The following is a 71,337-nucleotide window of genomic DNA, read 5'->3' as shown; positions in this document are numbered from 1 at the left end:
CCTACATAGCCAAATATTAGAAATACGGTTTAGTATATTAACTATTACCAATATGATGGATTATTACATTATTTAAAAATGAGTAAGACTATGTGGCAACATAAAAAAGTATTAATAACAGTATCGAGGGAAAACAGAATATAAAGTAGCAGACAGACCAGCCCCACAAATACAAAAATAGTATACGTGAAAAAAAAATTAAAGTGAAAAGTTTTTGTTATATATATTTTTACTATTTAAAAAATTAATAATGTAACATACCAGAAAAAGAATGGTACGCTTTAAATGGATGAATCATACGGTATATGGATTATGTCTCCATAAAGCTCTTTTTTAAAGAAGTACAAACACAGTGGCAGCTGTGGGTCTATGCCACTCTGCTATGGGGCCCCGGGAAGAGAGACAAACGCAAGCAAGAGGGGGGCTGTTTCCCCTCCATTCACAATGTGATGGAGCAGCAAGGACCCAAGCACCGGGCAGGCAGTATTTCCCAAGGCAGATGGGCAGCTCCAGCCGTACGTGGGACGGCCTGGGGGAGGTCCTGCGCAGAGGCTTGGAAGTGAATGAGCACTGTGCTGTCTCCTGGATTAGCTCAGAAGTGAACGGTGGCCCCTCTGAGGCTCCTTAAGACAGGAGATGTAGGTGGAAGCTTGCAAGGGGGCAGGGAGACAGCCGTTTCAGATCCCACTGGTCGGGGCTAGTGAGCTGGCTGGGCCACAAAATGCATATTGATGGGACCACAATTACACGTGCCATCACTGGTACCCGCACGGTCAGTCCAGGGAGACTCGGTATATAAACAAAGTCAGGACTTGTTACAATTATTTAGATAACTTAAAAAGCAAGAAAGGCAATCTTGCCTGAGTATCTGAACTTTGTGTGTATGGCTCTGGAGTATACGCGTTATCATCTGAATTTGCCATTTCTAGTGTAAGTGGATACTCCTATGGGGTGCAGAGAAATGTGGGAAACGAGCTGATTTTTACCAGTGCAGAGAGGTATCTGGACAGGCTAAAAGACAGACCCCTTTTACTAACCTGACCGTGAGCCCATAGCTTTCTCAGCATTTGCAATGAATGACAGCATCCGTATGTTCAGATTCTAGGAGAAGGACACAAAATGATTGAGAGTGACGATGGTAACATAAGTCTCTGTGTTCTCGGTGTTGGCCATGCTCTGTCACATCAAATTTCCATGTCAGAGTAATAATCAATGGACAGACAGTCATCCCAAGTCTGAAACCCCACATGGCTCATGTAGCAATGCACTGGGATTGGCTCTTTGGATTTATATAAAAAATAGAAGCTCTATGTAGCACACCTGACAGGCCTTCATACTGGGGGAAACTGATTATTTGGGATTATTGTTACTGACAAGTGTTTTTGTTTTGAATTTTTGGAAAAGATTATACATGCAGTTACACATGTGTAAATGGGTATTCTAGAAGGAAGTCTCCCTCTCAGTGCCCTGTCTTAGAAGCAACCATTGCTATGTGCTCCTTCCAGAGACTCAATAGGACTTTCAATAATGCTAAAAGTTGGGGCGCCTGGGTGGCACAGCGGTTAAGCGTCTGCCTTCGGCTCAGGGTGTGATCCCAGCATTCTGGGATCGAGCCCCACATCAGGCTCCTCCGCTAGGAGCCTGCTTCTTCCTCTCCCACTCCCCCTGCTTGTGTTCCCTCTCTCGCCGGCTGTCTCTCTCTCTGTTGAATAAATAAATAAAATCTTTAAAAAATAATAATAATAATAATGCTAAAAGTTTCTCTATACTGGGCATGGATCAATAGCCATTCGTAGGGAGACACACCTCTTTTCCGGTGGATATTTTGTCCCCAGATGCAAATATGTGCGTTTGTAAACACATAAACACACACAGGTTAGTCAAAAGTCTCTAACAGATTGGAAGAAAAATACAAACAGTGGATTTATCCCTGTTTATAAATAGAAAAAAAATCTCCAAGTTTATGGGACTTTAAACATTTAAACAAGATATGCCTGAATATTAATAATTGAAGGGATTTTTCTGGCCAAGTTCCGTTTTTAAAAAGCAAAGAGTTGTCCTGTAGAAATAAATGCACTAATCTAGTGACTCGGACTCCACATTCTGTGCGTTTGTCTAAAAATGCAAAATAGCTACACCTTTCAAGCCATTTTCCTCCTGGTCCATTACTCTGCAGGAGTAATTTGAGTAGGCATGGATTATGATGAACACCACAATTTAGGAGATGTTAAACCAAGCTTCTCAGAGCTCACATAGAGAAACGAATCAGACAGACTGAAGTAATTTGAGCTAATGAAGTTTGATTCCAAACATCCAGAACAATTAAGTTTCCAGTACCTGCTTGGGTTCCTGCTTCGGAAGGCAGCAAGGAGCTGCCGCCTGGAGGGCCGGGCAGAGAGAACTGACGAGAAGGTTTGTAAGTAAAGGCCACAGAGCCATTCGGGACTCTTTCACACGTTTGAGGATCACATCATATTAAAAGGAAGGGGAAGTGGGCAATGCACCCATGAGGACCCTGCTAATTGAGGGTCTCAGGGGTTCCAATATTCCAAAGACCCAGTACTGCGAGAGTGGGACCAGCTTTCTGGGTAAACCTGCCCTGTAAGAAAACGGGCATAAGTGAGGCTTCCGTGGAAGACTGGGAAGCCCAGGGGCTGGAAGTCGGATCAGGAGTTCTTAGTCCCGGTCCTGACACAAGCGAGCTGTTTGCCAGCCTAATCTACAGAATGAAAGAACAAGGCTAGATCATTTCTTTAATCTCGCACATTCTGGAAGCGTGGCAGTGTGCGTCTGTGTGTGTGTGTGTGTGTGTGTGTGTGTGTGTGTGTGCTCCGCGTGTACAAGCATGAGTGAAAGCTGGAGGGTAGGAGGGAGGAGCTAGGAAGTCGTCCCCAGCCTGGCCCTCTCCTGAATTTGGAGGAGAAGCACTTCCTTAGAAGCTTTCGCCTCCATCCATCATGTGTCCAGTCCTGCTCAGAAACTAATTCAGTCGGCTGTTTGCTGTGGGGATGGTGAACGGGGCTGTCGCGCCAGGCACTCAGCTGAGAAAACTGACCCTTCCGTGTTAGCCCCACCCCCAGGCTCCAGCTGCAGGTGTCAACACTTAACCTAGCCTGTCCACTTCCTTCCGTGTTCCTCACCACCGTGGACACCCAGCACCCCATCCTGGTCAGGACCTCGCAGAAATGGACAGCAATCTAGTTAAGTAGCCTGCAAACATTTTTGGAGCATACCTGCCGTATCTGTGAATATTTATTTAGTATTAAATACGTGTGAACTAGTAGTACACCATATAATTGAATACATTACAAAACCTACACAAAACAGAAATTAAAGTCACGTAAGAGCAGAAATAGGCATTTTCATGTTCCTGCCAGACCCCAGAGTTTCATCTCATCCTCCCCCGGGATACACACACCCCCATTTCAGAAACCACTACTTTAGTATATTGGAGGCAACACGACTAGGCTTAAATGTGTGGCCTTGGCATGGACTTCTTTGAGTCTGAGCCTTGATTCTGCCCCTTACCAACTACAGGCACTATATCTAAACCCTCTATGCCTCAGTTTCCTTGTCTGTAAAATAATAACATATTTCTTCATGTTGTACTGTAATGATCACCATCCAGACATTCTCCCTCTCCCTCTCCTAGCGTATTCATTGTGTGTCTTATTCAATCACTCATGCATCAAGTGATTCATTCTACTGGCTCGGTCAGAGGAGCACGCGACTCTTTATCTTGGGGTCCTGAGTTCAAGCCCCACGTTGGGTGTAGAGATTATTTGAATAAACTCTAAAGAAAAAAGATATTAAAGGGCAAGATAAAGTGATGTGAATTGGAGTAGACGCTATTTTGGATTGGAGGCTAAAACGTCCTCACTAAGGAGCGACATTTGGATAGGTACCCAAGTGAAATGATGGCTATCTGAGGAATTAGGAAAAGAGCGTCCAGTCCGAGGGATGATACCAGTACAGGTTCTGAGACAGACACGAGCTTGGACTGTTCTAGGACCAGTAAGGACCCAATGTGACCACAGCAGGGGAGACTAGTGAATCAGTGCCCAGAGCATCGTGCGTCTTGAGGCCACTTTCAGAACTTTGAGTTTTATTTGGAGGATGACGGGGGACTGCAGGAGAGGACTTAGGGCCACATTGAAGCCAATCAGCGTAACTCCTAGAGACTCCTGGGTAACAGACCCTAGCTACACACCCTCAAGTTCAGGAGTCACTTGGATCAGCTGTGTTAGTGGGGGAGGGGGGAGGTTGACGGTGCTACGAGAGCGCTGTATTTATGCCTGAATGTATGGTACTTACTGCTCTCTGCGGTGATCTTGTATGTTAAATGACCTTGAATGTACCTGGTTCAGATGAGGCTGGGCTCGCCCACGGTCTAGACCAGCAGGTGCTCTTGCAGCCTTATAGGGTAGATCTGGAATGAGAGGAGCTTCCCAAAGCTCTGATGGGACCACCGCTCACTCAGACATTGCTTTCTGCAACTGCTGGCCAGTTCAAGAGGCATTTTGGGGTCTAAAAGCTTGCAATTACCACCTGTCCAGGAAAATCCTGCAGACACCTTTGCAATGTGGCCTGAGTGTAGGGACTTCCTTCCTGTAATTTTTTTAGATAGGTAAATGTAGCTTGACTTACACCTGTGTCTGAGTATCTGCGAGTGATCTTCCTGTCACTCTGTGCCTACTATTGACTCGGCCATGTAGAAAGCTGGTGGCTGTGTAGGAACCAGGGCCCTGGAGGGTTTGCGGTAGGGGACTAACAAGACATCATTTGTATTCTTCAAAGATCCCTCTGCCTTCCGTGTGAGGAGTTTATTGTAGAGAGGCAAGAAGAAGCAGGGAAACTAGTTGGGAGACTGGTGGGATGATAGCGATGGTGGCATTTACAGTTGGGATACGTATTGAGGATAGAGCCAGCAGAAGCCGCTCTTGCATAGCCTATGAAGGAAAAAAAAGGAATCCAAAAAAACTTGTAGGTTAGGACCTGATCACCCGGGAGGACAGTGGTGGTGTTTACTGAGAAGACAGCACATTCAGGTTGGGGTGGATGGAGGACTCGAGTTTGTCTGAGACGTAATAAATCTGAGATGCTTACTGGACATCTCTATGGCGATGTTGACCAGAGAGAGTTCACTAATTTTCTGTCATGTGAGTCATCTGTGCACCCTTTGGAGGGAAAATATGTGCCCACCTCACATGTGTACATAAGGATATGATTTGGTCAATGAGATGGGAGGGTACGTGCATGGCTGAGCAAAGGCTGGAAATGTGATTTCATGGTTTGTGTGGCACCCTCTTGCTTGCCCTCCACCACGAGCACAACATAGTCCAGAAAAGGGCTACTGAGTCTAGAATGAGAAGTCACACTAGTCCCGCCAAGTTAGGCAGAGCCACAGCTGACCCGTAGCATTTATGTACCGTTAACAAGAAATGCATGTTTACTGTAAGGCATGGGGATATTGGAGTAATTTGCCACTGCGGCAGGAATTGATAGCACAAGGGTCATCAGTCTATAGACCGTGTATTTAAGGCCACAGTACCCAATGATATCGCTTAGGGAATAAGCATAAATAAAGAAAAAGACTGAGTCCTGGGAAGACAAGGGTCCAGGAAAACAGAAAATCCGTGGACAAAGATATCAGAGGAAAATCAGGAGAGAGCTAGCCTAGAAGCCAAGTTTTGTTTTTTTAAGTGCTCTCTGAAAAAGAACAGAGTCCATGATGCCAAATACACCTGAGGATGTGGGGGGGGATACACAGAAATGACATCAAATTTAGCAAGAGAGACAACATTGATGACCTTGACAAAAACGATCTCAATGACTTGGTGGGCAAAAACTCGGCAAAAATTGGACAGAATCTGAGGTGAGAATGGGGAGACAAAAAGTACAAAGGACATTTTTAAATAAATTTGCCATAAAGGGGAGCAGAGGCATGGAGCAAGTTGAGGAGTTTAGGAAATTCTGTTTTGTTTTCCAGATGAGAGATAATACAGAAAGCACACATGTTGATGAGAAAAAACCAGGACAAAGTGGTCGTTTCAAGGTAATATGAAAAACTAACTGATGCTCATATGAGTGATGAATCTTGCCAGATTCTCTGTTGGAATTTTTATATTGATATTGTTTAATTGTACCATCACCAGGAATCCAAAGAAAAATATCGAAATCCTACCATGTCAATTTTTCTTTTCCTCCCAATTCTCTGAGGATCCTAAGGGACCACAGACAAGGAATAACAAATAATTAAATGCTACTAATGGTTGCTTGAGTGCCTCAGCTCCAGTTCAAAGTCCTAATAATGGTTCACTAAGACTCTGCAGCTCAACTTTCTCCTTCCAGCCCCGAATCCAGTCCTTAGGATCTTACCGTCTCTAGAAAACTTTAGGAAGAAAGTCAGCTGAAGAGAGTGGTCTTGAACCCACTTACACACCCCCACAGAACGGCAGAGGGCTGAAGGGGCTCTGTTTGTGCCTGTTACGTCACTACGTTCCATCCATTACCTGTTAAGTTCCAGTTAATGTCTTGAGTTCCAATAATTCACAGTAGTGACTTTTCCTCCCTTAAAGGGGCAGCTAGCAAAGTGCAGGCAGGTCGGTCATAGAAAGGCAAGTTCTCCCCCACTGTGCAGATGGATATCATGTTTTCTCCAAGGGCAACTCATTCATATTTAACTGAGAACCTCTGAAGATAGTGTTCAAATCAAAAGGCATGGCCTTCAGAGTGGAAATTTCAGACACCGAGGTACAAGATTGGCAGAAAGACTTGGGGTAATGCTCCCACGCCAAGTTCAGTCTCCTTTGGGACTCTTCTACATGCATCACGTGCAGGCTCTTCACCATAAAACCTCTAGAAAGCTCTCTTATGCTGGCGCTCTCCCTCTCGGCATGCTCAAATGAACATTCTCTTTTCAAACAGCCCATAATTATCAAATCGCTTGATTTTTATTGCAAAGAAAGAATAATTGCACCAAAATCCAGTGACCATGCTTTTTGGGAAGCTCAAAGGGAATTTCATAATTCAGAATTAATTAGGCAATGAGAGAGAACAGGAGGCATATTTTAGTCTATTAATTCATGCCAAGTTCAAACTCATTCCATCTCAGTTGCCCAGTGTGAATAATTATGCCATTAATCCAAGGCTGGAGGAGAGCTATGGTGACTGCAATACATTTCTAAGCAAATAAAGAAAAATGTCACTTCTCCTTCAACTAATGCTCTGAATAGAGCTACATAATAATAATACCTTCATTTATTTATAGGGCATAAATTCTCCAGAGCACAATAAACTATAGGATAAGCAAAATGCTAGTTAAAGAGGAAAAAAAACAGAAGTCTAGCTAATTCTGAAACAAAACACTAGAGAGGAAAATGACTAAGGAGAGAAGCTGAAATTTTTAAAAGAGCTTCGGAAAGCGCTACAGGGAAGAGGTGATGATGTGGTTTTTTTCATCTCCCTCTCCCCTTCTATGGAACACTCTCCTGGTGACTCAGTGACTCAGAGGGCTAGCAGTTTGTGGGAGGAAAGTTTCATTCACATTTCATCAGCTCTGAACAGGCCCCCTCTTGCCAATCATCCTTTGCTGTCAAGATGCAGGGCAGCCTGCCCCCTTCCCCACACCCAGATGCCCTTCCAGTTCACGTACAGTTCATTGAGAGTAGAGGTACTGTGGGGATCAGATCCCAGGATCCCTGATTGTGAATTAAGGGAGAGAGAAAAGGCAAGGAATCTGGAAACTCTCAATTTCCGGCAGGCACTGACTGTCTGCATGGCGCCCTCTGGTGTCTGGACTGGGTTCTCTTACTGTCTCCACAAGGCTGTCCAGAGCAATTTTTTTCCCCCCACAGAGGGAGCGAAACAGGGAAAATAAAATTAGAAGACATAATTTTATTTTAAAATAATAGCTTTACTGAGTTTCAAGAGAAATGTACATTCTTAAAACTTGGATTATGCAATTTACTGACTAGAAGATCAATTAGTATATGGAAAGAGAGTTTTAATAATTTTTTGTTATATTATGTTAGTCACCATACAGTACATCCCTGGTTTCCGATGTAAAGTTCGATGATTCATTAGTTGTGTATAACACCCAGTGCACCATGCAATACGTGCCCTCCTTACTACCCATCACCGGTCTATCCCATTCCCCCACCCTCCTCCCCTCTGAGGCCCGCAGTTTGTTTCTCAGAGTCCATAGTCTCTCATGCTTCATTCCCCCTTCTGATTACCCCCCCTTTCTTTATCCCTTTCTTCCCCTACCGATCATCCTAGTTCTTATGTTCCATAGATGAGAGAAATCGTATGATAGTTGTCTTTCTCTGCTTGACTTATTTCACTTAGCATTATCTCCTCCAGTGCCGTCCATCTTGCAGCAAATGTTGAGAAACCGTCCTTTTTGATGGCTGCAGTTCTGTAGACTATAGAACAGCACAATAGCCATATTAACTTCTGATTTTAATAATGGTACCATGTCCTTAAAAAAGAATTTCTTCCTTTGGGAAGACACATCAAAGTATTTAGGTGTAAAAAGACAATATATCTGCAAGTTTCACTTAACCGAGAGAGGCAGAGAGAAGCCAACGCAGTAACAAGTTGACATGCAGAACCTTGGTGAAGGCTATTTAGTAATTCTTTGTATCATTCTTGCAACTTCTCTGAAATCTTGAAATGATGTCAAAATAAAATATTTCTGGGGTGCCTGGGTGGCACAGCGGTTAAGCGTCTGCCTTCGGCTCAGGGCGTGATCCCGGCGTTGTGGGATCGAGCCCCACATCAGGCTCTTCCGGTATGAGCCTGCTTCTTCCTCTCCCACTCCCCCTGCTTGTGTTCCCTCTCTCGCTGGCTGTCTCTATCTCTGTCAAATAAAAAAAAATAATAATAAAATAAAATAAAATATTTCTTTTTGAAACTGGCTCCTTCCCCTGACTCAGCCTGCAAGTGTGGTCAATCACCAGGTGCTTTTGACGCTATTTCCTAAACATAATCTAGTCGCTTGTGTTTCTCTCCACTGCCACTATTCCAATATAAAGCATCCCTCCTGCATGCACTAACAACTAACGAAAAATAGCAAATATCTTAACGGTATAATCTTACCTCTCCAGCGTCCCTTTAAATCAACATCGCATTTATGTTGCCAGTCCTAACCTAGCACTAAGTTAGGAAAAGGGAGCAAATGTTATAAGGATTGGCAAAGGGGATGGAATAGTCGATTTTCACAGATGATGTGACCGTCCCTGTCGATACAGACAACCCGGGAGAATCTACAAAGTATTATAACTAATTAGATTCAATAAGATCAATACACAAAAAATCTATTCCTATACAACCAGTCAGAACATGTATTTTTTAAGTGACAACAGCAATGAAAGTACAGGGTTCCTAGCAGCGAATCTAACATGTTAAACGCATGCCCATGAACACAATAAACGTTTCTGAGGAACATAAAGGAAGGCTGAATAAATTCAAGAAATATACAACATTGATGGATGGTGTAACATATCTACAGGCTACCTTTATGAAATCTATTCACCACCTTCTTGTTTTGCTAACAAAACCCAAAATTTGGGGAGAGGGTAGAAACATGTTTTGCTAAGTTTTCTTGGTGAAAGGCAAAATTTTCTTTTTCTTTTTTTTTAAATATTTTATTTATTTATTTATTTGACAGAGAGAGAGAGCACAAGCAGGGGGAGCAGCAGAGGGAAAGGGAGAAGCAGGCTTTCCGCGGAGCAGGGCACCGGGTGCAGGGCTCCATCCCAGGACCCTGGGATCACAACCTAAGCCGAAGGCAGACACTTAACGACTGAGCCACCCAGGTGTCCCAGAAAGGCATAATTTTCAAGGAAGTCCTGGCCAACAACAGGTAAACAAATGCCTGGGGTAGTTTCTGTTTGTTTGTTTGTTTGTTTGTTTGTTTGGCTTTCCCCCTCTTCATTTTCCTTTTTCCTGGAGGAAAACAGATGTGATGCCTGGAGTAGCTACAGCTATTTAGTAACAGCAGTAAGAAGCAATAAGCATAAGGTTGAAAGCCCGACACGCACAGAGAGAAGAAGTCAAAGACCCTTGATGAGAAGCACTGGACAGTCACTGCAGCAGCCCTGGGCCGCTCCCCTCCAGACCACTGGGCCTACAGAGACATACGCCTTCACTGTCTCACTGCTCTAAGTCAGGTTTCTCTTCCTTGAATACAAAAATACTGCTCAATGTTGCAGCTTGGAACCCCGTGTTTCAAAGATGGCGGTTCTCCTCCAATTAATTTAGAAATGAATGAACGGCAGACACTCGGGGCGATCTTCACCTGGCTGGTAAACACAGCTGCTCTTTGCGGAGCTGTGTGAGATGTCAAACAGGAAGCCACCACATCCGGTTCTGGACTCTCTTGGGCTTGTTCTGGGACCAACCCAGATGCTTAGAGGCTGTTTGCTTTCCTCACTGTGCCCCCGTCTCCCTCCTTCCACCCAACGTCACTCCATATGCTCATAAGCTCCCTTTACATTTCTTTATACTACAGGGACACGTACCCCCTCAGCGGTGCCCTCAGTCCCGGATTCCCCTCCCCTCCCCCACGTTCACCCTCTGACCTGAAGCAGAAGCTCTAGTGAGTGGGCTTCACTAGAGCTGATTCAAGAGCAGGGGCAAGAATCCACCCTCAGTGTGCCCAGTGTGGGGGAACAGGGGGGATGGGGGTGGAGGGGAAAATCACCTTCCCTGACCTCAAAATGAGATAAGAGGCTGTGTTTTCTTGGAAATAACCTCCATATTCTGGTCACTTACGGGGGGCTTCTGATAAGCGATTTGGCAGGTCCCCTCTCTCCCACCCACTTCTGTGGTCACACACCACACTGAGATGAGCAATGCTTTCCAAGCACAGCCTCTGCTCCCCAGCCTCGTAGCTGGGCCCTGCCCATGTAGCCCTGGCCCGTGAGTTACCTGTATTTTGCTGGCTTCTGACATAGAACTTTCAGGTTCCAAGTACCTGGCTCATGTCCTCACCCTTCCCCTCCTGCCACATAATTTCCTGGAAACCCCTAAAAAGAAGTGCGTCACAAATGCTCACAAACAAGTCCTTTGCTAATCCGCTAATCCACGGCGCGCTCCGACTGTCCTCTTCCCTGGTGTTGACTTCCTCTACCCTGTGGAGCCTGACACAGCCTGCAAGACTGCACCAAGACAACACAGCACCATCCGTAGTGTCACCTCTGAGCCATCACCTCCTCTGACACCCCATGAATGAACGCAGGCCATTGAGACCAAAGGATGCTGTGTTTCCTTTAAGTTCTAGAAACACCCAGCCTGACCAAGTCACATGATGCTAACACCTCTTCCCTCTTTCCTTGGTACTAGTCTTAGGATTTGACATCCCAGCAGCACAGCAATTCTGCTTGTGCCTCAGTGTCTCCCCAAGAGTTTTAGGGAAAAGAATACTTTCATTCTGTGCTCTTGACCTCTGTCTTCCACAAGCCGAGCTGGGACAGGCACCCTGTGCTGTCTCACTGTCCTCCTCTCTCTACTTGCATTACCCCTTCTCCTTTGCCCCGAGACTGATGGGTCGCTTGAAGCGTTCAATAAAAGGGATGACTTTTGTCCCTCTTCTGCTTTCTAGAGAAGTAGAACACCTTGTTGTCTGGGCCCAGGTACATGACCCTGTTTGGCTTCTAGCCTCCAGTAGATGGAAGTTGAATCTCACTCCCTCACACGTTCAGCTGCCTGAGTTGGAGACCCTCCCTCCCCTCAACTGTTTCTCTCAGGTCCCAATATGGCTTCTTGAGAGGCTCTCTCTAGGCTCAATGCTTTCAGTCCTCCATTCAACAATTAAAGGAGCATTTATCAAGCACCATCACTTTTACAAACCACCCAGTTTGAGTAAAATCAAGAAACATTCAGTCACGCATGAGGGCAAAATTGTAAGGATAAGGATATGTATAGCAGTTATGTTAATAAAACAGGGGGAAATGCAAATAATTTGACTGTACCAAAATAAATAATTGATTGAATAAATAATGTTATATCCCCACAATGGAAAATTAGGCAAGAGTTACAATTATTGGTGTAGAAAGGTGATTCTCAAACTGTCAAAGAATAGCCTGCATCAGAATTAGCCAGAGGCTTGTTAAAAATACAGATTTCTGGGCACAGGTCCAGATAACAGATTCAGAATCTCTGGGAATAGGACTTGGAATCTTTATTTTAACAAGCTACTCCAGTGATACTTAATGCATATAATATTTAAAAACTTACATCCATGGAAGTCTAGTTAACCATGAAGGAAAATGGTCATGATATATTGTTAAATGAAAATTATAGGTTATACAAAATATTTATAATATAATCCCGTTTTTTAAAACAAATAGTGTAGACCAATGGATAAAACTGAAAAGATACTTCACAAAATATCAACAGGACTGAGTGGTAAGTTTATAGACAATTTTTATTTTACTCTTTTTACATGTTTGCTTGTCGTGAGCAATTTCTACATTTCTTTTTTTTTTTTTAAGATTTTATTTATTTATTTGACAGAGAGAGAGAGACAGCCAGTGAGAGAGGGAACACAAGCAGGGGGAGTGGGAGAGGAAGAAGCAGGCTCCCAGTGGAGGAGCCCGATGTGGGGCTCGATCCCAGAACGCCCTGAGCCGAAGGCAGACGCTTAACCGCTGTGCCACCCAGGCGCCCCTCTACATTTCTAAAATAAGCACGTATTTCATGTGTACTTAGCAAATGATAAAAGTTATTTTGTTTTGACAGAATAATATAGGAATTCGCCTGCATACAACTTTTTTTAACTTTTACTTCACCTTGGGTTTAAGAAAGCCAATTTGACACAGCTCGCAAAATTTTGTGCCACATGACAAAATTTTTAAATGAAGAATTAGAAATAAAGGGGAAATGTGGGTATTAATATAAAAGGAAGCCAGGATTAAGGTCAGTTTCCAAGAGTCCATGGCCATTAACTTTAGTATTGTTTCTAAAGTTGAGCTGTGTGTTGGGCTCTTGCTGATAACGGAAGAGCTGCGGTAACTGGGCATCAAGGGCAGCCAGGCAGAGGGAGGAGGGAAGGATCACAGCTAAGTTTTAACTTGGACGATTGTGTGGATTATAGTGCCCTTAACCAAGACCAAAGATTTACGAGAGCCCTGAGCAGTTTTCTGTATAACCCCCCACTGGAAAAAATTATAAGACAGCAAGTCCGGAAGAGACTGCTCCCCTGGGTGCTGGGCACCCAGCCAAGTGACTGGCCCACACACCAGGTTCGCAGCCTGAGATTCAAACCCCAATCTCAATAAAAAGTCAGGGACGTTATAAACATGTCTCCAAAGAGGATGTACAAACGGCAAACAAGCCCTGAAAAGATGCTCTGCGTCATTAGTCATGAGGGAGACTCAGATCAAAACCACAATGAGATAGTACTTCACACCCACTAGGATGGCCGCCATCTTTTAAAAGGTGGTGGGGGAAGTGCTGGCCAGGATACAGAGCGATCAGAACTGTGTACGTTGCTACGGGAATGCAAAGGATAAGGTGTAAATGTCAAATGGCGTGGCCCCCTGCAGGAAACCATTTCGCAGTTGCTCAACGAGTCATACAGAACTGTCCTCTGGCCTGGCCATCCCGGTGCTAGGTGTATATCAGGAAATAGAACACAAGAATTCAAACGAATACTGGGACATGAATGTTCATGGCAGCACTACACGCAATAGCCAAACAGTGGAAACCAACCCAAATGTCCATCAACGGGTGAACAGACAAACAAAATGTGGTTGATCCATAGAGTGGAATCTTGTTCAGCCACAAAAAGGCACTGATGCTAGAACATGAACCCTGAAAACGTTCTGCTGAAATAAAGAAGCCAGACACAAGCCATCACAGACTGCAAGATTCCATTTACGTTCAACATAGGGAATAAGGGAATCCGTAGTGGTGAAAAGGAGACTAGTGTTTTCCAGGGCCTGAGGGGAGGGGAGATGGAGAGTGATGGCTTAATGGGTGTATTTCTTTTGGGGGGTGATGGAAATGTCTTGGAACTAGATAGAACTGATGTTCACACAACACTGTGAATGTACGGCCATTAAATAGTACATTTTAAAACAGTTCATGGTTACTATTAAGTGACTGTTGCCCCAATTAAAAAAAGAGAGAGAGAAACGGAATTTCAGGGTCATTCAAGAGTTGTTTGTGAAAGTTAAATCTGAGAATACTGGGGTTTTCAAAAAGATTCTGGAGAGGAAGTCGAAATAATTAGTCCAGTTTTGGACCCCTGAGTCTGATTGTGCCCAGAGAGCATCCAGGGGAAGGTTCTAGAAATCAGTTAGGATACCAGTCTCAAACTGGGGAGAGAAGTCTGGGCTGGAACTCTAGATTTCAGGGTCATCAAGCTGGAGGTAAGAGTTGAATCTATACATGTGGGTTCTCCTTGGGGCCCCTTGTATGAATGGTGTAGAGTATAGGCCCCCGTGAAGAAATTCTATCGTTACCCCTGGATGATTCTTCTTTGAAAGGTTTCCTCATCAGTGTGGGCTTTGTATTCATTCATTGCTTTTAATGAAGGTGGAGGGTCATATGTAACTTTCACCATGCAGAAAAGCCTTGGCTCTGATGGGAATGGATTTCTCTGACATGCCAAAATAATTTTAAAAATGTGACCTCTGTTTGACACATTACCAGAACAATCGACCACAGGCCCCTCCTTGTCAGCTTCTTTCTATCTGTACCCAGCGAAGTGTGAGAGCCCTCCCTTGCCCTTCCCAGCATGTGGTCCCAGGTGTTTGTGGTGGGCTTATGGAGAGCCCACTGATGGGTCACAGGAAGAGTCATGTTACTGTGACTGGCGAAGTGAGGTCATACTTTCTTCCAAATCTTTTCTCATGTTTGAATTGGAACAAATTTCAGAGCATAAATAAATTTTTAAATGGCATTTGAAGAAGACAATATGGTGGGAGGAATGGGGAGGATGGATGAAATAGGCAAAGGGGATTAAGGAGTGCACTTGATGGGGCCCCTGGGTGGCTCAGTCGGTTAAGCATCTGCCTTTGGCTCAGGTCATGATCCCAGGGCCCTAGGATTGAGCCCTGCATTAGGCTCCCTGCTCAGCGGATAGCCTGCTTCTCCCTCTGCCTCTCCTCCCCCCACCATGCGCACGCTCTCTCTCTCTCTATCTACCTCAAATAAATAAATAAAATCTTAAAAAAAAAAAGGGGGAGTGCACCTGTCATTATGAGCACAGGGTAATGCATGGAACTGTTGAATCACTATATTGTACACCCAAAAGTAATATAATGCTGTAGGTTAACTAATTGGAATTAAAATTAAAACTTAACTAAATTTTAAAAAGAACCAATTAAAAATGCAAAAGCACACAAAAAGAAAAAGCAAATATGACAAACTCGATAACTGTTTAATCTAGATAAGGAGTGTATGGAGATTTATTGTACCGTTTTCTCCATGATTATATCATGAAAGTATAACGATTTCACACAGAATCTTTACCATTACAGTGATTTAGATTTCACACAGTTTATTAAGTGTAAGATTTGTTCCAGGCACTAAGCTAGGACATTTCACGCACGACTAGTGCCTGCATGATGGACCATTTTGGGGACATCTCCTCTTCCCAATAAATGCCCTCAGCCTTAGGTTACAATAAATAATGTTATGGAGTAGGAAGGTGATTAACAATGGTCCCTTGGGTCGGTAAGAGGTGAAGATGAAATCTGACTTGGATAAGAAGATTTGAAATAGAACGCATCCCCTACCCCTACCCCTACCCCCAAAGGGATAAACCTAACTTCTCTGTATGCCCCAGAATAACATTTTGGGAGGTTCAATCACATTGCTTCATCTTCTCATAGAGAGGAGTTGACTCCCCACCTAGAGGTAGAACTTTCTAGAACAACTCCTAGGGCAGCCTCATCTATTGGATGCTGGTTCCGGGGTAAGTCCCGCTGACAGCCCAATGTACATGGACTTCTTCACATTGCCTCTGAAGTGGTGTGAAAACGCTACTTAACTGTGGGCTCTGGTAGCCACAGGCCCACAGACCAGTCCTCCTCTTAAACCAGGCACAAGCTCTAGACTGAGAAGAAAATCCAAGAAAGGGGAGAGAAGGCTCACTGCTTTCCCCTGTCTAGTCTTAGATGGAAGAACATACCTCTTGGACACAGATAATGAAATCATTACTCTGAAAATCCCATGTTAGGTCAAAGTTCTGATACCATATTATCATGGGGTATCACTGTCACTCCTGTTTCCCCTATAAGAAAAATGAGGCCAAGAAAAGCTAATGTCAAGATTTAATGTCATACCAGATTAAGCCTCCAACTCTAATTTCTGCTTAGAATTTCAATTTCAATTTTAATTTAATTTCAATCTTAGTATTATGGAAGGAAACCTTTAATGAGTTTCTCTTTTATTGAAATATAAGTGACATATAATATAGTAGATTCGCTTGTATAACATAATTATTTGCTATATTATATACTATGAAATGATCACCACGATAAGCTAATCAACATCCGTCACCTCATGTAGTTACAAATTTTTTTCTTGTGATGAAAACCGGTAAGATCCACTCTCTGAGCAACTTTCAAATACATAATACAGTACTATTAACTACAGCTACTGTGCTATATATTACATCCACAGGACCTACTTGAAACTAGAGGTTTGTTTGTTTGTTTGTTTTTTTAAAGATTTTATTTATTTATTTGACAGAGATAGAGACAGCCAGCGAGAGAGGGAACACAAGCAGGGGGAGTGGGAGAGGAAGAAGCAGGCTCCCATCGGAGAAGCCTGATGTGGGGCTCGATCCCATAATGCCGGGATCACGCCCTGAGCCGAAGGCAGAGGCTTAACCGCTGTGCCACCCAGGCGCCCCTAGAGGTTTTTTTTTTTTTTTGACCACCTTCGCCCATTTCACTTCCCGCCTCCAACCCTGCCTCTGACAAACACCAATCTGTTCTCAATGTCTATGAGCTCAGGATTTTGATGGGGTTTGGCCTGGGAGGTGGGGAATTTCACTTATAAGTGAGATCACAAGGTATTCGCCTTTCTCTGATTTATTTCATTTAGAATAATGCCCTCAACGTCCATCCATGTTGTCACAAATGACAAGATTTCCTTCTTTTTTAGTGTCTGAATAACATTCCATTATATATATACCACATTTTCTTTATCCATTCATCCATCAATGGACACTTAAGTTGTTTCCATGTCTTGGCTACTGTAAACAATGCGACAATTAACATGGGTGTACATGTATCTTTTCAAGTTAGTGTTTTCATTTCCTTCAGATAAATAGCCAGAAGTAGAATTGCCAGGTCTTATGGTAGTTCTATTTTTAATTTTTTTCGAGAAATCTCCATATTGTTTTTCAAAGTGGCTGCACCAATTTACGCTCCCGCCTACAATGCACAAGAGTTCCTTTCTCCACATTCTTGCCAACACTTGTTATTTCTTGTCTTTAATAATGATTATCCTAACAGGTGTGAAGTGATCTCTCATTGTGGTTTTAATTTGCCTTTCCCTGATGACGAGTGATGTTAAGCACCTTTTCATTGAAGATAAATAGCTGCCCCCCAAAACACACGCACACCAAAAAAAGGATTAAGGAGGAAATAAGAGTTATCCAAACATTTCTGAACATCTGCCATATGGATGGGGTCATTATAGAATTGGTATCTGTAAAATAGCTCAACTCTAGTGTTTGACTCACAATGAAGTTATAAAGGTCACCAGCATCTTCCCAGGAAGGACTGCATCACTAAACTGTTCTATGATTGGTACACAAAATTGTCCGGAAAAAGGACCTACCATGTGCCAAGCTCTGGGCAAGGTGTTTTACATACCTTATCTCATTTAATCATTTTAGCAGTCCTGTGTGCTGACATTTTTAACATATACAGAAATGTCTCAAAGAGTTGAAATAGCTTGACTGAAGTCACAACGTTAGTAAATGGTCAAACCAATAATCAAACTTGGGTCAATCTGACACCAAAACGTATCTCTTGTCGAAACAACTTGTTTCAGGGAGTAGATTGTTATGCAATTCAGGAACTCACGTCTTTTTAACTTTGTTTATGGTTTCTTCTATGGTTTCTTTCTCAGATTTTTTTTCACTTAAGTATAATATTTTTCTTACGGTCTTTGCTTTCTGTGTCTTGTTAAGGAAATTTGTCTACCCTAAGATTATAAATGTATTCTGTGTTTTCTTTTGGACTTATAAAAATCCGTTGCTTACATTCAGACCTCTAACCATCTTTAATTTCTACTTTAATTTCTAATTTTTTCTAATTTTCTATAATTTGATGATGGCATGAGTTAGTGATATAATTTAATTTTTCCCCATGTAAATAACCAATTATCCAACACCATTGATGAGAGTCCATCTTTTCTCTGCTAATATTTCATGCCTCTGTCATCTATTGAGTCTAAATGTGAGAAGGTCTCTTTCTGACCTTTGTACTCCCTTCCATTGATCTTCTCTTTTTTTATTCTCTTTGTAAATACTGCATAGTGTTAATCACTATAGCCTTGTAACAAATATATTAATATTTGCTTCGGTAAGCCCCATCTTACTTTTCTCCAATTTTTTTGCTTGATTATTTGAAGCTTTTTCGTTTTATATTTAAAATTTAAAGACAACTTATGTTACTTGAAAAACTCTATTGAACTTTTGATGAGAACAATATTGTGTGTGTGAGTTAATTTTGGGAGAAGTGACACTTTAGGAATATTGAGTCTTCTCATCCAAGGACATAGTATGTTTCACCATTTATTTTTTTTAGTAACTTTCTCCATAAAAGCCTCACCTACCTATTATCTTTTCCTGGATAACTTCAAGACTTTGTTTCTATTGTAAATAAGTTTCTTTTTAAAACTTGTGTAGTCTAATTTTTTTGTCCTAAGTTTCTAGAACCCAATTGGTTTTTTATATTTATCTTGTACCCAGCAACACTGCTGAACTCTTATTAGTTTGTAGATCCTATTAGATTGTTTAATGATTTTTCCCCTAATAAATACGGCATTGATTTAAGCATGCTTAGTCACTCAGAATTATCAATACATATGTACAAAGTTTAAAAACTCCAGAATTTGAAATAAATCGCCTCTCTTATTTTCTATAAATTGGTGTAAGTTTTATTTGAGCTGGCGTCACATGCAGATCACGTCCTAGTCCATGGCCTGAAACATGTCCATGGCCTGGGGGCTAGGGAGCACCCTCTCTGGTCATGTGCCATCAGCCTAGTGGGTTTGCTGCGGCCGCGCGGGTTCTGTCTGCGCAGCTCCCATTCTGCAGCTCCCTGCGGCATTCGTGCTTGCGAGGGGACTCCCTCTCGAAGGCAGACGGGAGGGTGAATCCAACCAAGTGTTTCAACGGAGCATCAGCAGCTATTTCCCAGGGCAGAAAATGCACCCTGGAAACAAGCCGTTGTGCTGGAGAGAAAAGGAGAGAGCACACCAGTGAAAACAAAGTAGGTGGGGGGGAGAGAAGCCTGCACTCACACCATCTCACAGGCGTAAGACATAAGTGATACTTCCTCTCCAGGCACGAAAGGAGGGGACAAAGAATAAAGAGAAGACCCCCTTTTAAAACGTCTCCTAGAAGGGGCGCCTGGGTGGCTCAGTTAGTTAAGCATCTGCCTTCGGCTCAGGTCATGATCCCAGGGTCCCAGGATCAAGCCTCGCATGGGGCTCCATGCTCAGCGGGGAGTCTGCTTCTCCCTCTGCCCCTCCCCCCCAGGGCTCTCCCTCACACGTGTACCCTCTCGCTCTCTCTCAAATAAACAAAATCTAAAACCTCTCCTAGAAATCCTGCTCAGCGACATCCATTGTCTGGAATTGTATCACACATAAACCCCAGTGTGCAAAGGAGTCTGGGAAGGTGGGTATATTTAACTGGGTGCCATCATCACCCTGAGTTCTTTAGTGAGAAAGAAGAGGAGACGGCTACTGGACAAGCAACAAACAATGTCAGCCTCCATTTTAAGAAGGAGGACACTACGCCTTAGAGCCTTCTCCACGAACGTGAGCCAGGAAATGTTGGGGGCCGTTTGAAGAGATCTTAATACAATTCACAGGCTACGACAGACAAGGACTCTGTAGTGATACTGTGTACCTCAGATTTGCACCCTGTGTATAGTGGGACACTGCTGGAGCTTGGAGCTGTGAGACACACTTATTTTGATGGTGTTGCTTTGTCACCAGGGAGGGGACTCATGCAACTAGACCCGAGCTTGTGCACAGGAAGAAACGTGCACACCCCACCCCAGCAAGCCCTCAGGTGGTGGCAGCTGAAGAGTTAGTGGGAAAAGCCACAAGCCTGTCATTTTATTTCTCCACCTTAACGCTCTAAACATCTTATAGGGTCTCCCCGGCCAGTGACGGGGAGCCTGCTCTGGAACCACCAGGAACTTTTTTTATTCGGTTAAGGGCATGAGGCAGAGATCTCTTTGGACTACTTGCCTGGGCAGAGTTGTCTGAGCTTGGACCTCAGTGGGAGGATTCTGAGAATCTCAGGATGTAGGTTCAAGCAGCGGCAGAGTTCCATGACCCCACCTCAGCACTTTCTCCTTTATTCCTTCACCTGAGGCTTCTCCTTCCTAGGCTAGCCTGGCCACCTGCGGGGGTCCAGGTGAAACATAAACCTTTCTTTCGGAGACTTTTCTCTCCCAATTTAACTCAGAAAGTTGTTCAAGGATACTTCTAACACCACAAAATCTCTTAAGACTGCTCCCCCTCACCACCACTCCTAGAAGGTACAAGGTGCAAATCCTGACACTTTTCTATTGCTTGAGCTGATGAAGCCAAATCTCAGAACACATGAGAAACGGTCCCTGAGGGAAGGGTTTTTATATAATACAGATGGAGGTGGAATGGCCAGGTCTGGGCAATTCTTTCATTCAAAAAGAATGTATTAAGTACTTTCTCTGCATGTGGCATTGTACAAAGCACTGAGAATCAATGCAAAGAAGAGGGACTTAATGAGAGAAGAAGCCGAGCTAATGATCCACGACCCGGTCAACTAAGCCTTAAAGCTTAGGCCTTATCCTCCAGTTGGAAGGGCCCAAGGGAAGGGTCTGTTCTCCCTCACAAGAGTGGAACTCAGACACACCAGGATTTAGAAATCTGAGTAGGTCTGAAAGAAAGAAAGAAAAAGAAAGAAAGGAAGGAAGGAAGGAAGCAAGAAAGCAGAAAGAAAGAAAGAAAGAAAGAAAGAAAGAAAGAAAGAAAGAAGAAAGAAAAAGAGAAGGGAAGAAAGGAAAAGAAATCTGAGCAGGGAGAGATCTGTCTATAGTGTAGACATCAGCTGATTCATATATTTATCATGACGATGTGTACAACAGATTTCAGCAAAGTACTTTGCTCCAACTCGGCCAGCACATTGTGATAAGTTTCAGAAGGACGTAAACAATCTTGAGAAAGGAAGGAGAACAGCTGCCAAGTCATCCAGAGGAGCTGGGCTTTCCAGAAAGGCTGCCCAGGGCAGAGGTCGCTCTGCACACCAGGTGCTTGCCCTCAGAGTAGGAAGGAGAGTGAGCACTCAGAGGCCCCAGCCTCTCCCTTGTGTAAGGTTCCAATATTTTACTGGTTCTCGATACACTTTTCTTCCCCTGATGTCTCCATTGTCAGAAGCAAATAATGGAAGAAAATCAAGAGCTTTGGTTCCCAGCCAATGCGGTGGCTCAGGTTTAGAAACGTAGGGGAGGTCTGGACTCATCTGAGTTAAGCTGTGAGCTGCCTGAGTTGTTGAAACCATGTGAGAAACAGAAATGAGCTGGCTGTTCTTCGTTTTGTCTGTTTTAAAACTTTTTAAGGATGGTTGATCCTATACCAGCCTCTGCAACCTTGTAATTATTCAACATTTTTTAAAAATTAATTGTATTTTTTAAAGATTTTTATTTATTTGAGAGAGAGAGAGAGCACGAGCAGGGGGAGTGACAGGCAGAGAGAGAGAAAGCAGACTCCCCACTGAGCAGGGAGCCCGATGCGGGGCTCGATCCCAGGACCCTGGGATCATGACCTGAGCCAAAGGCAGATGCTTAACCAACTGAGCCACCCAGGTACCCCTAAAAATTAATTGTATTTTTGGGGCGCCTGGGTGGCACAGTTGGTTAAGCATCCGACTCTCGGTTTGGGCTCAGGTCATGATCTCAGGCTCATGAGATCAAGCCCTGCATTCAGCTGCACACTTAGCAGGGAAGCTGCTCGGGAGTCTCTCTCCCTCTCCCTCTACCCCTCCTGCTTGTGCTCTCTCTCTCTCTCTCTAAAATAAATAAACAAACAAACCTTTTTAAAAATTTAATTGTATTTTTTTAAGCACTGTGTTTACCTAGTGCAAAATTTAGGTTCCAAAAGCGTGAAAAAGTAAAAATACTCCTCTCACCTCTGACTGCTAGTCATCCTGTCTCCCTTCCTGAAAGAAACAAATCAATGATATATGTTTGAGACTTATCCATGTTGATACACGTAAATATAGTCCATTCATATTAATGGATGCACAATCACACAATTTATTTATGCGTCTATATCCTTAAAGTGGATATACCCTGGGTATATGGCCGGGTCGTAGAATATATGTACCTTCACTTGTCTTTAGTATTGCCCAATTGCTTCACAAAGGTATTGTTCCAGTCAATACAACAATACCTAGTATTGTAAAGTGTAATAATTTTTGTCGTTCTACTCGGTGTGAAGTGCGAAACCGTGATGGTTTTTATTACCACTTCCCTGATCACGGTGAGGCTCCTTATCTTTCACACATTTACTAGCCATCTCAGTTAGCTCTTCCGTGAATTGTCTGTCATATTCTTTGTGCATTTACACTCAAGTTGTTTTCCTTAAGAATTTTTAAAATGTCTTTATGTGTTTTAGATGCCTTATTCAACAGATAATTTTAATATCGTCTCCCAGTCCAGAGTTGTTTTCTATACTACCCTGATGCCTTTGGTTAAAACAGAAGACAAGTTTTCAAAGACTCCAATTTATTAATTTCTGCCTATTGTCTTTGAATTCCGTGTATTTTCTGGAAAATAGAAAACGTTAATTTTTGGCGAAATTCTACACTATTTCTAATAATGTTCGGATACTCCAGAACCTCTGGGTATGTGATCACCCCAAGATAATTACTTAAACGTATTGGAGCACATTTTTCATCTTCAGCTTCATGTTTGCATTATGGGCAAATGTTACCTTCTCAGGAAAGTCTTTCCTGACCCTTATAAAGGTCAAGTTAACCTATCATATTCTCTTAATTTTTTTGCCTTCGGAGTACTTGCTATCATTCATAATCACACACATGTATGTTTATTTGGCTAATGTATGTCTCACTCCTCGAAGTTAGAAACTAACTTGGTATTGCTGACCGTCTGATTCCCAGTGCTTTGTACAATACCACACACAGAGAAAACACTTAATACATTCTTTTTGGCTGAAAGAATTGCCCAGACCTGGACGTTCCACCTCCATCTGTATTATATTAAAACCCTTCCCACAGGGACTGTTTCCCACGTGTTTTAAGATTTGGCTTCCCCTTGTCAGCTCAAGTACTGGGAAGTCTCAGAATTTGCAGGAGGCAGCATCCTTATCTTTGATCTAAAGACCACAGTGATCTCTTCATGAGGTTCCCACTGCGGCTACAATGACTGTAAAGAGTCAACGGCTCTTGCAACACAGTAAACCCTAAAAGAGTGAGCTGTGGTAACAGCAGGTAATTGCAATTTTGTGGTTATTGACTAATCAAAATGAGCTTTCTGCCTTAACTCAGGCTCCGAGGCATTCTGCACTTTTTCTATGACACATTTTCAAGGGATTATTTTATTTTTATTAAGTCTGGGGCAACGGAAGGGGTATCAACATTATACTACGAGTGATCTGGCGATGCTCGAATGTCTGCCTTCCATCTGGATGCCACAGAACAGGGTTAACATTGTCTGCCTGTCACGGGTTTCCTGAGTATATCCTATGTACCCTCCTCTCCTCATCCTGGCTAGAGTTTGGGTTGGAAACAAGATGACAGATGAAAACAGTGATTTGGAGTGTCAGGCATGTGGTGTACAGCCATTTTATATAACGAAGGAAAAAGGAGGGTGGAAATCACATAGGAAAGAGGGAGTCCAGTGGAATTTCTAAAGATGAAAAGTTATTCTTCAATGACACAATGAAATGGAAAGATGTTCCATACTCATGGATTGGAAGAAAAAATGTCATTAAAATATTAATACTACCCAAAGCAATTTACACGTTTAACGTAATCCCTATCAGAATACCAACACCATTTTTCACAGAGCTGGAACAAGCAATTCTAAAATTTGTATGAAACCGGAAAAGACCCCAGATAGCCAAAGCAATCTTGAAAAAGAAAAACAAAGCTGGAGGCATCACAATTCTGGACTTCAAGTTATATTACAAAACAGTCGTAATCAAAACAGTATGGTACTGGCACAAAAGTAGACACCTAGATCAATAGAACAGAATAGAAAAGCCAGAAATGAACACACAGGTATATGGTCCATTAAACTTTGACAAAGCAGGGAAGAATACCCAATGGGAAAAAGGTTATCTCTTCAACAAATGGTGTTGGTAAAACTGGAAGCAACATGCAGAACAAAACTGCACCACTTTCTTACACCATACACAAAAATAAATTTAAAATGGTTTGAAGACCTAAATGTGAGATCTGAAGCCACAAAAGTCCTGTAGGAGAACACAGGCAGTAACTTCTTTGACGTTGGCCATAGGAACTTCTTTCTAGATATGTCTCCTAGGGCAAGGGAAACAAAAGCAAAAATAAACTATTGGGACTACATCAAAATAAAGAGCTTCTGCAAAGTGAAGGAAGCCATCAATAAAACTAAAAGACAAACTACTGAATGGGAAAAGATATTTGTAAATGGCATATCTGATAAAGGGTTAGTACCCTATGATCCAACAATTGCACTACTGGGTATTTACCCCAAAGATACAGACGTAGTGAAGAGAAGGGCCATATGCATCCCAATGTTCATAGCAGCATTGTCCACAATAGCTAAATCATAGAAGGAGCTGAGATGCCCTTCAACAGATGACTGGATTAAGAAGGTGTGGTCCATATATACAATGGAATATTACTCAGCTATCAGAAAGAAGGAGTTCTCAACATTTGCTGCAACATGGACGGCACTGGAGGAGATAATGCTAAGTGAAATAAGTCAAGCAGAGAAAGACAACTATCATATGATTTCTCTCATCTATAGAACATAAGAACTAGGGAGATCGGTAGGAGAAGAAAGGGATAAAGAAAGGGGGGTAATCAGAAGGGGGAATGAAGCATGAGAGACTATGGACTCTGAGAAACAAACTGAGGGCCTCAGAGGGGAGGAGGGTGGGGGAATGGGATAGGCTGGTGATGGGTAGGAAGGAGGGCACGTATTGCATGTTGCACTGGGTGTTATACGCAACTAATGAATCATGGAACTTTACATCAGAAACCAGGGATGTACTGTATGGTGACTAACATAATAAAAAAATATTATTATAAAAAAAACAAAATATGTAAAGAACTTATAAAACTCAGTGCCCAAAAAACAAATAATCCAATTAAAAATGGGCAGAGGATATGAATAGACATTTTTCCAAAGAAGACATCCAGATGGCCAACAGACACATGAAAAGATGCTCACCATCACTGATCATCACCAGGGAAACACAGATCAAAACTACAAGGAGATATCACCTCACACCTGCCAGAATGGCTAAAATCAACAACACAAGAAACAACAGGCGTTGGTGAGGCTGTGGAGAAAAGGAACCCTCTTGCACTGTTGGTGGGAATGCAAACTGGTGCAGCCACTGTGGAAAACAGTAGGGAAGTTCCTCAAAAAGTTAAAAATAGCTACCCTATGACCCAGCAATTGCACTACTGGGTATTTACACAAAGGATACAAAAATACTGATTCGAAGGGATGTATGCCCCCCAATGTTTATAGCAACATCATCAACAATAGTCAAATTATGGAAAGAGCCCAAGTGCCCATCAACTGACGAGTGGAGATATATATGTATAATGGAATATTACTCAGCCATAAAAAAGAATGAAATCTTGCCATTTGCAAGGACATGGATGGAGCTAGAGAGTATTAAGCTATGAGAAATAAGTCAGTCAGAGAAAGACAAATACCATATGATTTCATTCATATGTGAAATTTAAGAAACAAAACAAACAAGCAAAAGGGGAAAAAAGAGAAGCAAACTAAGAAACAGACTCTTAACTATATGAAACAAACATGGTTACCAGAGGGTAGGTGGGTGGGGGATGGGTGAAATAGGTGAAGGGGATTATGGAGTGCCCTTGTTGTGATGAGCACCGGGTGTTGTATGAACGTGTTGAATCACTACATTGCACACCTGAGACTAATATTACACTGTACATTAACTGGAATTTAAATAAAAACTTAAATTTTTAAAATTTATTCTTCATATAAAAAGGCAAGACTGAAGTTACACAATTGGTTTCTACTTTTTTAATTTCAGGTTCCCAGAAAGGAAACTTCATAGTAGAAGGTAGTGTCATTCAGGAAGAGGGCTACATGTCACCCCACATGAAAGGGACCCAAAAAAGTTAGAGGACCAGATCAAATGCCAGAAATGAAATGATCTAGAGAAAGACAGAGAAAGTAAAAGATGAAGTCTTTGTCTCATGGGTTAAGAAAAATGCAAAAATGCAATTGAAGACGACTAATCAGTTCTAAAAGATCTCCATGCCTGATTTCCTGGAAATCCCAAGAAGCTCCTAGGAAAGGCATTCTCTTTTCTGTCACTGATTCTTCAGCAATCTTTTGAGTAGCTACTAAGTAATTTATGAACTATCAGTTTATTTCTCATTCCCCTTTTCCTTATTTTTCCACATTCATCCCCTGCCTTAAAGTCCACAGCTTTGTATTTTGCATCATTTCTTAGCCTCCCATCATTCCTGACAGCCTTACATATCTACAGTGCGTTAGTCCTCATCGTGCACATTCAGTTATTCTCTGGCTGTTTCTCGTCATCCTCTGGTTGGATAATCACACGGCTGTAAAACAAGAAGAATGAGGTATTGGAAGAGTAAGGGAAAATACAACCAATGTTGAGACCATCAGGGGGTTTGGGCGACTTTGTGAGACTGAGCCCCAGCTCTTTCTTGATTACTGAAGTATTTACTGATAGAGACATCTCATTTTCCCAATGAGATGTTTTGCCTTCAGAAGACACAGGATAAACTTCCTTCCTTCAGTGGGGCTGAGACTCTCGGGATGCTTTTGATAAAGCTACAACACTGGCTTTACTCTCCCAATAGAGAGTATTGAGGGGACATTCCTGGTCCCCCAGAAACTCATTGCGAAGGGGGATAAGTAAAGGCCTCCCATCCCAAACCTTGCTTATAAAGAGGGGAGAAATATCCAAAGACTGCCGGGAGGGGATACCATAAGGAGGCAAGACTTTAATGGAAGGATATCCCAGGAGATTATCTTGTTTGTAATTTACGAGAAGACTCCCTTTGAGCTTCAACTTCCGGCCTGAAATACAAGGAAGAAATGCCAAAAATTGGGCTTTCCCACTTTGTCCTATCCTGACTCCTATAGGAAACAGAGCCTGAAGCAAGGATTATGATGGTAGCAATTTATTTGGGAGGTGCAAACCCAGGTCAATAAGAGTGAGAAAAAAGAATGGAGTCAAGGAAAGATGTGATCTGTGATATTACCACAGCCGGCCATACTTCCCAAGTTGCTAAGGCAAGTGGCTCAGCAAGCTTGGTCACTCAGGGTCAGGGGCTTCCCCAGAACAATTGTAAGGAGTGTCTCAGAGAGTCTGGCCCTGGATAGTAAGGACTAAAGCACGAACTTTCCCTGGAGAGAGGCCCAAGAAGGAGTTCTCCACAGGGAATAATATCCCAGAATATCAGTTCTACCTTCTCAGTTTTTCTTCAAAAAGAGATTCCTTGAGAATGGCCGAGTTTCAATTCTTCTGTATATGGCTGTGCAGTTTTCCCAGCACCATTTATTGAAGAGACTGTCTTTTTTCCATTGGACATTTTTTCTTGCTTTGTTGAAGGTTAGTTGACCATAGAGTTGAGGGTCCATATCCGGGCTCTCTATTCTGTTCTATTGGTCTATGTGTCTGTTTTTGTGCCAGTACCATGCTGTCTTGGTGATCACAGCTTTGTAGTATAGCTTGAAATCAGGCAATGTGATGCCCCCAGCTTTGTTTTTCGTTTTCAATACTTCCTTGGTGATTCAGGGTCTTTTCTGGTTCCATACAAATTTTAGGATTGTTTGTTCCAGCACTTTGAAAAATGCCATTGGTATTTTGATTGGGGTGGCACTGAAAGTATAGATTGTTCTGGGCAGCACAGACACATGAAAAAATGTTCAACATCATTAACCATCAGGGAAATTCAAATCAAAACCACATTGAGATACTACCACTTTATACAAGTAAGAATGGCAAAAATTGAAAAGGCAGGAAACAACAAATATTGGAGAGGATGTGGAGAAAGGGGAACCCTGTTACACTGTTGGGGGGAATGCAAGGTGGTACAGACATTTTGGAAAACAGTATGGAGGTTCCTCAAAAAGTTTAAAAAAAAAGAGCTACCCTATGACCCAGGAGTTGCACTACTGGATATTTACCCCAAAGATACAGATGCAGTGAAAAGAAGGAGCACATGCACCCCAATGTTCATAGCAACAATGTCCACCTAGCCAAACCGCGGAAGGAGCCAAGATGCCCTTCGACAGACGAAGGGATAAAGAAGATGTGGTCCATACATACAATGGAATATTACTCAGCCATCAGAAAGGATGAATACCCACCATTTGCATTGACATGGATGGAATTGGAGGGGATTATGCTGAGTGAAGTAAGTCAAGCAGAGAAAGACAATTATCAAATGGTTTCCCTCATATGTGGAACATAAGCAATAGCAGGGAGGACATTAGGAGAGGGAAGGGAAAAATGAAGGGGGGGAAATCTTGGCGGGGGGATCCATGAGAGACTATGGACTATGGGAAAAAACTGAGGGTTTCAGAGGGGAGGGGAGTGGGGGGATAGGTTAGCCCCGTGACGGGTATTAAGGAGGGCAGGTATTGCATGGAGCACTGGGTGTTATACGCAAACACTGGATCATGGAACACTACACCAAAAGCTAATGATGAAATGTATGGTGACTAACATAACATAATAAAATAAAATTTAAAGAAAGATATTCCTTGAGCCCAAACTACTACCCCCATGCTGTCCCCATAAATTTTTTATTCTGGTTGTCCAAAACACGGAGAAGAAGCCAAAGCTCTTTCTCTGTCCAGTCCCATGATGGACCATCACAACAACATTGTTCACCGGCACTTACCACTGGACCTACCACCTAGTCGTGATTTGTGGGGGCGCCCTGCCGGGCAGGCGTGGAGCTTGGCCTCTGTGCCCTGATGATCTCCCCTGAACAAAAGAACCCCAGGGCCCCAAACATGGGAGCATACATCAGCATCAGAGCACCAAGTTCAGAGAACTGGGATGAAAAGCTAGAAACAGAGTCTGTAGGGAACAAGCCCTCCTCCTCTCTGGTCCAGCCCTGCTTTCTCTCAGAGATCTACTCTCACATTCTCCTCCTTCAATCTCTATAGACTTCCCCAAAAGTATCCCACTTGGGATCTTTTCCAAGTTTAGGCCTCCCAAGGGAAGTAGCTGGGAGGAGAACACCAGGATCACACACTCCGTGTGCAACACAGCCTGGAGAGAAGGGCTTTCCTGTGTTCTTGTGGGGAAGACGGAAGCATCAATTTTCTTACTAGATGAGGAGTTGGTTAAATGGTTTCTGAGGTTTTGCACATGCTGTTTATTAGACTAAGGAAGTTGCTTCTCATTTTGGTCTGCTAAAAGGATATCTTCGTTATCATGAGTGAATGTTGAATTTTATTAACTGCTTTTCTGTTTGTTAAGATTATGATATGATTTTTCTCTTACATCTGTTTGTTTGGCAAATTACATCAACTGATCTTCCTAGGGTTCAGTGAGATCTGCATTCTCAGTGTAAACCTAACGTGTCTGTGGCAGATTAACCTTTTAATGTATCATTGGACTAATTTCAAGAGTTGATACTTTGTGCAGAGTTTTTGCGCCTATGAATCATGCATGAGACTGACCTGTAAATTTCCTTATTCTGTTATTTGTATCAAGGCAATGTCAGCCTTATAAAGTGAGATGGGTAATATTCCTTCTTTATCTCTTTCCTGGAAGACTTTGTAGATTGTCTTCCTTTCTTGAATTTTAGTAAAAATTAATATTAAAGCCATCTAGGCCAGTTCTCTATGTGGAAAATTGCTGATTGCTGATGCAATTTCTTTGCTAATTCCAGGATCATCTTAAGTTTGCAGTTTCTTCTCGAGTAGGGGTGAGGCAGTGATATTTCTATGTTGTCTGAAATTTAAATTTTGTTAGTATCAAGTTGTTCTATAATTTTTTGGCTTATTTTTCAATGGCCTGCAGCGTTTGTAAAAATCCTCCCTTTTTAGTCCAAATATTAAACATTTACTCCTTCTCTCTTTTATCCTTGACTAGTTTCTCTAGAGGTTTGTCAATTTTATTAGCCTTTTCAAATAATTCGTCTGTGCTTTATTAAACCTCTCTATTGTGTGTTTGCCTGTTATTTCGTTACCTTCTGCTACCTCTTACTACTTCTTCCTCCTATTTCATTGAATTCATTCACTTATTAATTTCTAACTTCTTGAGATATATAATTTCAGTTTTTGTAATTGTGAGGTTTAAGACTAAATTTTTCTCCACTTGCTTTAGCCGCATTCCACCGTTTGTAATAAGAACTGGTACTGGTATTATTCAATTCAAAACATTTTCTGTTTCTTTTTAAATTTCATTTTGACTTGTGGGTTATTTCAAAATATGTTTCTTTTTTTCTAATATTGTAAGGATTTTTCTAGTTACCATTTTATTGATTTCTAACTTAATTATGTTACGGCCAGAAAACAGTCCAAAGATTTATGTTTTTGGAATTTCTCAAGATATGCTTTGTGGCCAGCATAAGACCAATTTTGGCAAATGTGTTCTGGGTACTTGTAATAATATATATTCTGCACTGGGTGGGCACACTGTTCTAAATATGTCTATTATAATGTCCAATTTGGTCATTGTTTTGTTTAAATCATCCTTACTGATTTTTTTGGAGGGGTGGGATCTACTTACTGTACCAATTCCTGAAACTATTTATCTCCTTGGGGTTCTTTCAATTTTTGTTTTATATATTTTCTAGTCTTAGAATGGGGTGAATTAAAATTTTAAATCATTTTGTCTTCCTGATGAATTTAACCTTTTTATTGATGAACTTGGCCATGAAACAGCCTTATTTATTTTTAGAAATGCTTTTGACTTAAAGTCGGTTTTGTCAGGTACGAATACTCCAATAATGGTTTCCTAGGGTTACTGTGAATGGTGTATCCATTTTCTTTCTTTTCCTTTCAACTTCTAATATAGTTATTGATATATTGCTTTTAAATATACTCTTTTACCTATGCTTTTTATTTGTCTCCAACTATTCTATGGTTTTTTTCCCCTCTTCTTTCTTACTTTTTCTAGGATGGATTACTTTTTACCTTTCCTTTTTTCGCTTCTACTGATTTGAAAGATAGACATTGTTTATATCATTTTAGTGGTTACAAAGTACTGCATGTTTCCCTAACTTTGATCAAAGACTAAACTTAATCAGGTTGACCCTCCTCCCTGAAAACAAAAGAAATGCAGGACCTTTAATCTCATTTACCTTCTCCCAACATTTTTGCATTTTCTTTCTACCCTATTTCTTTCTTTTTTTTAAGATTTTATTTATTTATCTGGCAGAGAGAGAGAGAGAGAAAAAGAGTGTGTGTGTGTGTGTGTGTGTGTGTGTGTAGAAGCAGGGGGAGCAGCAGACAGAGGGAGAGGGAGAAGCAGGCTCCCCACTGAGCAGAGAGCCCAACACAGGACTCGATCCCAGGATACTGAGATCATGACCTGAGCCCAAGGCAGAGGCTTAACCGACTGAGCCACCCAGGCGCCCCCATTCTACCCTATTTTTTCAGCACTATTAGAAATTGCGATTATCATTTTATATGGACAATGTTCATTTTCCTTTAATAGTTTCTAGTAACTAGATTCGTTTTGGGTTTTTCTGCATTGTGCTCTAATAATTTCTTCTGCTATTTCTTCCAGCTAAAAATTCTCTTTTCTGTGGTCTTCAGTCTGCAATCAAACCAACCCATCCATTGAATTTTTAATTTTATTGCATATTTTTAATTTTGGAAGTCCTGCTTAGTTTCGTATCAAATTGGTTATGACACTTCATATTTTCCTGTTCCCTTGAGTTATTTATTTTTTTTAAAGATTTTATTTATTTATTCGACAGAGATAGAGACAGCCAGCGAGAGAGGGAACACAAGCAGGGGGAGTGGGAGAGGAAGAAGCAGGCTCCCAGCAGAGGAGCCTGATGTGGGGCTCGATCCCATAACGCCAGGATCACGCCCTGAGCTGAAGGCAGACGCTCAACGACTGCGCCCCCCAGGCGCCCCCCCTTGAGTTATTTTTACGTTTGTATTAGGATACGTGCCAGATAGCTCCAACATCTCAAGGTCTCACTGACCTTTTCCTACTGTTGTTTCTGCTGACTCATTTACAGAGTCCTGCCTTCTTGTGGTCTCTGGCGTTTTGATTATGTGCAGCTTGTTACTTTCGAAAAGATTTGGGCGAGTGTGGGGGATGGCAGGATTTCCAAGGCCCAGACTAAAGCGTCTCCTTCAGAAAGGATTTGTAATTGCTTCCGCATGACGCCTGGGGGCATTTCCCTTCTACACCATCAGCAAATCAAGACCGCTGCTTTAGACCCAGTCTGTCCAGTCCCTGAGAACCTAGGCTGTAAATCTTCAGGAAGGTTGGCCCTTGGTCACAACTTCTCAGGGTCTGGTTATTTTTCCCTTTTTGATATTTTACCACTTTATTCAGCACTGCCTTCTCTGGTGGGGACAGATTCAGTTCTGCTTTACCTTTATGCCACAGGGCAGCCCATGGGGGGCCCAGATTAGAGTGAGGGAGTTTCTTCTTGACCCTCCATACCATTTGGACCCAGGAGCTTGACTTCTATCCCTCTTGCCCAAAGAAATCACCAAAACTAAGGGCCAAATTGTGTAGATGGCAAATACCCTCAGGACAAAAAAAAGCTGGAGCTATCTTGATCTCTGCTTGCCTTTCTGGATTTCAGAATTAAATCCAAAGTTTAACCTGAGAGTTCTCCGCTGTCTTATCAGTTCATGAGTGCTTTAAAAAAGCTTTTCCTTCCCTGGTTTTTTTCCCCCAATTTTTTTTCTCTCAGAGGGTTGGGCTAACTAGCCTGCCTGCTAAAACTTCAGATAGAAGTCAGCATATTCCTTTTTTACCTACCCAAACAACCTGATTCAGTTTCTCCTGTGAGGGACATAATTAAAACTGTTTTCCCTAGCCTTTGCCCTATCTTTTTGGCAGTTACTCTTTACCTCACAAAATCCCGGAAACTAGTTCAATGATTACATTTTAGTGAGCTCCTGTCCCGGTAACATGTAGAAAAACTAATTTCAGTGAGAAATCTCCAAATGTGTCCCAGGTTGGTTTTCTTCAGGGCAAAGTTTCCTATAAAAAGTTAATCCAATCTGGTGTGTAAACTCTTTCCTCATATTCTCTTCCTGAATTTTTAAACTCCCCTTTTCTACATTTAGGGGAATCTTGTGGCACTTAGAGGAATGTAGAGGCATCCAACAGTTCACTGCGTGATAGGCCAGAGAACAATGGAAAAAGGAAAGGGGAAGACCTGAGAAACCAGCTGAGGGAGATGTTCTGACCCAGCAGACAAGGGGCCAAGGCTGGAGCAGGAGAAGGAATGAACATCCCCCACCCACCTCCTAAGGAGAGTGTAGCCTCTTGTTCTCCTAAATTGCTAGCACCTGATGGACACCCTGGCCCTACGTAGGGGTGTAAAGGTGAGACCCTAGGGATGAGAGACACCATGATGAAATGGTACTGCACTGCGGTAATGACCGTGGCCAGACAAGAACCAGGGAGTACTTGACGAGCCAGGATCCAGGATGTCTTCTTTCTTAGTAGGTTTCCCAGCAACAAAGAGAAGCGGTTCGGTGTTTCGATATCATTTTTCAGAATGTTTATATGCTACGACATACTCATTCTACCACTGGGAATATATCCTAAAAAACAGAACCCAAAACGCACACGCACACACACAAGCTGCGATAAACAATAAACTTTGAGCATAAAGATGTTCATCTCAGTTTCATTTCATATTGCCAGAAATTTGAATTGGCCTAAATAACAAAGTGGGGAATGATTAACTATGGGTATATCGACATGATGGAGTAGGATATAAACGTAAATAGGATTTTTAGGAACCCTACAGAAAACCAGGCTAGAAACATTAACTGGCTATTTGCATGCTCTCACTCCCAAAAAAAGAAAAGCATTAAAACATCAAGATAACACTTCAGTCTTTCTGAATGGCAGGGATGCAGAAGAGTGACGGACGATATTTAGTACAGGCATAGGTGTACAGGACTGCCTAGAGATTTCCTGATATTGATATATAAATTTGCACAATCTGGGGCGGTTGGATGATTCAGTGGGTTAAGCATCTGCCTTCGGCTCAGGTCATGATCTCAGGGTTTGGGGATTGAGCCCGGCATCAGGCGCCCTTTTCAGCAGGGAGTCTGCGTCTCCCTCTCTTCTGCCCCTCCCCCCTCTGCTTGTGCTCTCTCTCTCAAATAAATAAATAAATAAAATCTTCTTTAAAAAATCAAATAAATTTGTATAGTCTTTTTAGATAGCAATTGCTAATGTGTACAGAAAGTTAAGAAATACAACTAAGCTTTGAAGAAGCTAATCCATCCTTGGACAATGGGACACGTACATAAAGGTTGTTCATGACTGTGTTGTATATACTAGCAAAAAAGAAAAAAAGAAGATTGAGAGAAACCTTGGCATAAAACAAAAGGAGAAACAGGGGCGCCTGGGTGGCTCAGTCAGTTAAGCATCTGCCTTCAGCTCAGGTCATGATCCCAGGGTCCTGGGATCAAGCCCCACATCGGGCTCCCTGCTCAGCGGGAAGCCTGCTTCTCCCTCTCCCACTCCCCCTGCTTGGGTTCCCTCTCTTGCAGTCTCTCTGTCAAATAAATAAATAAAATCTTTAAAAAAAAAAAAAAAGGAGAAACAGTAAGTAAATTGTCATAAGTTCATATGTCACATGCAAATGACAAAATAGAATAAAATGATGATTAATATTTCCTGATAGTCACATATGACTAAGTGACAAAAGCAGATTACAAAATCTTATGTGTGAGAGAATGATGTCACCAAGATGGCGACAGAAGTTGTTCTTGATTTGGCTTCCCCTCACAAGAAGAACAATCAGTAACTATTCATGGACAAGACGCCACTGAGAAAATCCTAGAACACGAAGCACCTCCCTGTACCACAGAGACCAAGACAGAACACATTAGACGGATAATGTATGTTAGCTAAACTTATTTTTGGTAATCATTTCACAATATATGTAAGTCAAGTCATTATGCTGTTCACCTTAAATTTACATAGTGCTGTCAATTATACCCCAATAAAACTGGGGGGAAATCTTATGTGTGGCATTATCCCTTTTTCATTTTGCTAAGTATATATATTTGCATAGGAAAAAAACTATTAAAATATACACCAAATCATTGGTGGTTGTAACTAGGTAGTGAATATAATGTGACATTTTTTCCTAACTTGACTTATTTGTAGCTCCTTTAATTATATTTTTATATATTTTGAAGATGGAAGAAGGGGACATGAACAAAGGAATGTACTCTTGAAACTGGAAGAAGGAAGCAATAGATGCCCCTAGGCTTTCCAAAGGGGACACAACCCGGCTGACACCTTGACATCGGCCCCACAAAATTGATGTTTCTGGGCTTGGGGTCTCCAGAACTGTGAGAGAATATATGTCCATCGTTTTAAGCCATCAAATAGGTGAACATTTGTTGCAGTGGCCATAGGAAACTAACACAGCACCTTATCTGGAAGTGTGCATTTGAAAATCACACCCCCTGGGCTAGATGCATCAGAAAAAGCCAGCACCTCTGAGAGGAGTAAATAGAGACAGACACCTTAGTAGGACTGCCACTAGTGTGGCTACACTGGTGTGCCTTTTGTGAGTAAATGGTGGCCATTTTTCCAGGGGTCTGCAGCCCCAAGCCAGGGATTCTCCCAGGAGAGCCAAGTTCTGGCTCAGAGCTGTGTGAGAACACGGCCTACACGAGCCCAGGCATCTGTTTTGGAATTATTGCTACAACAAAGCTCTGTGGCCAGACGCTAGGCCTGGATCAAGCTGGGAGAACATTCAAGGCCAGGGCTGGGCCCCAGGACTGCACCTGATACCCCACACAGCCCCTTAACGGAGACCATCCATCCCAGGGCAGCTGGGAGGGCAGGACCAGGAGAAAGCCAGCTCAATCCTTCCTCTCTCCGCCCACAGGAGGCTCCAGAGACCCCTTGCATACAACAACGCAGCCCAGGGTATTGTCTCCTTTGGATGAAAAATGGACCACCTCCAGGTCTTCAAGGTCCTGAGCTCCCTGCCCTGGAAAAAGAGATCAGTGAAAGCAGGCACTCCACAAAGCCCCCTCTGTGACTGACCATTGTCCTTGGGGAAGAGTCCAGACCTCCCTGCTTGGAGGCTGCCATGGCCTTAATAAATATCCGGTTCTCAAATGCACTGATTGATTTGTCCTTTATTTATTCAACAGTCACTGGGTGGGAACTACGGGCCAAGTCGGCCTTGTGCCCTCTGCTCACACTTCTCCCCTGTCTCCTGCGTCTTTCTCTCTTCTACCCCTCACCACCTCCTCACAAAGCCTTGCCATGTTATGACCTGCTTGAGTCTTTTCCACAACATTCCCTCACAGCTTTGGCCCATTTCACCTGCCTTTTAGTCACCCATGGTAACCTGGCTTCTATCTAAGACCCTGGCTGCTCACCTGTGGAGCAAGAGAGAGAGTCTCTGCAGTGGAACTAGACAGCACTACTTTGGCTATCAACCAGCAGGTATCAGATACTGAGCACCTGTTATGTGCCAGGCACTGGAGGCTCAGAAGGGAGCATGGCAGGCACTGTCCATGCCCTCATGAAACTTAAGGCCAAAAGACATTCACCAGAATTTCCCCAAGTCTCCTTCCTTGTTCAGGTTGGTCAGATTGGCCTGAATCTGTGTGGGAAATCCACCCAAATGAAAATCATCTTGTTCAAGGTTAATATGCATTGGTCTTACAACTTGCAGCTTGCACCTGTGTGATCACATTTGACCCTAGGATTGAAGTTTCTAGTTCTGGTGTCAATGGAGACCTACCTCCGGATGCAGGAGAGATGTAGGAAGGAAAAAATGTAACCAGGGCAGCCATTTCTTCATGGTTTACGTTTAGGGTACCCTATGGGGTAGAAAGTTCAATATAAACTCTGACATGGAAGACATACCACATTTTCCTTATCTGCTTTAAATCAGATTAGAGAGGCTCCCATGGGGTCAGAAAAATGGAGAACAGCCTCCAAACCTCAGACCATCATGGTCACCGCCACTCACTGAGTTTCCAAGCCCACAGTGACCCTTCAAAGTCATTCAGCTCTTAGCTGGGAGACCACACAAGTGGTATGAGACTCTTTCTGGACCCTGTGCTGGGTCAGTCTAGCCAGGCATGCCCAGCAGCCACCCCCTCCCAGGTCTTGACGCCAATCGGGGAAGCTGCTTTGGGGTTAACGTCAGTCACAATTGTGGATGACTATTCTTCAACCAAATAACACACACCACTAATACCATACGCATTTGCACATAGAGGAAATATCTGCCTCTGGGTTCCCATCACCCTCAGAGTCGTGTCTTCTCACATCTGGTTGCCCACAAAGATCTCTGTAGCAGAATATCTTAGTGATCGTGACCACTTTCATAATGAGGGTAAAAGGGTTGACTTACACAGCTCAGTTTGAATGCTGAAAATCCTCCCGAAACAAAAACGTACCAAAATCATGCCCAGAAAGAAAAAAATGAAGGGATCCAAACAAAAACATACAGCTTATACATACACAAAAATATACACCAGCACGTATAAATATATCCCGGGCACTAGACCACCAGGGGACTGAAAGCACATATAAATGCATATGTACATATATCCACATATATGAGGACATTTGTAGAGCTGTGGATAAGATCACAGACTTTGGAATCAGATCCCTGCTATGTTAACGGGCATACATGTATAGAGGTATAATTTGTGACAATAACAACATGGGGTGGGGGTTGAGCTGAATAGAAGTCAATAAAATGAACTCAACAAATCGCAGGGTATAAGATCAGTTGTTTCTTTTTTGTATTTTTAAAATTTGTAATAAACAATCTTTTTATGTTGGGGTAATTGTGGATTCACATGTAGTTGTACAATATAATACAGCAGGGGCGCCTGGGTGGCACAGCGGTTAAGCGTCTGCCTTCGGCTCAGGGTGTGATCCCAGCGTTATGGGATCGAGCCCGCTGGCTGTCTCTATCTCTATCGAATAAATAAATAAATAATAAATAAAAAATAAAAAATAAAAAAATATATATAATACATCAATATCTCATAGACACTTTATCTGGTTTAGCCAATGGTAACATCTTGCACAACTGTAGTACAATATCATAACTGGGCTATTGATACATAACATTGATTCAGGCAAAGCACAGAACAGTTCTATCATCACAACGATTCCTCCTGTTGCACTTTGATAGCTACACCCACCTGCCTCCCTCACCCTCGCATCCCTGACAACTGGCAACCACTAAAGTGTTCTCCATCATCATAATATTGATATTTGAAGAATGCAAAAACAATTCAGCTATGTTCTTCTTAAACAGAAGGTAAGTCCTGTACATGTTTTGAGAAATTTATATCACAGTATTTCTCTTTTCTTGAGCAGTTGTAAGAGGTATTGTATTTTTTTTTTTTAGATCTTTTTATTTATTTGAGAGAGAGAGAGAGAAAGAGTAGGGGGAGGGGCAGAGGCAGAGGAAGAGGGAAAGAAAATCTCAAACAGACTCCCCACTGAGCACAGAACCTGGCACCGGGCTCAATCTCAGGACCCTGAGATCATGACCTGAGCCAAAATCCAAAGTTGGTCACTTAATCAACTGAGCCACCCAGGCGCCCCAGTGCTATTGTATTTTAAAGTTCAGTGCCAACATGTTCATTGAGACCTAACCTAACAAATCTTGAGAAAGAAGAATAAATTGTTTCTATACACCAGCAATGAACAATCCCTAAGGAAGTTTTACAAACAGTTCCATTTACAATAGAATCCAAAAGAATAAAATACCTAGGACTAAAGTTAATTTAACCAAGCAGGTGAACAAATTATACACCGAAAACTACAAAGTGTTGTTGAAAGTAGTTAAAGAAGAACTACTTAAATGGAAAAACATCCCATGTTCACGGATTGGAAGGCATACATTGTTAAGATGGCAATACTCCCCAAAGTCATCTACAGAGTCAAAGAAATCATTGTCAAAATTCCAGTGACCTTTTCTGCTGAAATGGAAGAGCCAATTCTAGAACTCATATGGAATTGCAAAGGGCCCCAAATAGCTAAAACAACATTAAAAAAGAAAAACTAAGTGGGAGGACTCACACTTCTTGGTTTCAGAACTTACTATGAAGCTACAGCAATCAAAACTAGTGTGGTACCAGCATAAGGATAGACATATAGATGAAAGGGATAAAATTGAGAGCCCAGAAATAAACCCAAAAGTCTATGGCCAATTGATTTTTTGACAAGGGTGCCAAGACCATTTGGTGGAGAAAAAATGATATCTTCAATGAATGTTGCTGGAACAACCAGATAACTACATGAAAAGAATATAGTTGAACCCCTACCTCACACCATACACAATAATCCATTCAAAATGGATCAACAGCCTAAATGTAAGAGCTAAACCATAAAACTCTTAGAAGAAAACAGAGGGTAAATCTTCATGACCTCTGATCTGACACTGGATTCTTACATTTGACACCAAAAGCACAAACAACAAAAGATAAAATAGATATATTGGATTTCATAAATATTTAAAACTTGTACACTAAAGAATAGTATCAAGAAAGTGAAAATACAATCTACAGAATGGGAGAAAATATTTGCAAATTATATATCTGATAGGAGTATAGTATCTAGAATATACAAAGAACTCTTACAACTCAACCACAAAAAGACAAGCAAGTAGGACACCTGGGTGGCTCAGTCAGTTAAGCATCTGCCTTCGACTCAGGTCATGATCCCAGCATCCTGGGATCGAGTCCCACATCAGGCTCCCTGCTCAGTGGGGAGCCTGCTTCTTTGCCCCTCCCCAGCTCGTTCTTTCTCTCTCTTTCTCTTACTCTCTCAAATAAAGAAATAAAATCTTAAAAAAAAAAAAAGACAAACAACTCAATTAAGAAATGGGTGAAGAACTTGAATTGACAGTCCTCCAAGGAAGATATACAAATGACCAGCAAACAGAGGTAAAGATGCTAAACATAATTAGTCATGAAGGAAATGTAAACCAAAACCACAAGATACCACTCTACACACTAGGATGGCTATAATAAAAAAATGAAAACTAACAAGTATTAATGAGGTTGTGCAGAAATAGGAACCCCTGTAAAGAAGCCAGACACAACAGGTCACATATTGCATGATCCTTTTATATGAAATATTCAGAATATGCAAATCTATGGAGACAGAAAGATTAGTGGTTGCCAATGGACCAGGCAGGCTTGGTCCTAAAGGGAGAATGGAAAGTTATTATGTACCCATTAAGTTGTGGATGGGATAGATGGATGTCCTGGGGTGATGAAAAAAAATTGTAAGTAGAAAGAGGTGGTAGTCCTACAACATTTGGAATGTACTAAATACCACTGGATTGTACACTTTCATGAGTTGTGGGTTATGTGAAATTCACTTCAATTGTTATGCGGGTCATAGCCTTATGTTTAGCATAATCCTCTTTTAATTTAAAAAAATGCAGATATACGTGAGAGAAAAATATGTTAGATCACACTTCAAGGCACTAAAGATGATTACCAATGAATGATGAGAAACCAGATCATTTTTATTAAGTAGGTTCCACACCCAGCATGGAGCCCAATATGGGGCTTGAACTCATGACCCTGAGATTAAGACCTGAGCTGAGATCAAGACCTTAGCTGACATTAAGCCAGCTTAACTAATTGAGCCAACCAGGCACCCCAGAAATCAGATAATTTTAGGGGCACTTCAGTGGCACAGTTAAGCATTGGATTCTTGGTTTTGACTCAGGTAATGATTTGATGGTTGTGAGATCAAGTCCTGAATTAGGCTCTGCACTCAGCATGGAGTCGCTTAAGAGTCTCTTTCCCTCTCTCTCTCTGCCCCTGCCCTCTGCTCTCTCTCTAAAATAAAAATAAATCTTTAAAAAAATCAGATAATTTTAATTTTCTCTTTGCTTAAATTATTTTTCAAATTTCACAATTTTAGAAAATAATTCCTTGCTAAATTTTTTAATGACTAGGAAAGAGAAACTAATAGTCATTAAGAGCATGAAGAAAATACTTCAGTTATGGGGTAAAGTGAGGAGAAAACAAAATTACATTGTATGTAGAGTATGATTCCAGGTATTTAAAATGTATTGTTAGGGCTCCTGGGTGGCTCAATCGGTGACCATCAGACTCTTGATCTCAGCTCAGGTCTTGATCTCAAGGTCGTGAGTTCAAGACCCTGGCTTGAGTGAGTTCACCCAGCATGGAGCCTATGGCTCAGGTGTGATCTTGGGCTCTTGGGATCAAGCCCCACGATGGGCTCCATGCTCAGCTTGGAGACTGCTTGGGGTTCTTTCTTCCTCCCCCTCTGCTCCTCCCTCTGCTTGGTTGCACGTGTGCACTCTCTCTCTCAAATAAATAAATAAATAAATAAATAAATAAATAAATAAATAAATCTTTTAAAAAATAAACTGCATTGCTTAGGTAACAGTTTGTAGGAGATACACAAATAATTGACATTTTTCCTTTCCAGTTTCCAAATTTTCTCAATGGACGTATATTTACCACTATAATCAGAGAGACACTTATATTTTTTAAATGGCCACAACTGGGCAAGCTAAGTTCAAAAAGAGTAGAGGTTTGATAAATGTACTTGTTTTGATAAGGAGGATATTTACACCAGAATCATGTATTTTGATAGGTAATCTTCCTCATAGAAAAATTGTAAAGGACAGAAAATATAGAGATGGAAACTTCAATCACCACACTCTACCCACTCAGAGATACTTAATTGTTCTTTAAACAGAACTGGGCTTAGCTGTTTAGAAACAATGGCCCCTCACATCCAATGGTAGTGAGATCAACAGCAGAGTTTGCTCAGCAAAAGTGAGTCTATTGTGTGGCAAACCTGCTATCTCAGAAGTGTGGCTCTCTGGACAGAGGCCAGAGAATACTGAAAGGACAACTCTTGGTCTTTGCTTGCCCTGCATACTTCCAACTTCACGTGGTATTGGCAATCTAGCAATGTGAACTTCTTTGGGGGCACCAGCCCTTTCCCAGTCTTAGTTCATGAGGTTTGGATGGTTTGGGCAGGACTGACCCCAGTGTACCCAAAGGAGGAATGACCTAGGCTTCCCTCAATCAGTGGATTCAATGTCTAGGGTCAAGGTGGTCCATTAACTTAGAAGCTAAGTGTCAAGTGTAAGACATTTGTTAAAAACATTGACAAGAGAGGTGGACTTTATGACTCTGAGCATTTGTAATTTAAAAGCAGTGGTTAAAATCCCTAGGAAGGAAGCTGGGGTGATGACTGGGTTGCCCTATGGATTTAGTAGTAGCGCTCACGCTCTCTTACCGACTTGTGCCTCCCTCTACCACGGCGCTGACCATGCTGGACCCTGGTCACTGCTCTTTCTGTCTCCTCCACCAGACAGCCAGCTCTCTAAGGGAAGGAGACGCAGCTCCGGTATTTGGGCTCACCCAGCCAGGTGGCCTAAATACTGCTGAAGAAATTATCCTGATGGACTTAGCAGCGTGGAGCTGAGGCGGTGGTGGCCCTATCACTGGGGACTCAGGTTTCTGGGCTCTAGAACCCCTACAGGCTGACACCACATCCTCCAGTCCCCAGCTTGTACGCCCCCTGTCCTATTCTGGGCTGGAACAAGTGGTCTGCTCTGAGTCAGCTGGCGTGGGTTCTCCTGTGGTCACAGCACCATTCTCACACAACCACCCAGAGAACGTCATCAGACAGAGGGGGTGGGGGCAGGGAAGCTTTCATAGAAAGCCTTCTAGGATGAAGCACCACAAACCAGAGAGGAGGTCAAGGTCAGTGAGCCCATCTGCACCCCTTCCCTCTCCTGGGAGCTAAAGGACAGCGTAGAGCAAGCAGAGGGAGCCCCAGCCACTCGGACCTGTGCAGCCTCCTGGGAAAGATGCAGCCCTTCCTGCTCCTGCTCCCGCTGGCCTTTTGCCTGCCTTCCGGGGCCAAGGCAGGTGAGTGACCACCCCCACCCTCAGGGGCCCAACCCCATCCCACATGGGCACAGAACTCCCATCCCTTCTGCACACCCCTGATCCACCCATCCACCAGGAACGGTCCGCACCCTGCCTTCACCCTGCCTCGCACCCTCAAGTAGGGTGCTGCCTAAACTACCAGCTGGAAGGGCAGGGCAGGGGCTGGTCTCCAGAAGAGCCCCTAGGTACTGCCCGCACCCCAGGCTCTACCTTTGCCATCTGGAAATGCAACTTTCCTGCAAGTGCATAGCAGAGGGTGCGAAACTGGAAAAGAGAACATCATAAATCCCCCTGCAGAGGGCAGAGCGGGCCTGGCTTCCCAGTGGGATGAACCAGGTGCTTCCCACAGCCTCTGCTTGGGAGAGAGCCCGGGGCTCAGCTGACCGCACAGTGGGACAGACCACGGTCCCCAGAAGACTGCTGTTGCCTTAGCTCTGTCCCAAGGCTCCTCATCCCTAGCTCCGATGCTGCTTTTCTTCCCAGGCTGTTAGTGGCTCCCCTCTTTCAATCAGAACGTTGGCAGACCTAAACTTCTCTGCTTTCCAGAATCCTAGCAGCACTGGCCCTACTAACCTTCATCCGGAGCTCCCTGGGGAGGCTTGCTTTCACGCAGCCAACCGACAGCTACCAGGCCCTAGGAAATCAGCCATGTCAGGCAACACCTACGTAACTAAACTTAGGTCCTAGCCGCTGGAAAAGACTTCACAGGATGACTGGGGCCTAGAAACTCGCTTGAAACAAAGCAAAGTCAGGAGAGGGATTGTTCAGAAGTCTCTAGGACTCAGTACCCCTGGGACAGGTATGCTCTCCTCCGGTGGTGTGTAGAAGACAGATTCATAGACCAAGACACTGCCCTTTCCCTTCCCAGAGGAGGAAGTGGAAGGCCCTCCCTTACCCTCCCCAGTCCAGGCCCTGTCCGCCCGGTGCATTCCGTGGGTACACAGGAGCAGAACAGAATTTTCCCTCAGGAGAGATCATCGGGGGACATGAGGCCAAGGCCCACTCCCGGCCCTATATGGCATATCTTAGGATCCAGAATCAGGATGGGGAGACTACATGTGGAGGGTTCCTGATACAGGAGAACTTCGTGCTGACCGCCGCTCACTGCTCGGGAAGGTGAGGAGCCACGAACAGCCCGCACTGCCCTGAGAACCCGGCACGGAGCCCTGCCTTCTTCCCCGGGAGCTCTGAGGATCACAGGAGCCAGGAGGGCTCCTAAAGGGGGGTGAGGGAGGGCAGGTAGGTGGTGGGGAGAGGGGAGGCCACAACCAGGTGCTTTGCTGGAGTAAGAGAAGAGCTGGGACATGCTTAGGCATCAGAACGCAAACTCATGCCGTTACGCATGTTTCTCTGGGTATCTGACCCCTGAGAATCCCTGCCATAGTCACCAATGGCTCCAGAATCCTACCTCAGCTTCTGAGAAGCAGAAGACACAAACAACTCAAACCTGGGCCCTCCTGTTGCCTCAGTTTCCCCATTAACTTCAGTCCTGCCCACCCCCACTGCCACCTGCCCTTCACGGCCCCTGGGCTGTATCCTGTGACTCCACACACCCACACCCGATTCTGTTCTCTGTGCAGCTCCATCAAGGTCACCCTGGGGGCCCACAACATCCAGAAACAGGAGAAGACCCAGCAGGTCATCCCCGTGAAAACAGCCATCCCCCACCCAGACTATAATCCGAAGAACCACTCCAATGACATCATGTTACTGAAGGTAAGGAAACCTCCCTGCTGCTCTTACTCTCCTGGGTCCAGACTGTTTCCTCCTCCCACTGGGACCTGTCCCTTCCCTCCCTCCCACCCTGGCCACCTGACCAGTCCCCGTGGCTCAGGGCAGAGAGAAGACAGTGCCTCCTCATCCAGGCATCAAGGCCCAGAGGCCACTGGCTGAGCTGGACTCTCTCACCTCTTCCCATCAGCTGGAGAGAAAGGCCCAGCAGACTGCCGCTGTGAGGCCCCTCCGCCTGCCCGGGACCAAGAACCGGGTGAGGCCAGGACAGGTGTGCAGTGTGGCCGGCTGGGGGCGGGTCGACGCCCAGATACGCAGGTACCCAGACACTCTGCAGGAGGTGAGGCTGACGGTGCAGGATGATCAGGAGTGCAAATCCCGCTTCCCCAAGTATTACGACCGCACCATTCAGCTGTGCGTGGGGGACCCGAACGAAAAGAAGTCTTCCTTTCGGGTGAGACTGAGTGTCTGCTTAGCATGGCTCTGGGCACAGCAGTGTTTGGGGAAGACCTGGGATCTGAAAACCTGAGCAGTGATCTCTCTGCTGAGGAAGAGAGGGGGAGCAGCCAGAGATGGGGGCACCCAGACCCTCTGTAAGCCTGCCGAGGGCCTAGGATGAATCCCAAAGAGGCACTCCTCCAGAAGGATGAATTTGCCGCACTCTGACCCGTGCCGGGCCACTGATGCTGGAAAACTCTGCTCCCTGGGCATGCAGTGCCGAAAACACGTGGCTCCTCAGAGCTGGGCCCACCTGGGTTAAGGGGCTCATGCTCCTTGCTGAGTGTCAGCCCCGCCCACCTGCTTCCGGGCCCCTAAACAGGAGTGTGAAGCCACCGGAGGATCTGGGACCCGGGGGAGGAGCGGGAGCTGCCACCTGGGGTGAAGTGAGGCAGTGACAAGGTCCAGCCCGCCCTGCCCTCCCATCTCCCATGGTGGCCACACAAGGCAGCCTTCTCCGAGGAGCTGGGGAGGGCGGGGGCAGCAGGAGAGCTGACTCACGCTTTCCCTGTCTCTGTCCACAGGGCGACTCTGGGGGCCCTCTCGTGTGTAACAATGTGGCTCAGGGCATTGTCTCCTTTGGACGAAAAGAGGGGACACCTCCACGTGTCTACACCAAAATCTCAAGTTTCCTGCCCTGGATAAAGAAAACCATGAAAAGTCCCTACCTGCAGGAACTAGACTATTTGCTCCGCTGATCCAGAATCGCCCAGGGAAGGGCGGCAGGGAAGGTGCTGGCAATTGAATAAATGTCTCTTACCTGAGTGTGAAGGGCTGGTTTCTTGTTTATTCATTGACTGCATTTCCTGGCATCAGCTCTGTGCTTACAAGGCCAATGACACAATTCTGCTGTTTTCTGCTTCTTTTTTCATCCTCCACCCCACTTCCCCCTACCCCATGAAGAGTTCTTTCCAGCTCCTTCTTTTTTTATTTTTAAAGATTTTATTTATTTATTTGACAGAGAGAGACAGCCAGCAAGAGAGGGAACACAGGCATGGGGAGTGGGAGAGGAAGAAGCAGGCTCCCAGCGGAGCAGGGAGCCTGTTGCGGGGCTCAGTCCCAGGACTCCAGGATCACGCCCTGAGCCGAAGGCAGACGCTTAACGACTGAGCCACCCAGGTGCCCCCCAGCTCCTTCTTACCTACACCTGGCTCTCAGAGCCTGCCCTTCTGCCAGGGCTGAAGCTGAGCACCACCAGGAGAAACCGTGTACCTCTCTGGGCCTGGGTGCCCATCTGGGCTCAGGGCGAACATCTTACCCCCTCCCTCTGTGATCTCTGGCAGAGAGGAAGGGGGTAACACCGTGGTCCTGGACACCAAGCTGGCACAGTCTAGGGCTACAGCTCAAGGACATAGCCCTATCCCACTGGGAAGTGACAGGGACCTTCTCAAGCAGGACATTTCTCTCCCACAGCCAAGGAAGCTGGCACGGAGTGGGGCTGGGTCTCTTGAGCAGCTCTGGAGTCTCCCCTCGACTGAGTTCCCTTCCCTGACCTCCTCTGAGCTCAGGCACCAGCTCGGCCTCGAGTCTCTGGCTGCCCCTTCTTCTCCATCCCTGCTTACCGCTGAGAGTGTTCAGTGGCCACCAACTCCTGTCCCCTCCAGACAGCACTGATCTGAGCTGGCCCCTGCCTCCCCTCCCTTCCACCTACAACACCCAAGTTCCAGCAGGGCCTCACCACTGAGACGCCGGCCCAGCTCACGCCCCAGCAGAAGCACCAGACAGCATCCATGGAGGACAGGGCTGGTGGGGTGGCTCTCCAGAACCCCTGGCCTCATCTGTCACCTGGGAAGGGCCAGCTCAACCCCCCCCCATCCAGCCCAGTGTCTCCCCATGTGCTCAGGGTCCACTGGCTGCCTGGTCACTCAGTAGCTTGAGTCCCTCTCACTGCCAACCTCTAGGCTGAGACTCCCTGCTGGCCACCTTGGGTTACATCAGCCTTGTGACTTAGAAAGGGCTCCTCTGTGCAGTAGGACTGGAAAGGATGGTTTTTTCCATCGACCGACCAGCAAATGCTGATTGAGCACCTACTAAGTGTCAGGCATTGATTGGACAGAATGCAAACCCTCTCACCTGAGCCCAGGCGAACCTGACACTGTTGAATTTCACTTAAACCATCGAACCCCTTCTCCCTTCTTCACACCAGTCCATGTGGCCTACGTCTCTTTGGGAAGTCCACGGGAAGCAAGTATTTGTGGTTATTTTTATTGCTGGCTACAGTCTGTATAAATATTATTGCATGTGACCATAGAACAGCAGTGTATGGGATCTGGAAATGACGTTCGTCATTTAGTTCCTAGATGTGAACTCGCCAAACTGTTTACTGACCATCCTCTTCACCTAAGGGACAGGGCAGCCTTGTTTTCATTTGCTTCAAAAGTAACTGGTGTAAGGTGCACCCGGGTGGCTCAGTCGGTTAAGCATCTGCCTTGGGCTCAGGTCGTGATCTTGGGATCCTGGGATGGAGCCCCGCATGGGCTCCCTGCTCAGCGGGGAGTCTGCTTCTCCCTCTCCCTCTGCCCCTACTCCCCTACCCCCACTCACTCGCAAGCGTGTGCTCTTTGTCTCTCTCACGGATAAATACATAAAAAAAATTTTAAATAAAAATAAAATAAATTTTAAGAAGTAGCAGATATGACAACATGGACGGCACTGGAGGAGATAATGCTAAGTGAAATAAGTCAAGCAGAGAAAGACAATTATCATATGATTTCTCTCATCTATGGAACATAAGAACTAGGATGATCAGTAGGGGAAGAAAGGGATAAAGAAAGGGGGGGTAATCAGAAGGGGGAATGAAACATGAGAGACTATGGACTATGAGAAACAAACTGAGGGCCTCAGAGGGGAGGGTGGTGGGGGAATGGGATAGACTGGTGATGGGTAGTAAGGAGGGCACGTATTGCATGGTGCACTGGGTGTTATACACAACTAATGAATCATCAAGCCTTACATCGGAAACCGGGGATGTACTGTATGGTGACTAACATAATAAAATAAAAAATCATTATTAAAAAAATGGAAAAAAAGAAGTAGCAGATATGAATGTCATTGTACAGATTCAAATGGCAAAAACCACAATATTCAATTGCCCGAAGGCAATCTAAGTTTGACTCTAGACACCCACCCAATCGGACAAGCCAGAAACGGTCTCTGTCATGACTGCAAGCTCCCACCTGTGCAGAAGCAAACTAGAATCAGAAAGGCTCACATGGCTGGAAAAATGGAGAATCGCTTCTGCTCTTCAGGTCACCGTGGTTCCTGCTGCATCCCCAAAGCCCGGGACTTTCTAGACTCTTCAACATTCAGAAGTGCCTGGCTCGGATGCTGTTGTTCTAAACCACACCGTTTATTCAGTCCATCCCTCTAACTGGCCCTCACCACCCTTAACAGACCTCTGGTGATTTTGACTCCTCCACCAGAAGCAAAGGATCTCACCTGCAATACCCCTGAGTCTCAACACAAGAGGGCTCACTGAAGGATCATCCTGACAGTCTAAAGAGAGCCAAGGAAAAGAAGACATTCTTGGATCTATCCTCAGGAGGCTCAGGCTTCTGAAGCTCAGGGCCCAGCTACTCACGGGTGCGACGTCTCTAACCACCCCACCTGTAGCCTGTGGTTCCTGTTCTCAGCTGGTATGGTCAAGAGCTACCCGTGCTGATGCGGTGACTGATAAATTATTTCACTCAGGCCAGGACTTGATCAGACAGCAGTAGGAGGCACTCAGAGGAAGACTGCAACACCAGAGAGGAACGCGGGGGTTAGGAGACTAGGAGGAGATACCAGCAGCTCCAACCTGGGGAGGCTTCCTGGGGACATGCAGCTACTCCTGCTCCTGGTGGCCTTTCTTCTGGCCCCCGAGGTTGAGGCAGGTGAGTGACTGTCCCCCCCAACAGAGGACCAGCCCCATCCCAATGTGGCATAGCCCTGCTCCAATGCTACACTCAGGCACATCCTGGCCCTGCAGACTCGTTATCCCACATCCGATTTGCCAGCCTCGCTCAAAGATGGGCAAATCTGAAGCAGGGTAAACACTCAGCATGAATAGCAGGGCAGAAGGCTGTTCCCCAGGGGGGCTGTAGGTCCTACCCCCTCCCCAGGTCCTACACTTATCATCCGGAAATTGGGTTCTTATACAAAGGCATCTAGAAGAAGGTAGAAGGTGGGAATGAGAAATAACTAAGGCCCCAGGAATGGGCAGTTTGGAGAAAGGGGCTGGCTTCTGTACTCAAAGCAAGGCCCACTAACTTTCTTTTTTTTTTTTTTTAAGATTTTATTTATTTATTCGACAGAGATAGAGACAGCCAGCGAGAGAGGGAACACAAGCAGGGGGAGTGGGAGAGGAAGAAGCAGGCTCATAGCAGAGGAGCCTGACGTGGGGCTCGATCCCGTAACGCCAGGATCACGCCCTGAGCAGAAGGCAGACGCTTAACCGCTGTGCCACCCAGGCGCCCCAAGGCCCACTAACTTTCTAACTCAATATCTTAAAATCTATCCTCAATCTCCACCCAGTTCTCCAAGCTTTGTCATTCTTATGCTGCCCAAGAAAGAAGCCAAGGACCCAGTTGGTCCCAGAGTTGGTGGCATCCTGGTCCCCTTAATCCTTAATGTTCAGTAATTTTTCAGCCACAATGGGCACAATGGCTTTGGCAGGTCCCATATTTCCTGGTACTTAGAACCGCAACCAACACTCATTCAGCAGCTAACTGGGAGCCATTCCTTCACGCAGCTAAGACATTTACTGAGCACCTAGTATGTGTCAGGCTCTAGCGAAGATCAAACACAACCCACAACACAAGCATGAGCATGCTGAGCTCGTGTTGCAAACATTACACGTAAGGAGCTGCTCAGCAGGGTCTGAGAGGACCCAGATACTATCAGGGAAAGGATCTTCCAGGACCTGTGGGGACTTCACTGCTTGTTCCAAACGCAAATTCCATCTGCCACCGTATGTGTCCACAGCAGGAATTAAGGAACAAGGACTGCTTTTCTCTTTGTTAGAGGTAGAATCTGAGTCCTGTGGGTCATTTGCAAGCCAGGAATGCTGCCCGAGGAACCCTTCTTGGTTGCTGCTGGCTACTACCGACTCTGCTCTCTGCCACCCCAACTCCTTCCCACCTGCTTCGGTTTATCCCCATCTCCCCTCCTCCAGCCTTTGGCTCCATGAGCACAGCAGGCAGGATAAAATGTTTCTTTCAGGGAAAATAATCGGGGGCCATGAATGAGGTCAAGCCTCATTCTCGTCCCTTCATGGCATTTCTCCGGATCCAGAATCCAAGCAAAACCTGTGGGGTTTCCTTGTACGTGAGGACTTTGTGCTAACAGCAGCTCACTGCAAGGGAAGGTAAAAAGCAGTGCCTGGAAGCCCACCCTTTTGTCAACTCCCCATGGGGAACCCTTTTCCAAGAACTGCCACCCAGCCTGGGCTGCCAAGAAGCAGCGGGTTCAGAGATGCTCAGCCCCGGGGCCCCATCCGCTAGAATTCCTCTCCACTCCAGCCCTGAGCTGTCCTGTTTCGTCCACGGCTTTTGGGCTGTACCTCCTGTGACCCCACCTCCCACTCACTCTCTGCACAGCTCCATCAACGTCATTCTGGGCGCCCACAACATCAGGAAGCACGAGAGTACCCAGCAGGTCACTCCGGTGACAAAAGCCATCCGCCACCCAGACTGTAATCCTAAATACATCTTCAACGACATCATGTTACTGCAGGTACGGCCCTCGATCCACTGGTTCTTGCACACCTTATTCCTGGGGATTTTGCATCCCCTGTGACCTCATTCCTGTCCCGGTATGACATTTTCACTTGTCCCAGAGCTACGAGGAAGTCAACCCCATGACTGTCCCTGGAGTCCTTGTGAGCCATCGGTAGATTAGAATTCCTTTCCTCTGCATTCAGCTGGAAAAGAAGGCTCACCTGACTGCCACCGTGAGCCCCGCTCAGGCTGCACCAAGAGGAGTGAGCGGGTGTGGCCAGGGATGGTGTGCAGTGTGGCCGGCGGGGGGCGCCTGCGCGTGAACAGCACCTCCCGGGCAGGGAAGCTGCACGAAGTAGAGCTTGAAGTCCAGAAGGACAAGCGATGCATCTCATGCTACAGAAACCTCTACGACAGCAGGACCCAGATGTGTGTGGGGAACCCGAAAAAGAAGAAGTCCTCTTTTAAGGTGAGATCCCCCACATTGTCCATGCCCAGGAGGGCAGTATCAGGGCCAGGCTGCAGCCTGAGCACCAAGGGAGGTCACAAGGCCTGCCCTGGCCCTGATCTCACCCACGGCCCCCTAACAGAGACCACCTACCAGGGGCAGCAGGGAGGACAGGACCGAGAGAAAGCCCAACTCAGTCCTTCCTCCCTCTGCCCATACGGAGATTCCGGGGGCCCCCCTCGTGTGTAACAATGTGGCCCAGGGCATTGTCTCCTTTGGAAAAACAGATGGGGAACCTCCACGTGTCTACACCAGGATCTCGAGCTTTTTGCACTGGATAGAAAGAACAATGAGATGCTTCAGCCTGCAGGGACCAGCCTAAGATGCCCCAGGATCAATCTGCCCACCTTCTCTGGGGCAGAGGCCAGAACTGCCCCAGGAAAGGGGGTGGAGAGGAGGCTGCCAGAGATTAATAAACTTCCATCTCTTGAGTCGAAATTAGATTCCTCCTTTAATCCCCAAAACAACATTTGTTAGTTACCTACCATGTGTCCAGCAACCATCTGTTCATATTTCTCTAAAATAAAAAGTCATGCTGCTTTGATACCCAGCTCCTTCCAAATACACCTCCCAGCACCACCTCCCCCTGCCAGGCTGAATGCAAGTTCCATCAGGAAAAGAGAGACACTGCCCCAAGAAAAATGACCCTCTCCTAGAGGACCCTCTTATCTCATCCATATTGCCCTCCTACCTCATCTCATACCTACACCCTCACCCCATCCTACCCCCAAATGGCAAGATAAAGGAATCCACATTTGGAAGGAGGACCACCTAAGAAGCTCTGGGATAGGGGGCCACTTCATCCTAATAGAAATGGGCAGGAAGATTCTGGAAAGCTGTAACTCACCCCATGCAACACTCCCTCCCCAAATCAGAGTGGCAGCTTGGGAGCCTGAGGGTTTCAGAAAGGCCTTTCGGTAGGTACTCCCAGGCCTGGCCCAAGTGCCGGTCACAGCCTTGCCGTGGTCCCAGAGCCCAGCACAGCCTCTGGTGCCCTGACGCCCATCTTCCCGCAGCCCCAAAGGATGCTGAGAGTGCTCTTTCATCTTGCTCTGATCCAGCCTCTGCCCACCTCAAGCTATTTCCGTGTGTGTGTGTGTGTGTGTGTCCAAAAGAAACTCCTTACAATAAAAAGTTGTGTTTCAAAGGTATCCTATGGGGGCGCCTGGGTGGCTCAGTCGTTAAGCGTCTGCCTTCGGCTCAGGGCGTGATCCCAGCGTTCTGGGATCGAGCCCCACGTCAGGCTCCTCTGCTATGAGCCTGCTTCTTCCTCTCCCACTCCCCCTGCTTGTGTTCCCTCTCTCGCTGGCTGTCTCTCTATGTCAAATTAACAAATAAAATCTTAAAAAAAAAAAGTGTCCTATGGTTTCAAAGGTGTCCTATGGCCTATAGTTTATTGAATAAATTTTTTCTTCCATTTTTCAACAACCTCTAAGTCTCTTATATAAGAATGTATTCAGAAAAAGTAATCTCATTTTTAAAACGTCCACTTCAGAGAAGGCAGGCTGAAAAGAAAAAGTGGTTTGCCAAATGTCTGCCATTGATGAGTGTGCTTCGACTGTGGGAAAATGTACTCAGCACAGATTCTTAGTCTGCCCCAGACGACCATCGGCATCTCAGGGCAGGAGCTGTGTCTCTCATATCCCTGGAGCTAGCTAGCTCAAAAATCATTCATGATTTCCTCAGAATGGAAAAAGAGCCAAGAGCTGAGAAATGGAGACATTCTTGAGTCAGTCACTGAGGGGCTTCTGAGGTACCAGCCCTCCAGCTGGCAGGAGCCACAGCCTTCACTTTCTAGTTCTTTCTTCTTGCTTTCCCCTTATGACTCAGCAGTGGGAGTGCAAGTGTGATCGCTGCACCATTCTCACCTAACCTAAGCCAGAGAACTTCAACAAGCCATCTTATGTGAGGAGCAGAGTTCAAAGGGGCCCAGGAGATCAGTGAGCCACCTTTCTATCACTCCCTTCAGGGCTCTGTATCTGGAAGGAAGACCAGCAGCTCTGACCTGGGCAGAACTTCAGGGAAGATGCAGCCACTCCTGCTTTTGTTGGCCCTTCTTCTGCCCCTTGGGGCTGGGACAGGTGAGTGACCATCCCCATTCCAGAGATCTGAGCCCATCCCACAAAGCCCCCTGTACTCTTGACCCTTCTGTCCAGCACAGTCAGGGATTGTCCTCAATTGGAGCCCAGGAACTTTCTGAACCCCAGCTCCTCCCCCAATCCCAGACTAACAGCTCTGATGCGAGACAGACGTTCAACGAAGATGGCTGGCCAAAAGGGTGCTCACTAAAAGGGTTAGTAGGGGTTAGCCTCCTTCTTGTCACTTGGAAAATGAGTTGTTTGGAGAAAGGCATTTGGTAGAAGATGCAAAGCTACAGAAGACAGGTAATTAAAAGCCCTCACTCCAACCCCGGGAAGGTAAGCTCAGACAAACGGACCGCAGTAGTGGGGGGTGTCACTGGACCCAGCCTAAAGACCAGTTAACTTTCTCAGCGCTCTCCTCCCACTCATGCCTGCCTGGGAGAGGAGCCCAGGGTGCTGCTGATCTGAGCAGCAGCCAGATGAGTGCACCCAAAGCTCAGCCCCAGGCCTGTGCAGCCCGTGCCAGCACCACCTCTCCCTGCCTGTCCGGGGCCCTCGGCAGTGTCCTCCCCGATTCCTGTGGCCTCGCATCCCGCCACCACCGTCTGCACCCAACCTCAGCCAAAAGCTCACTGCAGGCCATTCCTTTCTGCAACTTCAAAATGTCTACTGAGACCATGTGCTAGCCCCTAGGACATGAGGATTTTAGAAAATCCAACTCCATAAACTCATAGGTAGTTTATTAGAAAATGGCACCCATCGGGATGTTAGCAGAGGCTCAGAGGCACCTGGGAGATTCACTGAGAAACAAGGCGCCAAGGGAGTCCTGTCCACCATGCTCCAGGGCTCCATCGTCTTGAAGGTAGGTCTTATCTCCTCCATATGTGTGTCTGAAGTAGGACGTGGAGAACGAGCACTGCCCCCTTCTCAGGGAGGTTCTGAGGCTCGAGTTTCAAGAAAGGTCATCCTGCTACAAGAACCTGGAGGACTGCCCACCCTGGGGTCCACAGGGCGCTGTACACCCCGCCCTCTATCACTACCTTCCTAAGCCTTCCCTCCTGACCACAGCCGCCCCCAGACACCCCATGTTCCAGCCTTTTCTTTCAGAGGAGATCATCGGGGGCCATGAGGCCAAGCCCCACTCCCGGCCCTACATGGCATTTGTTCAGTTTCTGGATAAGGGCAAGAAGAAGAGGTGTGGCGGTGTCCTCGTGCACAAGTACTTTGTTCTGACGGCTGCTCACTGCTGGGGAAGGTGAGGGGCAGCAGCCAGCCTACACATCTGAGACCCCAACAGGGACCCCTGTCCTCTCCCCAGGGGCTGTAGCCCAGGGAAGCACCCGGGGCTCCTGGTAACTCAAGCCTATGAGAGCCCATCAGAGGAGCCAGCTGAAAGCATGGTGGGGGTGACAAAAGGCTGAGAAGTAGGACGGGTAAGCTTTGGGGTCAGAGGGTCCGATGTGAGGGCAAGGGGTACGGTTGAAAAGGGAGGGACCACACCAGGCAAATAAAGCAGCCGTGGCTCTTTGCATTAGGGCCAAAATGCAAACTCAGAGTAAATTCACAGTGTTGTCTGAAGGCAAAAGAAAGCTCGAAGAAGCCCTACCTTCAGTGTCATTGGAAAAAAGAGGATCCAGGACTCATCTGTCACGTCGATTTCCCCCTCAGCTCCAGTCCTGCTAGCTGCACCTGCCCTTCACGGCCCCTGGGCTGTATCCTGTGACTCCACACACCCGCACTCTGTTCTGTTTTCTGTGCAGCTCCGTCAAGGTCACCCTGGGGGCCCACAACATCCAGAAACAGGAGAAGACCCAGCAGGTCATCCCCGTGAAAACAGCCATCCCCCACCCAGACTATAATCCGAAGAACTATTCCAACGACATCATGTTACTGAAGGTAAGGAAACCTCCCTGCTGCTCTTACTCTCCTGGGTCCAGACTGTTTCCTCCTCCCACTGGGACCTGTCCCTTCCCTCCCTCCCACCCTGGCCACCTGACCAGTCCCCGTGGCTCAGGGCAGAGAGAAGACAGTGCCTCCTCATCCGGGCGTCCAGGCCCAGAGGCCACTGGCTGAGCTGGACTCTCTCGCCTCTTCCCATCAGCTGGAGAGAAAGGCCCAGCAGACTGCCGCTGTGAGGTCCGTCCGCCTGCCCGGGACCAAGAACCGGGTGAGGCCAGGGCAGGTGTGCGGTGTGGCCGGCTGGGGGCGGGTCTCAATGAGCACTTCAGCAACCACTCTGCAGGAGGCGTCTCTGGAAGTGCAGAGGGATCGGCTGTGTGAATCCCTCTTCCATGGCTATTACAGCGGGGCCACCCAGCTTTGCGTCGGAGACCCGAAGGAGATGAAGACCGGCTTCAAGGTCAGGCTTCCAGCATCTACCTAGATAGGCCCCAGGAGAGAGGAACTTGGGGGGAGTCCGGGGTGTGGGAGTGGCCGTATCTTCGTGCCTCAGCCTGAGAGCTTGGGCAGCTGGGTCCACAAATCAGTCTTCAGTTTTCCCCCAAGTGGGTTGGGACAGAGGGGAGGAAGGATCTGCCATCCCACAGCAGCATTACCCACCCACCCCCACCCCTGAGTTTCCCTGAGGATCGGAGAGAAAGGTTTGGCCTGGGTGACACTAGGAAGAACAGTCGGTGCCAGGCTGGAGCCCAGGGACTGAGACAGGGGACAAGGCCTGCCCTGGGCCCAGTCTCCCATGCAGTCCCCTGACATAGACCACCCATCCCCAGGGCAGCAGAGGGGAGGGCAGGACCACCGGGAGGCCTGCTCAGTCCTTCCTCTCTCTGCCCACAGGGGGACTCCGGGGGCCCCCTCGTGTGTAACAACGTGGTCCAGGGGACTTTCTCCTATGGAAAACCGGATGGGACCCCTCCAGGGGTCTTCATGAAGGTCTCCCACTTCCTGCCCTGGATAAAGAGAACAATGAAACGCCTCTGAAGCAAGCATGAGACTGACCTCCCTCTGTGTTTGGCCATCTTCTCTGGGGCAGAGGCAAGAATCCCTTGGGACTGGGGGCTGGGGGGGTGGGGGGTAGGGATGGCAGGGCGATAATAAATGGATCTCTAGAGTGAATATGACTGAGGTCTTATTCATTCACTGAACCACTTCCGGTACCCAGCTACACTGCTCCAGGCAGTCTTCTGCTGCCCACCCCCCGCCCCCGGCCCTCTGCCCCCCCAAACCCTATGCTGCCTAGCTTCTCATCAATTTCTCAAGTACACCTCTTCGGTGTTTAGCCCTCTGCCAAAGTTCAGTCTAAACTCTATTACAGAAGGGCAATCCAAAAAGTATCCCCTCTGGGCCTTAGAAATTTCTTAACTTCTCTAAGCCAACCTCCATCACCAAGGTAACAATTTGGTCAATAGAAAGGGGGTAACTCCAGGGACCCAGGAGGCTAGGGGGCCATGGCATGGGCACTCAGTTTCCTGTTTCCAGGGGCTCTCTCTCTGCAGGGAGGGGCAGGTTTCTCCTACAGCCAGGACTGCGCACAACTCCCCCAGCCTCACCCCGGGTTCCCCTCCATGCCTTGCCCAGGGCTCAGCACTGAATTTAGTCAGACTTCCTCCCTGGCTGCCCATCCCACAACAGCTTCTGTCTTTCATCCTGGCACCTGAGCTGCCAGCCCTCTGGATGCCTATCAGAGAAGCCAGTACCCACCTCCGAAGGGTAGGACCAGCTGAGTCCCTCTGTCCAAACCAGCATCCCATCCCCCAGGGGCTTAGCCACCATAGCCTGTGGAGTCACTCAACAGCCTCAGCCCCTTTCAGCCTGGCCCGGTCTCAGGACCCCATCTCCCCCTGCTGGCAACCTGGGTTACGGCAGCTTGGTGAGCCAGAGGGCTCCGGGCCGCAGACCATCAGATCAAAAGTTCATCTCTCTCTCTGTGCCAGGCACATGATAGGCTCTGTCCCTGCCACTGGGAAACTTTGTGAGAAATGTCTCCTAAATTCGCCTTCCATCTCCTTCCACCAAGCAGTTCGGGTTTGGCACAAATGGATCTGTATTTAGAACCCACGAGACGTACTATATGTTGGCTAATTGAACACAATAAGAAAAAAAATAAAATAAAATAATCCATGAGAAAGCCAGTCTTGAAAATAATTGAAATCCCTGAATTTTTTCTGTATTGCACGTTACAGTTTCACATGCATGACTTTGGTTCCAGAAAGGCAATGTGAAATTGGAAGAAAGTTGGAGACCCACGAGTCCCGAGGTTTCCAAATCTATGCACGGTAGAGGCCACGTCCTGAGGTGAGGAAGGGAGGGCAGCCTTATTTTTATTTCATATGTCGAAGGCTGTCCACAAACCCATGAAATGCCACATTTCAGGCGCAAGATAGTTCACTGTGACCAGATAATCCTTATTTAAGGGTCCTGTATCCTTTTTTTAAAATATTTATTTATTTATTTTTAAAGATTTTATTTATTTATTCGACAGAGATAGAGACAGCCAGCGAGAGAGGGAACACAGGCAGGGGGAGTGGGAGAGGAAGAAGCAGGCTCCTAGCAGAGGAGCCTGATGTGGGGCTCGATCCTAGAACGCTGGGATCACGCCCTGAGCCGAAGGCAGATGCTTAACTGCTGTGCCACTCAGGCGCCCCAATATTTATTTATTTTAGAGAGAGAGCACACACACATGTGAGAGTGGAGTGGGGAGGACAGGGAGAGAGGGCGAGAATCTCAAGCAGACTCCCCGCTGAGCTCGGACCCTGAGATCATGACCTGAGCCGAAATCAAGAGTCAGACGCTTAACTGCCTGAGCCCCCCCAGGTGCCCCAGAGCCCTCGATCCTTCAAACAGCACCACTAGCGAGTTGGAGGTGACAGAACACAATAAACTCACAATAGCTGGACAACTGGCCTAACACTGACTCAGGTGGGACCCACATCAAAAAGAGAATTTCCCTGAAAAGGATAACAAATAAATCACATGAATGTGAAAAAGCAAAATCCAGCACATTGAAAAATAAGGTGAAAAGCACATAAAAGCCACTTTCCCACATGCGACTGTGCCTCCGCCCGTCTGCCAAGCGTGCCCTGGAGCTCCCAGCACCAGCAACATCACAGGTGAGATTAAGGCAGGTGCGCGTGTGGAGCTGAGCAAGCGGACAGTAGGAGCTGCACACGCCGGGGGGCAGCTTCGGGCCCAGCAGGAGAAACAGCACCCTTAGGAGAAGCCACCACACCGAAGAATTGTAGAGACCTCGGAAAGGCACCGTGAAGAGCTCCACGGAGCTCCAGGGTGTAAGCCTGAGCCGGCGGCAGAGTGGCCAAGGACCTCCAGCGCCAGGGGCGGACGTGTGTGGCCTTGAGAGACAGAGCCTGATGGGTCGGTGTTCGCCTCACACCTGATGGATGCACTTGACCGAGTATGATACACATTAGGAAGAAACACTATCACCCTACAAGGACCGTAGCAGCATCGAAAGACGGGGCTGCTGTCGATATTCCCTTAAAATGATGTCTAAGTCAGTTCGCACCTGTTTCTCTCTCTTGATTTTGTGATTTTTGTTTCTAGAACTTCGTCCTATATAAGGTTTAAAGTGTGTGTGTGTGTGTGTGTGTGTGTGTGTGTGTGTGTGTGTGTTTGTGTGTGTGCACCCACGCATGCAGGGAGGTTATTCAAAAGGTGTTCATTCATCACACCACTCTTTAACGATAGACCTCAGACTGGAATCAGTATTAATGTCCAAAATAGGGAAATTGTGAGGGACGCCTGGGGGCTCAGTCGGTGAAGCAGCTGCCTTCGGCTCGGGTCATGATCCCAGGGTCCTAGGATCGAGTCCTGCATCAGGCTCCCTGCTCAGTGGGGAGTCTGCTTCTCCCTCTGCCTGCCCCTCCCCCTGCTCGCACGCGCGCTCTCTCTCTCCCTCTCTCTCTCTGACAAACACATAAATAAAATCTTAAAAAAAAACTAGGGAAATGGTGAAATATGGCACACTGACATGAATGTGCTATACAGCCGTTGACATCTACGTTATCCACCGCTCTAGAAAACTAGGCTAAGGAAACGAAAGAAAGCAAACTAAGCTTGGAACATTAATAGGCAAGTTATTTAAAAAAAAAAAAAGACATTTGGAAAAAGTAAAATCTCATTCATTAATCCAAATCAAAAGATTAATTTTTTGTTTCTCTGAGAAAAATTCACAACTGAGATTCTGTAGGACATGGAGAAGATGGCATTTTCACACTTTTTACACAAAGGTTCTATAAAAAAAAAAAAAAGGAACAAAGGAGTCCTGGACCTACCCATCAACCGCACGGAGAAAACTGGGCAAGGTCATTCCTTATACATTTGTTACACAAGTGAAATCTTAGAAACAACACCAGTGTCCAGGACTAATGCGGGGATTCGTTTTTTTTAAATTATGTACTGCTGAACACTATGGAAACTTTAAAGTTATGAAATAGAATTATATTTTGCCCCGTGGAAGAATGCTCCGAGGTATACTTAAGTCAGAAGTAACTGAGAGCAGTGTATCCTACTCTCAAAAAAAAAAAAAAATCGAATTTTTGCTCACAGGTGTATTTTCCTTTTAGGTTTTTATTATTATTCTTCCTATATATCCATTTTCCTAATGTTTCTGCAACTTTATGTATTATTTAAATAACTTAAAAGCCTGTTTATTAAATACGAATGCGATCTTAAAACAATACTCATTAACAGATATTCACTAACAGAGGGAGATGTGGAGAGGTCCATGTTGGCTAATTTTAAACTGTAGAATTCAAAACCAAATATATTATAATCACACCTCTATAAATATTGAAAAACACCCAGGTGAAAATACATCTGTTAACAGTGGTCAGTTGGGTGGTGGGATTAAGGCTGACATTTTTTTTCTTCCTATTTTTTAATATATTCAATATTTAAATTTTATAATTGAGAAAACAATTTGAGGGCGCCTGGGTGGCTCAGTCGGTTAAGTGTCGGCTTTCCGTTCAGGTCATGATCTCAGAGCCCCAGGATTGAGCTTCACCCCCCACCCCCCCACCACCCGCCTTCCCGAGTCAGGCTCCCTGCTCAGCAGAGTGTCTGCTTCACCCTCCCCCCTTCTCGTGCTCTCCCTCTCATGCTCTCTCTCAAATAAATAAATAAATAAAATCTTTTTTTTTAAACAACAATTTAATTGAAGAAAACATTCCATGTCAGAAAAAGGTAGGCTTGGGGCGCCTGGGTGGCACAGCGGTTAAGCGTCTGCCTTCGGCTCAGGGCGTGATCCCGGCGTTCTGGGATCGAGCCCCACATCAGGGTCCTCCGCTATGAGCCTGCTTCTTCCTCTCCCACTCCCCCTGCTTGTGTTCCCTCTCTCGCTGGCTGTCTCTATCTCTGTCGAATAAATAAGTAAAATCTTTAAAAAAAAAAAAAAAAAGAAAAAGGTAGGCTTGAGACAGCCGGGTGGCTCAGTCGGTTAAGTGTCTGCCAGGTCATGACCCCAGGGTCCTGGGATCCAGTCCCACATCAGGCTTCCTGCTCAGCAGGGAGTCTGCTTCTCCCTCTGCCTGCCATTCTCTCTCTCTCTCTTTCTCTGACAAATAAACAAATCCTTAAAAAAAAGAAAAGAAAAGAAGAAGTTAGGCTTAAGTAAGTTGGTACATGTGTTAGTTAAGATAACACTAAGTGTCCTACCAATAAACTTTAGCAGTTCAGTGACTAACACAATAGAAACCTATTTCTTGCTCACGAACAGTCTAAAGTGAATGTTCCTGGTGAGTAGTGCCCCCTTTTACTCTCGAGTGTCCCAGCTGGGACGATAAATTGCATGCGTGCCCATGATTAAGGAGCCCAGACTCAAGGCTCCTAAAGATGGCTTCCAAGCTCCCGAGTTCATCTGGGTTGAACCAGGTAGGGGAGGAACCTGGCTGGTCAGGCAGGGGAGCAGGTGATAGGCCAGGTCTGGAAGGTACCCACAGCATCTCCGTCACATCCCGTTTGCTACAACAGTCACATAGTCACACCTAATGTCAAGTGAGGCTGCACAACGGCGTGTACCCAGGTGCCCTGGAAGAAAAGGAGATTGTTTGGCTAAACTGCTAGCTCGCCTACCACAATTCCTTATCGTGTTTGCTGTTTATACAGATCGCAGGCCCAAAATTTTGGGCCTGTAAAGTTCTGCCTGTAAAACCAATACATACCCATTTTAGAAAAAATTGGATAATATAAAAGGGAAAATAAGAGTCATAAATTGATTGTTCTGGCTGTTGCTCTTTTTTAAAAGAATTAGTATCAAATTGTATACACCGTTCCACATTCTACTTTTTCCACTTACTATTAGATGATGCAAAGTGCTCCGTGCCATGAAGCAGCCTTCAAAACATGATGCTATTTGATGGCTGGATAGCATTTCACCCCCATGAATATATTAGAATTAAGATTACTGATCTCCCTAATGCTAAGTGAAATAAGTCAAGCAGAGAAAGACAACTATCATATGATTTCTCTCATCTATGGAACATAAGAACTAGGATGATCGGTAGGGGAAGAAAGGGATAAAGAAAGGGAGGGTAATCAGAAGGGGAAATGAAGCATGAGAGACTATGGACTCTGAGAAACAAACTGAGGGCTTCAGAGGGGAGGGGGGTGGGGGAATGGGATAGACCGGTGATGGGTAGTAAGGAGGGCACGTATTGCATGGTGACTGAGTGTTATACGCAACTAATGAATCATCGAACTTTACATCGGAAACCAGGGATGTACTGTATGGTGACTAACATAATATAATAAAAAAACATTAAAAAAAAAAGATTACTGATCTCCTATTGTTGAAGAGCTGGATGGTCTGAGCATTGCGGGAGGAGGGTCTCAGGGAATATGTCCGCCTAGAATTTCCCTTGTCACCCGTTCTTTCCTACTGGAGCAGAGCACAGGCCCGTTCTTGGCAAGAGAGTCTCAGTCCCAGCAGACACGTGTATGTGGGAAGACGACAGTACAGACACCTGCTTCCCCCTCCGCCCCCCGCCCAGCACTGGCACTCCAAACACAATCAGAAGCTCATCAGCGGAAACTTCCCAAGGAGCTTCCAATCTGTCCTTCTAAATGTGATACTGAGGCAGCCCTGAGAATGTCCGGAATGCCTCAGTAGTGCACTGGTCTCCTACGATGCCAAGAGCAACCAGATCGGTTTCTGACCAAAGCAGCATCAAAGGGACAGAGAGGGAAGTGGCCGGGCCTCAGCAGGCAACTGCCTGCCCAGCGGTTTTGCATTTTAGCAGTATACAGGGCCTGGGAGGAGATGGGAAACATCCTACTTTAATGTCCCAACATCCCAGAGGAGAAAACTATTGTAACTGACGGAAATGTAATAAAACAGTCAAAAGTAGATGTAACCAGCTATGAATATTGTGAAATGGATCACAGTCTTCCTTGTTCCAATACCACAATTTTTATTAAAATAGAAAATACAAACATTAAAAACATATGTGCCCCTCTTTAGTCTCCCACATTCCACTCTCTACCCAAATGTTCTGTCTAATCCCCAACCCTGGCAAACAGACTTTTAAAGAATTTTTATTGCAAAATATACACCCATGAAAAGTACCCAAAACTTAAACAACAATGGCCAAATTTCAGAATCCCCCCCCCAAGTGTCTCTTCCCGGTAAAAAATGCCCTCTCTGCCCTCCAACCCCAGAATGAACTTACCATTGTGACTTTTTTAAAAAGATTTATTTATTTTTGAGAGAGAGAGAGCACATGCATGTGGCAGGGAGGGGCAGAGAGAGGGAGACAGAAACTTTAGCAGACTGGCTGCTGAGCCCCTCCACCCCACCCCCCCAAATAAATAAATAAAATCTTTAAAAAAGAAGTTCGACTAATGGTTTTAAAACAAAGTGTTGAGGGGCACCTGGGTGGCTCAGTCGTTAAGCGTCTGCCTTCAGCTCAGGGCATGATCCCAGAGTCCTGGGATCGAGCCCCGCATCAGGCTCCTCCGCTGGGAGCCTGCTTCTTCCTCTCCCACTCCCCCTGCCTGTGTTCCCTCTCTCGCTGGCTGTCTCTCTCTCTGTCAAATACATAAATAAAATCTTCTTAAAAAATTTAAAAAAATAAAGTGTTGAAAAAGTTAATAGATTAATAAATTAAAATTACCCTTAATGCTAAGGCACTAATAAAGCCATTATAATGTTTTCTCTTTTTTCTGCATATTACTTTTCAGATGCATAAAGAAATTTCATGAGGTTGCAATCATTAAGCAGGTATCACAGAGGAATTAAGTCCTTTGCAGCCGTGAAAATCAGGTATATTTATATGCAAGGAGAGGATCCTTCATTTCCGTAAGATTTTCAAGTGGGGCTCTCACATCCATAAAAGTTTAAGAATTGTATTAATTTTGGGGGCGCCTGGGTGGCACAGCGGTTAAGCATCTGCCTTCGGCTCAGGGCGTGATCCCGGCATTATGGGATCGAGCCCCACATCAGGCTCTTCCACTAGGAGCCTGCTTCTTCCTCTCCCACTCCCCCTGCTTGTGTTCCCTCTCTCGCTGCCTGTCTCTCTCTGTCAAATAAATAAATAAAATCTTTAAAAAAAAAAAGAATTGTATTAATTTTTAATTCTGACACTTTTGCAAAAATTATACCGTGTTACAGTGTTTATCTGTGCACCCACAGAGTCTTCTAAGTATCTGTGAGGGTGTCTGTGTTACTCTGCAGTGATCCGCGAGGCCTGACTCTCGCTGCGGAGTGCGTGTACTTTCTGTATTACAGGCCGTTCTTTTGGGATTCCAGAGAGCACAGCCAGCATGCCTTCCCTCCCCTGAAGTCCCTGGGGCAGAGAATGGGGATTAGGTGAATTGGACTCATATCACGGATGAAAAGGATCTAGTTGCTTTTCTTTCAGCCAGGGTCTTTTCTGTGTGCAGGGAACCTTCTGGGACACAAAAGCGCTCACCTTGAGTAGGAAGCAGGAAAATAGAAATCTTCAACTGGGTCATAATTTTCACTGAGAGTTTGTTGGGGCTCAAGTGTCCTGAGAAAGTAATTATCAGTGGCACAGTCTTGTTCTCCCCTTTTCCTTCCCTGGGAGTGCCCTGCACCCACTCAGGAGAGCTACTCAACCTGCCTTGCCAACTTCTAGAAAGAATTGGGAGCAGCAAAGGTATCCACAGGGGGTCCAGGGGCCAAAGGGTAAAGACAGGCAGGCTTCCTCCTCCTCCCTCTTCTGCCTCCTCTGACTTATTCCTGGTGTCCTCACCACAGCCCACCACCACCCCACCCCCGTCTTTCATTCCCCCATGTCCACACCTTACTATGGTATAAATTAAATAAGCAATCTAGGAAATGTGCGTTTGGAGGAACCCTGAAGTTCCAAAGGACTGAGGCCCTAACCCTGGAGAGGCTGGACATGGTGGAGAGAGGCAGCTACCAGCTTTCACGCATTGTTGGGATATTATTGAATTTGGTGGGCTTAGGGTTCTGGGACATGGCGCCCCAAGCCCCCTTCCTCGTTGCCCCAGGTTCCCATTTGTGCAGCCAGCACTGACTCAGCTGCTGTGCGGACGCCTGCGGTGTTGGCTGGGACCACTCTCTTCCCCCCAGATCACTGGCAGTTGGTGGGCAAGCCTCCTGGGCAGCCTTGGGTGATGAAACCTATCACACCAGCAGGAGAATGGAACTGTTCTCGAGCCCCCTCCTGCCCCCCAGACTTCCTTCCTCTCTCTCGGGGGGCTACAAGTCAGGCAGGAGAGAGCACCTACAGCACCTGACTGGGGCAGGCTTCCCGAGAAGATGCCGCTGCTCCTGCTCCTGATGGCCTTTCTCCTACCCCCTGGGGCTGGGGCAGGTGAGTGACCGTCCCCAACCTCAGGCCCGACCCCTCTCCTAGACCCTGGAGCCAGACTGCCTAGACACCTCCTAACTCTGTATCGTTGGGCAAGTTATTTGAATTCACAGCCCCTCGAATTCCTCATTTATAATAATTAGGAACGATACCCATGCAGACCTCCTCGAGTTCTAGGAGACTTGAGTTAGTGTACATAAAACTCTTGGAATCGCCCCAGCACGCAGTACGTGTGATATCAGTGTGCTCTCTAAATTCATCCTGCTGCCCAGGGCTCCGAGCCGAGGCAATAAGAATACGCAGGAACTACCAACAGCTCTTGTCTAGATTCTGAAAATCCAGTCCCATGCTGGTCGTGAGCGGGCCCTGAGCACACCTGGGAGGGACCTGGGAATGTCCCTGAGGAGGAAAGGCCCTGGGGCACTTGGGGCAGCCCTCTCCAGAGGGCTCCGGATTTGCCACCCAGCCGCAGACCATCTCTCCTCAGGGTGGGGGCCTGAAGCTGACCCCGCCTGGAGCTGACCCCTCCCCCTCCCCCGGGGCTGGGGCTGCTCTCCGGGGAGCTGGGAGGGGGCTGAGGTCTGGGACAGGGAGCCAGCGGTGTTTCCGGCAGAACCCCGGAGCCCTCTCCCAAAGTGTGGGGCCCTGCACACCCAATTCTCACGGCCAGCTGCTCCTTCCCCTGCATCATCTCTCCCCGCTCCCCATCTGCGAGCCCTTCTGGAGCCTCCAGCCTGGTGCCCACACTGCGGGTTCCGCGAGCGCAGAGATCAGTGCCAAATGCTTCCTTCCAGGGGAGATCATCGGAGGCCGTGAGGCCAGGCCTCATTCCCACCCCTACATGGCATTTCTCCGAATCCAGTCTCCAAATGGGCTCCTAGCCTGCGGGGGCTTCCTGGTGAGAAACGACTTCGTGCTGACGGCAGCGCACTGCTGGGGAAGGTGAGCGGCTCAGGTGCTCCCTGACGGCCAGGACCGCAGCCCCGGGGAGCCGCAGGCCAGGTGTGAAAGCAGGGCTCCAGGAGTGAAAAAGAGACCGGTGGGACTTTGGGGGCGGGGAACAGGCCAGGACGAATGAGGACCAAAAGGGGACATGATCAGAAAAGAGCAGGGGCTGATGAAGGCACCTGCTGGGGTTCAAAATAGGAATTTCAGCTATTTCTCAACTTCTTCCAGGGGAAGCAAAACTCAAAGTCACCGCATCCCACACCACCCCCAGCTCAGGGCTGAGGAGAAGAACAGAGCGCTGGGCCCCTGAACCCCCCTGCCGCTTCAACTCCCTCAGCTGTAGTCTTGCTGCCCGGGGCTGTCCACCTGCCCTGCAGAGCTCCTCAGGCTCAGCGTACCTCTGGGCCACCTCTCCTTTGCAGAACTATCACCGTCATCATGGGGGCCCACAACATCCAGAGGCGGGAAAGGACCCAGCAGCACACGAGGGCGCTCAGAGCCATCCGCCACCCTGGCTATAATCCCCAGACCACCAGGAATGACATCATGTTAGTGCAGGTACGGCCCGCCCCGACCCTCTGACCCTCTAGTTCTCTGCCCCCCCCCAGTCTGCGCCCAGTGCCAGGGGGCCTCGCCATCATGGGATTCGGGGGAGGAAGCAGGGGCAGAGTCCCAGGTGGGGATGGAGCGCAGGCTGAGCTCTCGGCACAGACAGTCCCTGAGTGCCTGCCCTCCTCCTGCCAGCTGGCAAAGAGAATGCGCCGGACGTCAGCTGTGAGGCCAGTGGCTCTGCCTCGGGGCCCGGGCAGGGTGAGACCGGGGAACAGGTGCACTGTGGCGGGCTGGGGCCTGCTGGGCCTGAACAGGAGAACAAACAAACTCCACGAGGTGCAGCTAACCGTGCAGAGGGACTCGAGGTGCTCCAATCGCTTCCGTTTCTACGACAGCCAAACGCAAATTTGTGTGGGAAACCCAGGGCAGAGGAAGTCCGCCTTCATGGTAAGGCCGCGGGCAGCTGCCAGCACTGCCCGACACAGGGGCTGGGGCAGGCTGGGCAGTAGGAACAAGTTCTATCCCCACGGCCACCCCCACCCGCACAGTCTGGTGGGGTCAGAGCAGAGTGAGGTGGGGGCTTTTCCCATCCATCCGGTCCCCAGGGGAACAGGAGGAGGAGCTGGCACACAACATATACACGTGCAGGGCTTTCCTGCCAAAGGGGAAGGTATGCTGACATGGGTTGAGTGACAGACAGTAACTGTAGCCAGGCCTGAAGCCCAGCCATGGAAAGATCCAGAAGGTTGACTTGCATACCTCCACTGCCCTTCCATCTCACCCACCCACCCTTGCTTTCTCTGAGAGCCAGGCCCTAGGGCAGGGGGAGCAGCGGGGAGGCGTGGCTTAGGGTCTTTTTCTCTCCGCGCCCACAGGGCGACTCCGGAGGCCCCCTGGTGTGTAACGGCGTGGCCCAGGGCATTGTCTCCTATGGAGATAGGAGGGGGACTCCTCCAGCAGTCTTCACCAGGGTTAAGAGCTTCATGCCCTGGATCAACAGAACAATGAGACGCTTCAAACAGCCTTGCCAGACCTAGACGGCGCGGTGACTGACTCTGCTCTGGGGTGGCTCCAGGGAGCGTGCCAGAGCCTTAATAAATGTCCATGTCCAGAGTGGAAATAATTGAGCTCGCTTGTGTTCATTAAACACCCTTCGGTACACAACAAACGCATGCCAGAACGGAGTCTGAGCTTCCAGGAAAATGAGGTTCTTCCCCAGGACAAATTAACCCCTCCCACACCACGGTGGGGAGGAGCTTCCTCCCTTCTCCAAGCCATCCAATCCCCCAATTCTCCTCCCCCACCACCTTGGAGAAGGATGGAAAGACACATCTCTGCCCTGGGCAAAGCTCCCTACTCTCCAAGCTACCTGAGAGTCCCCTACTAGGTATTAAGTAGACTAGTACTACTAGGCTACTAGTAGTAGCCTACTACTCTGACACCAAATGCCAGTGCTAGGTGTAGGACAGGCAGACCAAAGGCACAGACTTGAAGTTCCATAGAAAGCTCAATTTAATATTTGATAAAGGTGGCAAATCGCTGGGAAACAATGAACTTTTAATAGATGGTATTAGAACAACTAGATAGTTATTTGGGGGGAAGAAAGATAAAATCGGACCTATTCCTCACACTAAAAGCCAAAATAAACCTCAAATAGGTAAGATAACTAAATGCAAAAAAATCGGCTGCCTCGGTGGCTCAGTCGGTTAAACGTCTGTTTGCAGCGCAGGTCATGATCCCAGAGTGCTGGGATCAAGCACCAAGCCTTCCCCCATCCTTCCCCTATGACCTTCCATTCCCCCCTGGTGCATCCTTGCTCAGCTCCCTGCTTAGCAGAGAATCTGCTTTTCCCTCTCCCTCTCCCCCTCTCCCTATTCCATCTCTCTCTTTCTCTCTCTCATTCTCTGTCTCAAATAAATAAACAAAATCTTTTTTAAAATAAATAAATGCAAAAAAATGAAACCATACATGTACTAGAAAGAAGAAAAAAATAAAGGTTTGCTTGCTTAAAAATAGCTACCAAATACTGACGTTCATGGCATCGCTATTCACAATGGCCAAGAGACCAAACAACCCAAGCGCCTATCCACCGCCAGTGTTCTCGTAAACCCTTAACCACACCAACCCCCACTGAATTACAGACCACTGCTCTCTTTTTCTAATTTTGATACTCTGAGGTTATACAAAGCTCCACACAAAATGTTGACTAAAATAATGACTTGTACCCTAAAAATTAGCCCATGACTATCTCTATCAATATCGTATCCAAATAAAAGATTACTGAAGTCACATAATTTAAACCATACTTTAAACACCTTCTTAAGATAACTGTACAGAATAAGCTGGGAGGGTTTTTTTATGTCCCTCAAAATGCTAATTACTCCTTGCAGTGTGACATTGACCATCTGAACTTTGGCAGTTTCCATAATCTTAAATGGAATAATCACTGAACACATATTTTATCGAGTCTAACTGGCTATATACAAAAATACTTTGGTAAATTTAATCATTATTGGATGGCTATTTTTTTAATCAGAAAATCATTTGCCTGTAATATTCAGCGTAAGCCATGTGTCAACAAAATTTTCATCAACATTACGTCTTTGACAATACTCAGGCACTCTCTGCACTCGCTACCATCTACCCATAGGAATTATCTATTATTTGCCTGCTCTGGGATAACAGTCTCATTATTAAGTGTTTGCGCTGGCAAAGAGAAAGATTACTAGGTGGTGGGGAAGCGGGGAGGGGAGAGCGATAGAAGAGTCCATTCGGCCCTCCCTCTCTGTGATATATACTTAGAGCCCCAGAGCACCACTCTGGACTCAGTGCCAAGGAAACATCAGGGCATGCCCATCTCGCCTCCGTGTCTTTCTCCGCCAGTCAGTACTTCCAAGGCAGCACTTTGCCTCCAGCTGCGCTGTTGGAAAGATTTCTACAGACCTCACAGTGTTCTCAGCCAGAAGACAATTTCCAACATGACCACCCCAGAAGCCAAGCCCCTTCCCCCCTCCACAGGTCCGTACTCTTCCCTATTATGTAAATATCAGCCACAGAACTTTGGTAAAGAAAGCATTTTGCACACTGAAAACTAGTGCAAAAGGACTCAGTTCCTCCCACTTTCTTTCTCCAGGTGCAGACTCTGTGTTACAGGCCCTTCTGACTTGACCAAAAGGTCACAAAACCATGACAAGCTCATACGCAGAAACCTCACCAGGAACTTCTCTCCCAAACCGATAGTTCCGGCAGACTTGCTGCCTACAGAGACTCGGTGCCCCCACGCCCGGGGCAGAACATCAGAGTCAGGAGAAACTAGACACTGGCAATTCACTAACTGTAACTAGACACTAACTATACCAGAGCCACAGAGGAGAGGGCTGGTGACCTTGAGAATGATGTCTGAGTTCGTCTGGGTAAAGGAGGGTGACCCAAGAATAAGTTGGACAGATACAGAAAGTTAGACAGAGAATAGGATATTGAGGGCTGGGGTTCTTCGAGAAGCATCTTCTGTCACCTCTTCAGGGGACCACAGGACAACCCTGACCTTGAGTCAAGAAAGATGCTAGAGAGGGGCGCCTGGGTGGCACAGTCGTTGAGCGTCTGCTTTCGGCTCAGGGCGTGATCCCGGCGTTATGGGATCGAGCCCCACATCAGGCTCCTCCGCTGGGAGCCTGCCTCTTCCTCTCCCACTCCCCCTGCTTGTGTTCCCTCTCTCGCTGGCTGTCTCTATCTCTGTCAAATAAATAAATAAAATCTTAAAAAAAAAAAAGAAAATTGATTGTTTCTCAGAAAAACATAACTCACCAAAACTGAAACAAGAAAATTTGAAAATATAAATAGCCCAATGTCTTAAAGAGATAGAATTAATTTAAAAAATCTTCTCACAGAGGGGGCACCTGGCTGGCAACTCTTGATCTCAGGGTGGTGAGTTTGAGTCCCATGCTGGGTATAGAGATTTAC

General features: G+C 46.0%; 3 protein-coding genes across 3 annotated transcripts; all 3 read left to right on the top strand.

Moving 5' to 3' along the window:
• Positions 1-43,358: 43,358 nt before the first annotated feature.
• Positions 43,359-46,585, top strand: LOC103679303 (granzyme B). The gene is made up of 5 exons (XM_008708817.2): positions 43,359-43,571; positions 44,561-44,708; positions 45,173-45,308; positions 45,514-45,777; positions 46,346-46,585. Exons 1-5 carry the CDS (start codon positions 43,511-43,513, stop codon positions 46,517-46,519), a joined length of 783 nt encoding a protein of 260 aa, XP_008707039.1. The 5' UTR covers positions 43,359-43,510; the 3' UTR covers positions 46,520-46,585.
• Positions 46,586-49,638: 3,053 nt separating this feature from the next.
• Positions 49,639-57,174, top strand: LOC103679304 (granzyme H). The gene is given in 13 exon segments (XM_008708819.2): positions 49,639-49,693; positions 51,021-51,040; positions 51,042-51,108; positions 51,111-51,165; positions 51,398-51,533; positions 51,721-51,765; positions 51,768-51,986; positions 53,995-54,106; positions 55,214-55,361; positions 55,867-56,002; positions 56,208-56,273; positions 56,349-56,465; positions 56,900-57,174. Coding segments are annotated over 13 exon segments (1,320 nt in total). The 3' UTR covers positions 57,044-57,174.
• Positions 57,175-65,741: 8,567 nt separating this feature from the next.
• CTSG (cathepsin G) lies at positions 65,742-68,493 on the top strand. Its single transcript, XM_008708815.2, has 5 exons — positions 65,742-65,880; positions 66,672-66,819; positions 67,248-67,383; positions 67,570-67,824; positions 68,253-68,493. Exons 1-5 carry the CDS (start codon positions 65,826-65,828, stop codon positions 68,412-68,414), a joined length of 756 nt encoding a protein of 251 aa, XP_008707037.1. The 5' UTR covers positions 65,742-65,825; the 3' UTR covers positions 68,415-68,493.
• The last annotated feature ends 2,844 nt before the right edge of the window (positions 68,494-71,337 follow it).

This window comes from Ursus maritimus, unplaced genomic scaffold, assembly GCF_017311325.1.
Source record: "Ursus maritimus isolate PB19 unplaced genomic scaffold, ASM1731132v1 scaffold_36, whole genome shotgun sequence".
NCBI lineage: Eukaryota > Metazoa > Chordata > Mammalia > Carnivora > Ursidae > Ursus > Ursus maritimus.
The sequence above is the reverse complement of the archived record's forward strand: the minus strand, read 5'-3'. Positions and strand labels throughout refer to the sequence as shown.

Bases quoted from the DNA above. Each gene is read 5' to 3' on its own strand.
- CTSG (XM_008708815.2), top strand. From the start codon at position 65,826: ATGCCGCTGCTCCTGCTCCTGATGGCCTTTCTCCTACCCCCTGGGGCT. The intron at 67,384-67,569 runs GTACGGCCCGCC...TCCTCCTGCCAG, and splicing joins ATGACATCATGTTAGTGCAG to CTGGCAAAGAGAATGCGCCG. The intron at 67,825-68,252 runs GTAAGGCCGCGG...CCGCGCCCACAG, and splicing joins AGAGGAAGTCCGCCTTCATG to GGCGACTCCGGAGGCCCCCT.
- LOC103679303 (XM_008708817.2), top strand. From the start codon at position 43,511: ATGCAGCCCTTCCTGCTCCTGCTCCCGCTGGCCTTTTGCCTGCCTTCC. The intron at 43,572-44,560 runs GTGAGTGACCAC...ATTTTCCCTCAG, and splicing joins GCCTTCCGGGGCCAAGGCAG to GAGAGATCATCGGGGGACAT. The intron at 45,778-46,345 runs GTGAGACTGAGT...CTCTGTCCACAG, and splicing joins AAAAGAAGTCTTCCTTTCGG to GGCGACTCTGGGGGCCCTCT.